Raw genomic sequence first — 72,089 nt, 5'->3', positions numbered from 1 at the left:
TTATCACCTCCTTCATGGAACAAGACGTTGGACAAAGAGTGATTAAATGCTTTTCCGAACACCCCCGTACTTCCTACGAGGGGGCTGAAGCCGACGACTGGAAAACTTTCAGATTATATTAAAACGGCCGCACAGGAGGAATTCACGCTTTCAAGCAAAAACATAAAAAAAGACTAATTATAAAGTTGTCTTTTACAATTATCATACACCTTACTCGAACATTATGTCTTTCGAGCATTGACCCTCTATCAAGCGGGCGCCCTCTAGGAGGTCCTCGTACTAATGCTCCGGTTCCTGACGGTCCTTACCCTTGGGTGGACTCTTCGTCGCAACATCGATGTCTTTCATCTTCCCCCAGAACGTCTTGACTCAGGCAAATGCCATCCGTGCACCCTCAATGCACGTTGACCGCTTCACAGCGTCGATACGCGGCACCGCGTCAACAAGCCTTTGCACCAAACCGAAATAACTCTTCGGAACAGGCTCGGTGGCCACAATCGGACTATGCCATCCTTCATGGCAGCGCCGGATATCCTATGAAGGTCGGCCCACTAGGACATCTATTCATTAAGAAACAGGGGGTGCCTCGATGCGCCAAACTGCGACCAAAAAAGCTTCTCCGTTGCATGCCCATCTTGCGCTTGATAATACTGCACCGCATCGGAAGAACTCTTCGGCAAGTCCAAGAACTCGTTCGGAGAACTCCACAATTGGTTAAGCTGGGCACAGTTCGGGTCGCCGAACTTAACCTGCAGCAGAAAGGGCTTTCCAGCCGCAATCTCCCTTGCCTGCCGAATTTCCTCATGGGCCGCTCTGGATTCAGACCGCGCTTCTCTCGCCTCTCGTAAGGCCTTGTCAAGTTCAGCCGTTTTGGCTTCATTTTCCTTCTCAAGAAGTTTACAGCGACTAGCCGCATTCTCTAATTCATGCGCCATGGTGGACATCTTCTCCTTGTCTTGGCACCGTGTAGCTTGTTCGGCTTTCAACTCAGCCGATGCCTTTTCGGCAGCAGCATTACTAGATCGGGCCTGCTCCTTGGCCCGAGCAAGCTCCGCACGAAGGGCCTCCACGGCGGCAGCACCATCTGCATTCATACACATTCCATATAAACTCTTTTTAGAGCCACGCTTCAATTACAAGCACTTTGGTGTAAGGAATGCTCGAAATATATACCTTGTGAGTCGTCAAGACGCCTGTTGATCAGCGCAATGTCATCCTCCGCAATATCCAGCTTTCGTTGCAGTTCGGCCACTTCCGTATTTCGGGTAGCCGCAGGAGAAGAGACAGCCTATATTCCAAGTTAAATCAAGGTTAGTACCTGAGCACATCTTTTTGATCCTCCGATCGCTTCCTTTGGAAGGCAATCTGAGACTCAGGCGCTAATGCATATACAACCGGCGCGTTCTGTCAATAAAATACCATTGGCAAAATTATGTCACAAACATCGAAACCCTTCAGCAGGCTCGTGAAAGCTTCGTCTAATCCGCTTTTCGCGGACGAAATCTTCTCAATCACCGTACCCATCAAGGTACGCTGCTCCCCAGAGACAGATGCTTTTTGTAGCATGCCCCGTAATATATCCGGAGCTTCCTGGTCTCCGGAAGCCGCTCTAGGAGCAACCCCGTCCTCTAAAGGAATCTGTTCACCCGTCTCCGGAGTCATTGTCGGCTGTGAGCCGGACAGCCCGGGGCCTGTATTGCCAGCCCCAGAATCCCGGACGGTCGGAGATCCACCTTCGGGCACGGCCCCTTTTGTCCCCTGATTAAGAGGGACCCTCCGCGAGGACACTTCTGAGTCATCTGCCTTATCGGGCGAGGAGGTTCGAGGAGGCGTCTCGCTCTCCATCATCTCTGGAAGGAGACTTCCCGAGGAGGAGGATTGCCCAGAAAAACTTTGCGCCGACGTGTAAAAACGCATGAACACGTTACATGTATCTTCAGTTAACGGCAAAAGAGCGGATGCTATCAAAGTACTCCGGATTCACTTACGGTTCGACCAAGGGCTTGTCCCCTTGTTGAAGCTGTTCAACGGCATCGCTTTCCAAACCTAAGCCGCTCGATGGTGGCATCTTGCCCTTTTTGTAAGACCGCCCCTCCCAATTTTCGGAGGCGGCCCTTTTTCTCCTGCTAGGAGAAGGGATAATGGATCCTTTTTCGCCTCTGTCTTCAGGCGAGGAAAGGTCTATCTCTCCGGACTCAGTATCTGACTTACCTCGTGAACCAAGGTCCTCTTGGGCCTTCTCACTCTCCTCTTTACCCTCCGCGCCTGGAACGACGCCGAGGCCAGCATCCTCATTAGCACAGGAGTAGCTGAGTCTTCGGGAAGGGGAGCCGGACACCTAATCTGTTCCACCTTCTTTATCCAGCCCTGCAAAAGGATGATACCGTTGCTATCTGGCCACTAGGTATCTGGTTAGAAGGTATTCGGCAAATGGATACTTACCGGGGTATCCGAATGGTTACAGTCTAGGCCGACATCTTCAATGGTGTCCGGCCATTGCCTTCGTTTCCCGAAGAATAACTTCCACATTCCTTCGTGCATAGTGCCGAAGAAGTGATGAAGAGCCCGCGGCCCTTCCGGATTGAACTCCCACATGCGGAGTGGCCCTCGCTGGCACGACAGGGTCCGACGGATCAGCATTACTTGAACGACGTTGGCGATGTCAACACCTCTCTCGACGAGGTTTCGGATGCGACTTTGCAAAATCCGCACCTCGTCCGTTGATCCCCAGTCCAACCCCTTATTAATCCACGACACGAGCTGAGTTGGGGAAGGATCGAAATGCAGGCGCAGCTGCCCACTTGGAGCCACGGGGCTCGGTGACATAGAACCACTCCTGTTGCCACAGATCAGAAGACTTAGCAAAGGATCCTTTCAGCCAAACAGCGCTGGCGAGCTTACTCACTACGACGCCGCCGCACTCTGCCTGCTCCTCCTATATCATTCGCGGCTCCACATTGAAAGTCTTGAGCCACAAACCGAACTGCGGAGGGGTCCGGAGGAAGGCTTCACACATGACGATAAACGTCGAGATAAGAAGAATAGAGTCTGGGGCCAGATCGTGAAAGTCCAGCCCGTAATAGAACATGAGCCCTCGGACAAAGGGATTAAGCGCAAACCCTAACCCACGGAGGAAGTGGGGCACGAATACGACCCTCTCACTGGATCTGGGGGTGGAAATAACCTGCCCCTCGGCGGGAAGCCGATGGAGAATCTCTGCGGTCAGATACCTCGCCGCCCGAAGCTTTACGATGTCAGTCTCCGTGACGGAAGAAGCCACCCACCGGCCTTGGCGGCTGGATCCAGACATGATTGGAGCTGGCGGTGGCCTAAATCCGGGTGTTGGAACTCGGGGAAGCAAGGGCCGAGGAAGAAGCAAGCGTAAAGAAAAAAGACGGGCCAGTGCCCCTATATAAAGGCCGCAAATATCAAGCGTCTCCGCCTGGGTCTCAAAACTTACCTATTCCCACGGAGTTGTACCCAGGTGACGGTTGGGTTGCCCATGTTCGGGTTGATAAGAATCCCTTAAAAAAGGGAGACACGATCTCCGCTTGGGTAAGACATGCCAATGAAACCACGCCTCAAGACGTGGGACGATGGGCCAGCCAAACGACCCAAAAATAAAGGCCATGCTGGCGTGATGTCATACTACCCCAAAGACACTACAAAAAAAAGACACATCCGTGACATTTTGGGCCGAACGAAAAAAAATTCTGTCATACATATGACACTTCTATGACGATAATTGTGACAAAACCCGGTATCATCATAGATGTGGTGGGCTCCTACTTCTATGACAAAATATCATGACAGAAAATGGGCTTTTCGTCCTGGGCGGGCCAGAGACGCAGCTGCATTGTCGGGTGGTTGGTGCGACATATGCCAATGGATGGCTTATCATTGTGGGTGCCAATAAGACATCGCCGGTGCCTGGAAACGGGATGACGCGAGGACATGCACGCCGGCGGATCTTACCCAGGTTCGGGGCTCTCCGAGGAGATAACACCCCTAGTCCTGCCCTGCGTGGTCTCCGCATGATCACTAGATCAAGGAAAGGTAGCTACAATCGCTCCTAGAGCTGTTGGGTTCAAGGGAGAAGAAGAACAAGGCTAGCTCTTGCTTCTCTCTATCTCTATGGTGTGTGTGCTGTGTTTAGAAGCTCACCCCTTGCATGGGTGCTCCGGGGGGTTTATATAGGCCTACCCCCGGGGGTACAATGGTAATCCGGCTGGGCACCGGTCCCAGCCGTCAGTGTCTACGCTTGCCGGCTTCTCCGTCGGCTGTTGGGTCCCGCCGACTGGTGGGTCCCGCCGGCTGCCGGCTTCTTGGTCGACAGGCCGGCCCCACCGCCTAGGGTCTTGTCGGCGGCTGCTTACTGTAGCCTTGCCTCTGATGACGAGGGCTTTGTCGAGGTAAGCGTGGCTACGGTGGGCCGCCTCGGGGACTCTCACTGTAGCCTTACCTCGTCTTGTCTCCTTAATGGGGCTCCTGCTTCGAGGAAGGGAGTAGCCGGCTCCTGGGGGCCGGCTACACCCCTGTCCGACTGGGGGAGGCCGGGCCGCCTTTGCGCCTCTCTCTGGCAGAAGGGGCCCGCCGCCCGCGGGCCGTACAGGAGTCGGTCGTGGATGACGTTGAGGCTGACATGGCTACAGTGCCGAGCCGAACAGGAGACGGTCATCCCGTACGGCCTCCTGTGGCCATGCCTGCCTCGGGCCTCGGGGGTAGTGGGCCGCACTGTGGCCACACCCCGTCTTGTCACTGTTATGTGGGTGTAGCATTAGTGGTTGTGGTCTCGGCCGGCTTCTTGGAGTCGGCGTTCATCTTGGCCGGCTTCTTGGAGTCGGCCACCCCGTAGTTGTCCTGGGGAGAGGTTGTCGAGGTTGGGTCGGCTTCCGGGAGTCGGCTTCAGAGGTAGCCGGCCAGGGAAGGCGGCCCAATGCTTGGAGTGCTTGAAGGCCCAAAGGCCTGATAATTTTTTAGAAGAACCAGGGGCAGTCGGTTAGGCTACCCGTGGCCATTTACTCCGACAGTATTCCCCGAAGCTGATTGGGCTTCGAGGTGGAGTAGGGGTTGAGAAGCTCGATCAGCTTCCTATCTTGACAAGCCGGCAGCTGGGAGCCGGCTTTGGTTAGGCGTGCCGCCTTGGTCGAAAACTCCGGAGTCGGAGGGCGGGAGCTCGCTAGTGTGTGCACCGGGCCGCGGGCCGGCCACTTGCCGTCTGCGAACCACGTGGCCTCCCTTGGCCAGAAAGCCTGCCAGCCCATGCGCCCGACGGGACGTCGCCGCAGGGCGGGGGCCCGCCACGTCCGCGCCCGGGCCCAGGCGCGGATTCTTTGCATCCCGAAACCGCCCGCACGTCTCCTCGCGGCAGTTTTGGCTCGCCTTTAGGGCGCAATAATCGCAGGGCGTGGGGGGAATGGGTGCAGTTAATCCCATGTCTCCCCCACGTCCGGCCTCCCCGGCCTCGCCTCGCGGAGCTATAAGTAGGGGGAGGTGGAGGGCGGCAGGCCCTCGCACGCTCCTCCTAGTTCCACTATCTTCTTCGCTCGCCGTTTCTCACGACAGCGCCTCGCCGCCGCGCTCTTCCACTACTCGCTCCTCCGTCGCCGCACTTGTTCTCACCATGCCACCCGCCATGGAGGAGTATGGCGGGGATTGGGACGGCTCCAATGTCCACGAAGATCACGTCGAGGTCCTCCGCCAGACGCGGCGGCTGCCCGGCGCGGACAAGGTGGAGGTCCGCCTCGCACCGGCGAGGGAAATTACGCCGGAGCTGCGGGAGGGCGAGCGGGTGGTCTTCCGCTCGCACTTCTTGTGCGGTATCAGCCTGCCAGTGAGCGCCTTCTTCCGCTCCTGGCTCGATTTCTACCAGCTCCAGCCGCTCCACCTCACCCCAAACGCGGTGGTGCTGCTATCAGCCTTCGTCACCCTATGCGAGGGCTACCTTGGCGTCCTCCCTACCCTCGAGCTCTGGGGGGAGTTCTTCCAGTCCAAGGTGGGCATGCGCATGCAGGGCGTGCCGGCTCAGACTGGCGCCTTCATCGCGTCGCGGAGGTCCGTCGCCGACAACCCCTTCCCCGTCATCACGCTGATCCAATCGGTGAAGAAGTGGCAAAAGTCGTACTTCTACGTGCGGAACATCGCCCCGCGGGGCGACTACATCAACCTGCCGGCTTACGTAGCCGGCCCACCAGCGGGCAGGCGGCCCCAATGGTCCTTCCGGGCCGTGACTCTGATGCCGGCCGGGTCCGCCGCCGTCGCCCGAGTGCGAGAGCTGACCCAGTCGGAGGGCTTGACGGGGCCCGACCTGCTGGCCGCATTCGTCACGCGCCGGGTTCTTCCGCTCCAGAGCCGGCCTCATCTGATCTGTCAGATGAGCGGCCAGCTAGATCCGAGCCGAATGTGCAGCAAGGAGATGCCGCGCGAGGAGGTCGCCTATATGGTGAACTACCTTGCGAACTGCAAACTCACCGAAGAGTGGCAGTTCGGCAAGGAGCCATATAGCCGAGCCAATCCGCCGCCTACGGTATGTTCTCCTTGTCTCTTTTTCTTTCTCTTTGCTTTTGTTGCCGAGTTCCTCTTGGCCGACTCTAACTTAGTCGGTTTGTTTTTCGACGGAGCCCTCTTCTTCGGCCGGCCGGCGGGTTAGACGCGGAGCGTCGATTCGTCCCCGACCGGACCGATCATGATCTGGAGGACCCCAACTTGGGGGCGGCCGGTATGGACGACAACATCGAGCCGGGCGGTGGCCAAGCCGGCGGCGAAACAGACGGCTCCGGGCTCGGAGTCACCTTCGACAACTGGCCGGACGACGATGAGGCCGAAGTCGCCCCGTGCCGCCAGCCGGCATCTGGACGCGGCGCGGGTTCCTCCGCTGCACCGCCTGCTCGGGGCGGAGGTCAAAAGCGTCGCGCCGCCCAGGGTTTGTTCGGCAGCCGGACGAAGAAACCCAGGGGCGGGGCGGCAGCCACCAGGCGGGAGGTGGCGGCCGCGAAGGCGGCTCGCTTCCGCAAGACGGTGAAGCAACCGCAGACCGTGTCGGCGTAAGTTCACTTTCTTTCGTATACTCTTTTTTCTTTCTTTTCTCTGGTGGTTCCTGAGCCCTTGTCTTTTTCTCCAATGATCAGAGCTCCGTTGTCGCTTGAGCGGGCGGCTGCTGCCTCCGTCGTCGAGTCACCGAGGGGGTCTGGGAGCACCACCCACCGTGTGGACCACCGCGCCGAGCTTCAGGCGGCGACGGAATGGAACGCGCGGGAGGCGCGGGAGGAACAGGAGGCGCGGGAGGCGGAGGCACGGAAGGCGGCCGCCGCCCGGGCGGCACGGGAGGAGGAGGCGGCGAAGGCGCTCGCCGATGCCGCAGCCAGGGCCCAAGCAGAGGCTGCGGCCGCGGCGGCGGCGGGGGAGGTTTTGATGGTCACCCCGCTGCGCGTCATGGCGCCTGGGGACGTGGAGCCCTCGCCAGGGGGAGCCAGCGGCGACCAGCCAGGGCTGGGGAGAGACGACGACGTCATCATCCTGGAGAGGGCGCCGGTGCCCACCCCGCCAACTGGGGCGGCTCAAGGTGGCCGGCCTGATCAGCCGCCTGCGCAGTCGGCGGGGGGTGAGCCGGCCGCGAGGACTGAGATGGCGGTCCGGATGCCGCCGAGCCGGCGCGCGGGGAAGGCTGCGTCGGAGCCACAGAAAGCCGCGTCAGAGCCGCAGCCGGCCGTGGGCTCCTGCTCGTCAGCCCAGGATGCGGAGGCGGCCAGCGCTACCTCGGGGTGGACGCCAGGCGGAGGGACGGCCGTGATGAACGTGGCCGCGCAGGACGTCCGGACCCGGCTCCAGGGCCAAGCTGCGGCGCTGAGGCAGTTCACCGACGAGCCTCGCAATGCGGGCGGCCATCCGGGTTAGTCTTCCCATCTTGCTTCTTCTTGACTTTGATTTCTTCTGTGGGGGCGCGTCAGCACACCCACTGGGTGTAGTCCCCGAGTTCCGAGTCGGCTGCTGAGCAGGCAGCTTGGAACTTCTTGGTGCATTTGTCTTTGCTATTATTGCTCTTACTTCGAACTTCTGTCTCTCTTGCAGGACTACCACAATCTTCATGCGGCCGCCTTCAACTCCCAGGCTCGGGAGCTGACCCAGAAGACCGCCCACCTTACTGAGAGCCGAGGTACGTGCTTTGTTCTTTATCTCATGTGGGGGCGCGTCAGCGCACCCACTGGCTGTAGTCCCCGAGATTCGGGCCGACTGCTGGGCAGTCGGGTCGGATCTTCCTTGACGACTTCCTCTTACTGTTCTTTCTTTTTCTACCGTTTCTGCAGCGGCCAACGCCAGTCTGAGGGCACAGCTGGGGGAGTCTCAGACTGCCCTTCGTGCCAAGGATGCCGAGCTCGCCGCCTTGGTGCAGGAACACGACCGCCTGGCCAAGAAGTTGGCCGACCAGGAGGAAGGCCACAAGGCGGCACTGAAGGTTGTGCAGGACCGCGAAGCCGCTCTCCAGGCCGAGTACGAGACGGAGGCGGCTGGCTGGGCTGAGGCCAGGCAGACTCTGATCTCTGGCTATGGCCAGATCAAAGATCTGGTTGACGGTAAGCCGCCTACCTCTTCGTCCTTTCTTGCCATCTGCCACTTTGGCTCTTTTTCTGATTTGGTGCTCTTTTCTCCTTTTCTTCTTCTTTCTTGCGCAGAATATTTCCCTGGCTATTCTACTGCCGCCAACCAGACCATCGAGGCTCGTCGCCAAGCGCGAAGGCAGGCTGGCTTTGAGATCTCGCCAACCGCCGGCCGTTCGCTGGAGGAGCAGCTCTTGGCGATCCAGGCCCGCATCCAGCCAGCTCACCGACTGCTCTGCCGTCTTCAGCGTGCCGGGGCGCAAGTCTTGGCCGCCCTATGGCCCGGCCAAGTGGTTCCTCGCACCCCCAATCGGACTGCCGACTGGCTGGAGGTGGCTGTCGGCCGCTTCGAAGCTTGGAAGGCCTCGGCGGCTCGCTCCGGCGCCAGGCGGGCGCTGGAGTTCGTCAAGGCCTGGTATCCCGTCCTGAGCCTGGATCAACTGGCTACCTGGCGGCAGCAAGCCGACACGGAGCTGGAGCCGGCGCCGCCGGCTATCATCCGGCGGGCTTCGGCGATTGCCGACTACACCGATACCAGTGTCTTCGCCCCCGAGGTAGACGACAACGGTGTCGCCGAGCCGGAGGAGTGGTTCGGGCTGAACCCGGCGAACGGTGAAGACTCGGCGGAGGAGATTGACTCCAGCGACGAGGGCGAAGAGGAGGAGGAGGAAGGTGAAGACGCCGAGCCGGCTGGTGGAGCAGCCGACCAGCCTCAGCCTGACCGCGCCTCCAGCACTACGTCGCGTGCGAGTGCGTCGCCTGCCACTTGTGGTGGCCAAGCCGAGACCCGCTAGGCGGCCACTCCTTCAGCCGGCAAGGCCGTCTCCACCGACCAGCTCGGCTTCCGCGTCGCGCCCTAGTCTGCCATCTTTTGTTTTCCTGTCTTGTTACTTTTGGAACAATGTATGGTTAAGTCTGCACAATTCCACCCACTGGGTGTATTCGAACTTATGTCTGTTGCCAGCCTGTTGGGGGCTTCTTATATGTATAACTTATGCATGCATTTGGCCTTTCCTTGTACTTTGCTTTTTATCCTTCCGCTTTTACCTTTGCCGCCCTCCCTTGGTTGCCGTCTCCCCAGTCCAACAGTTGCTCTGCAATCTGTAGCTGGAGGAGTGCTTGGCCGATTGGGGGGGGAGTACTCTAGCTTTGCTGGACTAAAGCTAAGTGTTTAGGAAGCCGGCCAGCCGGCTGTTCTGACAGCCGGCAGGCGTGTTTGGAGGCCGTCCTTTTGCTATATAAGTTCGTTGGTCCTTAGCCGCTTTTCGTGTGGGCATCCTTTCTGCCTTGCCTCTTGCTAGTCGGGCAGTCGGTTCTTCGAGCTGTGACTTTCAACAAGAGAGGACTCGGGAGCCGGCACACTACTTTTCTGACTTCAGGTAGAACTTTTAATATAGCTAAAGGCGGCCAGTCCCCGGGCCGACTAGTCGAACCCGGTGCCAGACAAGAAATCAAATGTAATAATACATTCATGGATATGACGCTTGTCATTCATAGATAAACAAAGGCAGTCCCCGAGTACTGTTCGGGGGGCCTGTTGGTTTGTACTTAACACAAAAGGGGTAGCATGATACATACTGCTTTCAACTGTAAAATCGTCTTAGGAGGTTTGCGTTCCATGGTCGCTCCGACTCCTTGCCAGAGTCGTCTCTCTTGCGTGCTCTTGGTTTTTGTGCGTCGATCAAGTAGTAGGAGTCGTTGCCGAGTGCCTTGTTGACGACGAAGGGGCCTTCCCAAGGGGCCGAGAGCTTATGCTGGCCGGCTGTTCGCTGGATCAGCCGGAGCACAAGGTCGCCCTCTTGGAAAGATCTTGGCTTGACCTTGCGGTTGTAGTAGCGGCGTAGCCCTTGCTGGTAGATGGCGGACCGGCTGAGTGCTAACAGCCGGCCTTCTTCCAGTAGGTCGACGTCGTCTTCTCTTGCTTCCTTGGCCTCCTCCTCCGTGTACATGCTGATCCAAGGCGAGTCGAACTCGATGTCTGTTGGGATGACAGCCCCGGCACCATACACGAGGAAGAATGGAGTGAAGCCGGTTGACTTGTTGGGTGTAGTGCGCAAACTCCAGAGGACAGCCGGCAGCTCATCGAGCCAGCAGCCGGCCGATCACTCCAGTGGTACAACTAGTCGGGGCTTGATGCCGGAGAGGATGAGTCCATTTGCTCGCTCGACCTGGCCGTTTGACAGCGGGTGGGCAACGGACGCTAGGTCCAGTCGGATGCCCTGCATCGCGCAGAAACATGCCAGTGCTCCTTTGGCGAAGTTCATGCCGTTGTCGGTGATGATGCTGTGTGGCACGCCGTACCGAGTAGTGATGTCAGTGATGAATGTCACGGCAGTCGGCCCGTTCAGCTTCTTAATCGGCTTTGCTTCGATCCACTTTGTGAACTTGTAGACAGCGACAAGTAGATGCGTCAAGCCGCCGTGGGCTGTCTTGAAAGGGCCCACCATGTCCAGTCCCCAGACGGCAAAAGGCCAGGTGAGGGGAATGGTCTTGAGTGCAGAAGCCGGCAGGTGTTGCTTGGAACTAAAAACTTGGCATCCTCTGCAGCTCTTGACTATTTCTTTAGCATCCTCCAAGGCAGTCGGCCAGAAGAAACCATGGCGGAAAGCCTTGGCCACAAGGGATCTTGAGGCTGCGTGGTGGCCGCATTCGCCTTGGTGGATGTCTTTGAGGATTGCCACTTGTTTTTCTGGCTCGACACAACGCTGGAAGACTCCAGTGACGCTGCGCTTCACAAGCTCTCTATTGATTATTGTGTATGCTGCGGCTCGTCATTGCACCAGTCTCGCTGAGATCTCATCAGCCGGCAACTCTCTGCTGACTAGGAACTTGAGGATGGGCTGGGCCCATGACGGAACTGTGACTTCTTCTTCTGTTAATGTAGCCACCATGACTCGGGTGGGTGGGTTGGGTGAGTCGGCCACCGCTTCTTGTGTCGTTGCAGTCCCCGGGCCGACTGCTGCAGTCCCCGGGCCGGGTTCTGAAGTCCCCGGGCCGGGTGCGACTACGGCAGTCCCCGGGCCAGTTGTCGAAGTCCCCGTGCCGCCTGCGGGGTTTCTCCAGTCGGATCCGGCTGTATCTGGTGCAGGCGGTACGAAGATGGAATCCGAATCTGGAGACGGCTTGATGGACGGCTTGAGGAGGCGCTGGAGGGAGACGCCAGTCGGTATGGCTTGTCGGGTGGAGCCGATCCGTGCTAGGGCATCTGCTTGGTCGTTGTCGGCCATTGGCACGTTAAGGAACTCGCACCCTTCGAAGTATCCGTTGATCTGCTGGACGAGGAATCGATAGCTCGCCATGTTCGCGTCCTTGGCGTCCCAGTCGCCAGACGATTGCTGGACCACCAAATCTGAGTCGCCGTAGCACAGGATCCGGCGTATGCCAAGCTCTTTGGCTAGCCGGAGCCCATGTACGAGCGCCTCGTACTCGGCCATGTTGTTGGAGGCGGCGAAGTGGATCTGCAGCGTGTACTTGAGCTTGTCGCCTTTGGGAGAGGTGAGGACGATGCCGGCTCCCAAGCCGGTGCGCATCTTGGACCCGTCAAAGTGCATCCGCCAATGGGTAGAGTCGGGAGCCGGCGGTAAGTACTGGGTCTCAGCCCAGTCGACGAGGAAGTCGGCCAGTGCTTGGGACTTGATGGCGGTGCGGGGTTGGTAGAAGATCGTGTAGGGCGCCAGCGCAATGGCCCATTTGGCCACCCGGCCGGATGCATCCCGGCTGCCTATGATCTCGGCGAGCGGGGCAGTGCACACGACCATGATGGGGTGCTCTTGGAAGTAGGTCTTTAGTTTCTTGGCGGCGAAGTATACCCCATAGCACATTTTCTGGTAGTGCGGGTAGTTCTACTTTGAGCTGGACAACACTTCGCTGAGATAGTACACCGGCCTCTGGACTAGCTAGGCTCGGCCTTCTTCCGGGCGCTGGACCACAACAACAGTGCTGACGACTCGGCTAGTCGCGGCGATGTAGAGGAGCATGGGCTCCTTTTCAGTCGGCGCAGCCAGGACAGGCGGAGTGGTCAGCATTTTCTTCAACTCATGGAAGGCTTGGTCGTTCCACTCGAAGTGAGTGGACTTCTTCATGAGTCGGTACAAGGGGAGAGCCTTCTCTCCTAGTCGGCTAATAAAACGGTTCAGGGAGGCTAAGCAGCCGGTGAACTTCTGCACATCTCGCAGCTTGGTGGGAATCTCCATCCTCTCGATGGCCTTGATCTTGACGGGGTTGCATTCGATGCCGCGTTCGGAGACCAGGGAGCCTAGCAGCTGGCCGGCTGGCACTCCGAACACGCACTTCTCGGGGTTGAGCTTGATTTGGAATCGGCGCAAGTTGGCGAATGTTTCTTTCAGGTCTTCCAGCAGGGTGCCGCGCTTCTCTGTCTTCACCACAATGTCGTCTACATAGACGTGGGCATTTCTGCCGAGTTGTTTCAAGAGGCATTTCTGCATGCAACGCTGAAAAGTGGCACCGGCATTTCTCAAGCCGAATGTCATAGTCAGGTAGCAGAAAGCTCCAAAGGGTGTGATGAAGGCAGTCTTCAGGCGATCAGCTAGGTCCAACTTGATCTGATGGTACCCTGAGTACGCATCCAAAAAACTTAACAGCTCGCATCCGGCTGTGGAGTCTATCACTTGGTCAATCCGTGGCAGAGCAAACGGATCCTTTGGGCAGGCCTTGTTCAGACTGGTGTAGTCTATACACATACGCCACTTGTTATTCTTCTTCAAAACCAGAACTGGGTTGGCAAGCCATTCTGGAAAGAACACTTCCATGATAAAGCCAGCGGCAAGGAGCCGGGCTATCTCTTGTCCCACAATTCTTCGCTTCTCTTCTGACAGTCGGCGGAGGGGTTGCTTGACCGGCTTCGCATCAGCTCGGACATGTAATTTGTGCTCGGCGAAATCCTTCGGGACACCCGGCATGTCCTTTGGGGACCATGCAAAAATGTCTCGATTCTCACGGAGGAAGTCGACGAGCTCGCCTTCCTATTTACTGTCCAAGTTCGCTCCAATGACAGCGAACCTCTCCGGGTTCTCTGGGTCCAGAGGTATCTTCTACGTCTCTTTGGCAGGCTGGAAGGAGCCCTGCGCATCACAATCCTTGGGGTTGGGGGACAAGGCCGGCTGCTTGCCGGCCATGGCCACAACCCGTTCCAACATCTTCTTCTCTTCTGCCACCACGAGGGACTCGGCCAGCCGGCTACTGGCCATGGCGCACTCGATGGACTTCTTGTAGTCGCCGGCTACCGTGATGATCCCCTTCGAGCTCGGCATCTTCATCTTTAGGTAGGCGTAGTGGGGCACAGCCACGAACTTGGCCAGAGCAGGTCAGCCAAGCAGTGCATGATAGGGGCTCTCCAAATCCACTACCTCGAACCATATTGCTTCTCGGCGGAAATGATCTTTGTCTCCGAAGAGAACATCCATTTTGATCTTGCCGATTGGGGAGCAAGACAGGCCGGGGACGATACCATGGAAGACGGTGCGGCTCGGCATGAGCTGGTTCGCTTTGATGTTCAGTTTTTCCATGGTATCGCGGTACAGTATGTTGATACTGCTTCCGCCGTCTATCAGGACGCGGGAAAATCTGGCAGCTCGCCTCTCCGTTGCGAGGGTGACGTCCAAGACCATTGCATAGGAGCCAGGAGAGGGCATCACCTCTGGGTGGTCGGCCTGGCTCCAGCTGATTGGCTTCTCTGACCAGTGCATGAACTCGGGGGCGCTAGTGGCGACTGCATTCACTTCTTGATGTTGTCGGCGTCGGCTGCGCTTGTCGTCGGCTTGACTGGTGAAGACGACGTAGGCGGCGTGCTCTTCGGGGAATTCGTCTTGGATGGCGCCGACTGCCGGCCGGGCCGCCGGTTGCTGGGGGGCTGGAGGCGGCGGACCGGGAGGCGGAGGCGGCAACATCCCCTCGCCCTTGGTGATGCGGGTGAGCCAATGGCATTTTCGGGTTGTGTGGTTGGACGGCTTCACGCCGCTGTGGAACTTGCAGGGGGCGTCGAGAGCTTGCTCGTAGGAGAAAGACGGCTGCCAAGCCGGCCTGCCTCCCTTCTTCTTGGGAGTGGGCCATTCTTCGGGCTGCTCGTCCTCAACTGTGTCCACCTGCCGGCTGGAGGAAGTCGGCATGGGGGCCTTGCGCTTGTGATCGTTCTGGTAAGGGCGCCGATTGGGGTCGCCAGCCGGCGTCTTGGGAGCTGGAGCAATCACCTTCCCAGAGGCGTCTACTCGCAGCTCGGTCTTCATTGAGGAGTCGGCCGTGGCGTATTTGTCCGCGGTGACCAGCAACTCGTCGAGGGTAGCCGGCTCATCGCAGAGGAGTCGGTGCTTGAGGAGGGTGCAGTCTCGGTACCCGGCGGTGAAGTACTCGATGGCCTGGACCTCGTGCACCCCCTCGCAGGAGTTGCGGAGCTCGGCCCAGCGCGTGAGGTAGTCGCGGGTTGACTCGTTGGGCCCTTGGACGCAGAGGGAGAGCTGGCGAGGCTTGGGAGGCCGCTTGTAGGTGCTGGTGAAGTTGCGGACGAAGACTTCTGTGAAGTCCAGCCAACTGTTGATGCTGTAGGGCTTGAGGTTATTGAGCCACGTGCGCGCCGTGCCTTGCAGCATGAGGGGGACGTACTTCACGGCGACGCGCCGATTTCCATTGCCTATGCTGACGGCCGTGGAGTAGTCAATGAGCTAATCCTCCGGCTTCACTGAGCCGTTGTACTTGGCCGTGTCTCTGGGGAGCGAGAACCCTTTGGGGAAGGGCTCGTCGCGGATGCGGGGGCCAAAGCATGGCGGGCCGACATCGTCTTCTTCTTCTAACGCCAAGGATCGAGCAAGGCGGTCGATCCTGTGGCGGGCGTCGTTCTCGCCGCCTCCTTCTCGGCGGCCAAGTCGGTCGCCAAGAGTCGGGTGTGTGATAGGCGGCGGAGTGAGGCGTCTTTCTCTTCGAGGCGGGGGAGGAGGCAGATTTCCTTGGTGCTCTACTGCTCGAGGGCAGCCCTCCGCGTCGCGCTCGATGGTGATGCGAGTCCGGCTGCGGCTGGCAGCCAGCTCCTTGTCTTTCTTCTGGCGTGCGCCGCTCGCAGTCGGCGAGCGAGACGTTGCGGCGTGCTCTCGGCGCGGGGGATGACTATCAGCACGAGCGCCGGCTTCGTGCCGTTCTGCAGCCGCGTCGATCAGCTGCTGGATCCGTCTTGTCATGTAGGGGAGCTCATCGGCTCCCAGCCCATTGAGCTCTTCTGCAGCCGCCTGAGCGGCTCGCAGATTCTCGAGCGGGGTGGCGTAGACGGGGCGATCTGCCCCCAGCATGCTGGCGACGGCCGCGCCGCGCTTCTGGACGAAGCCGGCTCGGCTCGGGCCGCTAGGCGGCGGCGTACCGAAGGCGGCGCGGTCGACTTCGCGCTGGTGGGCCTCGGTGAGGCGTCTCATGGAGGCTATCTTCTGGCCCTCCGCGATGAGGGCGAGGCGGCGTGCCTCCAGGGTCTCGGCGTCGGCATCGGCCGGGATGGGGACGGAGAGGTCGTGCATCGCCGCTTGCAGGGCGTCGTGGGCGTTTTCGCCCGAGTTGGCGACATGGCTGATGACCAGCACTTCGGTGACAGCGCTGCTGCCACTGTCAGCTCGAGAGAGAGGGTCGTCGAAGACCACCACGTCGGAGGGGTAGGCGTCAAGCGATGCTGTGTCGGAGTCGACAAGCATCGGGTCGGTGGAGCCGACCGACTCCACATCTGCAGCAGGCTCGCTGGAGACGTGAAGCTGGTCGAGGAGGCTGACGAGGCGGCTCTCGGGGTAGTCCGTGCCTGCGTTGGACGCAGGCTCGTCGGAGATGCGAGTCTCGCCGAGCAGATCGGCGAGGCAGCTCGCAGCGCAGGCGTCGTCGACGCCTTGCAGCGCGTCGAGGCAAACGCCATCGGGCGCAGCAGGCTGGCTGCGCTCGCGGGGGAGGAAGAGGGTTCCCGTCCAGAACCGGTCTCCGGACGACGGTGCACCTGGCCCCACGGTGGGCGCCAAATGTCGGGTGGTTGGTGCGACATATGCCAATGGATGGCTTATCATTGTGGGTGCCAATAAGACATCGCCGGTGCCTGGAAACGGGATGAGGCGAGGACATGCACGCCGGCGGATCTTACCCAGGTTCGGGGCTCTCCGAGGAGATAACACCCCTAGTCCTGCCCTGCGGGGTCTCCGCATGATCACTAGATCAAGGAAAGGTAGCTACAATCGCTCCTAGAGCTGTTGGGTTCAAGGGAGAAGAAGAACAAGGCTAGCTCTTGCTTCTCTCTATCTCTATGGTGTGTGTGCTGTGTTCAGAAGCTCACCCCTTGCATGGGTGCTCCGGGGGGTTTATATAGGCCTACCCCCCGGGGGTACAATGGTAATCCGGCTGGGCACCGTTCCCAGCCGTTAGTGTCTACGCTTGCCGGCTTCTCCGCCGGCTGTTGGGTCCCGCCGACTGGTGGGTCCCGCCGGCTGCCGGCTTCTTGGTCGACAGGCCGGCCCCACCGCCTAGGGTCTTGTCGGCGGCTGCTTACTGTAGCCTTGCCTCTGATGACGAGGGCTTTGTCGAGGTAAGCGTGGCTACAGTGGGACGCCTCGGGGACTCTCACTGTAGCCTTACGTCATCTTGTCTCCTTAATGGGGCTCCTGCTTCGAGGAAGGGAGTAGCCGGCTCCTGGGGGCCGGCTACACCCCTATCCGATTGGGGGAGGCCGGGCCGCCTTTGCGCCTCTCTCTGGCAGAAGGGGCCCGCCGCCCGCGGGCCGTACAGGAGTTGGTCGTGGATGACGTTGAGGCTGACATGGCTACAGTGCCGAGCCGAACAGGAGACGGTCATCCCGTACGGCCTCCTGTGGCCATGCCTGCCTCGGGCCTCGGGGGTAGTGGGCCGCACTGTGGCCACACCCCGTCTTGTCACCGTTATGTGGGTGTAGCTTTAGTGGTTGTGGTCTCGGCCGGCTTCTTGGAGTCGGCGTTCATCTTGGCCGGCTTCTTGGAGTCGGCCACCCCGTAGTTGTCCTGGGGAGAGGTTGCCAAGGCTGGGTCGCCTTCCGGGAGTCGGCTTCAGAGGTAGCCGACCAGGGAAGGCGGCCCAATGCTTGGAGTGCTTGAAGGCCCAAAGGCCTGATAATTTTTTAGAAGAACCAGGGGCAGTCGGTTAGGCTACCCGTGGCCATTTACTCCGACATGCATGACATTCTTTGGGCCGTCCATGACGGAAGAAACCGTGGTAGAAGCGAGGGCGAGGAAAATTTCGGGGAGTTCCCGGTTACGGTGGGAGGTCGGGGGCCGAGCGATGTGTGTTTCTCTCGTACACGTACGCGCGTGTGTGCGAGGCGTTGGCTCTAACTTAACCCGAGCGATTGCACTGCAGGCTACGCGTTACTGAACCCGAGCGATCGATCGATGGCTGTTAACTGAACCCGATCGAGCGATTCCTTCGCTACTGCTGCAAACTGAAGCCGATCGATGCTGCCTCTGGGATAAACAGTGAGTGTTGCGGGGGGGGTTTGGATGAACAGTGAGCGGTGGCATTGCCTCTGGATGAACAGGACCCCGTGGTGTGGTGGAGGGCTGGATGAACAGTAGACGGTGGAGGGGTGCCCGTGGAGGGGTGGTTGAACAGGACCCCGTGGTGTGGAGGGCTAGATGAACAGTAGACGGTGGAGGGTGCCCGTGGAGGGGTGGTTGAACAGTAGCCGGTGGAGTAGCGCGCGGTGGAGGCTGGATGAACAGGAGCCCGTGGAGGCTGGAGGAGGTCGACGGTAGCCCGTGGAGGTTGGAGGAGGTCGACGGTGGAGATGAACAGTATCCCGTCGAGTCCCGTTTTGCGGTACGCCACACCCCTCCTGATGAACAGGACCCCCGTTTCGACCGTAGGAGGTCCGTTTCGTCCGTTTTGCGGTACACCACACCCCTTCCGATGAACAGGACCCCCGTTTCGACCGTAGGAGGACAGTTTCGTCCGTTTTGCGGTACACCACACCCCTCCCGATCAACATGACCCCCGTTTCAACCGTAGGAGGTCCGTTTCCTCCGTTTTGTGGTACGCCACACCCCTCCCGATCAACAGGACCCCGTTCCGAACGTAGGAGGTCCGTTTCCTCCGTTGTGCGGTACGCCAGGCCTCGTTTCCATTGCATGTTCCGTCCAAGCCCTCCCAATGAACACGACCACGCATTCCGTTCCGACCCAGCCGGTTGGCTCCCACGCGTTCCGTTGCCTCCCAATGAAGACGACGCATTCCATTGCCTCCCCATGAACACGACGCATTCCGTGGCCTCCCCACGAACACGACGACAATGCTGTTTCTCCATTCCGACCCAGCCATGTCAACGATCCCTCGCCGTATGTATGCGCGAGTAGGCGTTGGAGACCCCGCCCGTATGTGCACATACGTGGCCGTATTTTCTTTCTTGCACCCTGGCCGTTGTACGTACGTGTACATGTTACGTGCGCGCCTCTACTACGACACGTGCGTGCCTCTACATCCACCAGTATATATGTACATACACGTTCGCGACCAGAATGACAACGCTACATACGCTTCGACCAGGTGGGTCCCGACTATCAGGCACTTCCTTGCGTGCGAAGACGTAGCTGGTGGGTCCCAGTAGTCAGGGGGCGAATCGTTTTGTTTTTTTTTTGCCCGGACGCACTTCCTTGCGTGCAAAGGTGTAGCTGGTGGGTCCCAGCAGTCAGGGGGGAAACGTTTTTTTCGCGAAATATGGTGGCCCGTCCGATGGGTCCCCGCTGTCAGGTGGAGGAATAATTATTTTGCGCGTAATAAGGAGGCACTTCCTTGCTGCGGTCGTGGACCCAGCTGTCAGCGTCTCCACGCACAGTACTCTTCCAATGGAAGTCGGTCGTTGACCACATTGACCACGCCGCGCCGAGAGCACCACGGCGGTGGACGACGGCGAGGCCTAGGAAGGGAACGACACGGAGGCAGGGAAGACTCGGCAGTTGTTTCCCACGCGGAGGGGAGTACGACTGTACGAGGGTTTACTGGTTCGTCTGCCGTCGCCGGAGAATAACAGCAAGTGTGGGTGAGTAGAGGGATGGCTAGGCCAGTGATGGGAGTACGGTGGGGCGGTGAGGCCTGCGCGGCAGCACAGCCGGCCCCGGGGAGGAGGGAGCAGGCAGTCCCGCCGGCGCTTGTTTGAGCGGCTGGAGCAGGAAGAGCAGAGATTGAAGAAGCACGACGGCCGTTGGATGGACATCCAACAGTCAGTGCTTGTGCGTCAACCTTTTTTTAGGAAAGCCTCAAATCTGTGGAAAACAGCATACAGCCCATCTGCCATTATTTCTAATAATTTACAGCCCATTTGCTAATTCTTAAGGTTTTTTTGGAGCCCATATTCTTTTTGTTAGCATTACAGCCCATATTATGGCCACGGTTAAAAAATTATATGAAATTTTTCATATTTCGGTGCGGTCCGAACTATTTTTAATCCCGAATTTCGACTCACATTCAAACTGATTTTAAAAATAAATGTATATCAATATAAAATCCAACAAATTCTCCACGCATAAAAATTAATGTAATTTAAATCTTGAAATGGAAAAAAAGATATTTGAAACTAATTGCCGGTTTGATGTGTTTTAAAAATGTACAGCCCATTTCTCATTACTGGTGGGACATTTTCTCGGCCAGCCGAATGAAAGCTCTCCTCGTCTTGAAAGATTTGCAGCCCAACAGGCCTGACAAAGCGACTTACTTGGCAAATCAAAAAAAAAACTGGGCTGTGGCCGTGGACCCAGCTGTCAGCCTCTCCACGTACAGTACTCTTCCGATGGAAGTCGTTCCTTGACCACGCCGCGCGGAGAGCACCACGGCGGTGGACGACGGCGAGGCCTAGGAAGGGGACGACGCGGAGCCGGGGAAGACACGGTAGTGGAAGCCCGCACGGAGAGGAGTACGAGGGTTCACTGGTTCGGCTGCGGTGTGAGGCTGCCGTCGCTGCAGGGCCTGGCCAGCGGTGGGAATAGTAGGGGGCTGTGAGGCCTCTACAGCAGCATAGCCGACCACGGTAGGCAGGAGCATGCGGCACGACCAGCGCTGCTTTGGGCGGCTGGAGCAAGAAGACCAGAGGTTGAAGAAGCACTACGGCCGTTGGATGGACATCGTACGGTCACTGGAGCTAGAATCATTCATATTGACTAAGTTGACAAAGCCTTCGTCCCCGTCAACTTAGTAGGCCCACAAGTCAGCCTTCCACCAAGGTGGGTCCCAGCTAGCCGGGTGAGTATTCATTTTTTGTGCGTAATAAGGAGGCACTTCCGATGGGTCCGAGCTGACAGCGGGGGGAACGTTTTTTTCGCGAAATACGGTGGCCCGTCCGGCGGGTCCCAGCAGTCAGGGGGAAATGATTTTTTTCGCAAAATACTGGTGGCCCGTCCGGTGGGTCCCCGCGGTCAGGTGGAGGAATAATTATTTTCCGCGTAATAAGGAGGCACTTCCTTGCGGCTGCCGTGGACCCTGCTGTCAGCCTCTCCACGTACAGTGCTCTTCCGATGGAAGTCGGTCGTTGACCACATTGACCACGCCGCGCCGAGAGCACCACGGCGGTGGACGACGGCGAGGCCTCGGAAGGGGACGACGCGGAGCCGGGCAAGACGCGGCAGTGGATGCCCACGCGGAGAGGAGTACGAGCGTTCACTGGTTCGGCTGCGGTGTGAGGCTGTCGTCGCCGCAGAATAATAGGGGGTGTGGGTGAGTGCAGGGATGGCCTGGCCAGCGGTGGGAGTAGTAGGGGGCGGTGAGGCCTCCGCGACAGCACAGCCGGCCACACGAGGCAGGAGCAGGCGGCACGACCGGCGCTGCTTTGGGCGGCTGGAGCAAGAAGACCAGAGGTTGAAGAAGCACGACGGCCGTTGGATGGACATCGTATGGTCACTGCAGCTAGAATCGTTTATATTGACTAAGTTGACAAAGCCCTTGGTACGTCAACTTTTTTTTTGAATGCATGCAGATCAGCTTAGTAGGCCCACATGTCAGCTTCCGAAACGGTGCGCCCCAGATGTCAGGGGGAGGAATCATTTTTTGGGCGGGTGAAGCTAGAATATCCGAGATTGAAGAAGAAACACGGCATCCGTTGGATGGACATCCAACGGCCACTGCTGCTAGAACCGTGTGTTGACTATAAGTTGACAATGCCTTGCATACGCGTCAACTCTGTTTTTTTAGGGGACGCGTCAACTTAGTAAGGCCAGAAGTGTGTGGCAGAGAACTTATAGCCCATTTGAGATTTGTAAGAATGTGTAGCCCATTTTTGAATTCTAATGGAATTTACTACATCCCATTTACAGTTTGTTAAAAGTACAACCCATTTCAACCAACCGTTCAAAACAGAATTCAATAAAATTTCCCACATTTTGATGGGATCCGAAATATTTTTATCCCGAAATTTCTAGTCAGATTAAATACAATTTCAATATAAATTTATATTACGTAAAAATCCAACGAAACATTGCACTTGCAACAATTAATGAAATTCACATTTTCAATATCCAAAAATAATATTTTATAAAGTAATCACGTGTTTGGTGCATTTTTTTATAGTTACTCCCCAGTTTTTATAATTACATCCCATTTATTATTTCTTAAAGCCCATTTTCTTGTTAAGCCTAATGCATCCCTCCTAGGAAAGATTTGCAGCCCAGCGGGGCGGAGAATAACAACTTGACCTTGCCTGGGTATTCCTAAAAAAAGTATAGCTAGGCTAGCCATTTTCAGCTTGAAAAAAATTAATATCTGGGCTGGATATCTGTCCTGGGCTAGACGGGCCACAGCCCGCCCAGTTAATACCTGCAGCGATGTTTTCGTTGTTGTTCAGAGGAGAAAAATTAATATCTGGGCTAAACATCGAAAAACTCTGAAGTGCTCACACCTCAAAAACACAAATACTGCTCGAGCTGCTTGGTCCCAGCTGTCGGCCGCTTCTTGTGCAATTCTCTCGTTTATTGACTACTACATAGGTTGACAATGGTGTGGGACCGTGATGTCAGGAAATCAGGAGGAAGCAAAATAAATTATACTTATATATATATATATAAGGAGGCACTTGCGTACGTGAGGCTATGGACCTGGTGGGTCCCCATTGTCATCCTCTCCAAGTAAAGTCATCTCCTCGCATGCGCGCGCTTTCCGCCCGAAACAGTCAGCGCCACCCGCCCCGCTTCCCGGTGCGGGCGATTGCACCGCCTTCAAACAACACAAGTGCCATCCGTCCGTCCATCTGCCGCCCACATTAATGATACGCGGTTGCCGAGGCGGCTACTCCGGCGCCACACGTCCGTCCCTCCGCCTGCCCACCATTGCTATATAAATTGTTGCGCCGGCCATAGCCGCAGTCATCCGCATCCGTTCCCTTTCTCCTGTCCACACCACTACTGCCCACCATGGCTTCCTCGCGCTCCAGCGCTCTTCGGGACGGGCGGGCGACGGACCAGAAGGAGATGGCAGCCATTGCTGCCAACCGGCTGGCCGGCAGGCAGCCGGAGGACGACGACGTCCCAATGGAGAACATGGTAGTCGACGATCCGGCCAACCCCCTCCTCCGCGCCATCCTCACCGGTGCATTGCACCATGACAATCGGCGAGGCCCGATCCCAATATATGGACAGGGTGAGGCAGATGCGTGAGGAGCAGTTCCGGGAGGCGCAGGCTGACGCCGCCTACAACCACCATCTCCTCCAGGAGCACCTGCAGGCGGACGAGCAGATCGCCGCGGAGCGGGCGGAGCAGGAGGCGTTGCAAATCTCGTACCGCTCCGCCCGCAAGGGCCGCCTCGAGCGTTGGCGGTACCGCATGCGAGTGGCGGAGGCTGCGGCCGCCTACAAAGAGGCTAGCAAAGAGGGCGATGAAGCGGGCGACGCGCTGTTTGGCAAGACCGAGGACGAGGCAGAGGACAATGCCGGCTCTGACGAGTCCCCGCTCCGCTGGCGTCGACGAGGCCCTGCTCCGCCGAGGCCCCGCGGCGCCAACAACGAGGCAGAGGACACCGCCGGCTCCACCGAGGCCCCGCCCCGCCAACAACGAGGCAGAGGACATCGCTGGCTCAGCCGAGGCCCCACCCTGCCAGCAACGTGGGGGAGGATTTCCACCGCTCCGCTAAGGTGCCGCCCGCCGGCAACGAGACAGAGGACATCGTCGGCTCCGCTGAGGCCCCGCCCCGCTGCCAACGAGGTCGCGCCACACAGAAAACGAGCAAGAGTAGAGCACGGTAGGTCGCCGCCGCTCGGGTCCAAGTAAGGCCACCGCTGCTACCCTCCGGTTGAAGCCAAGCTAGGAGGGTTGACCATTGACGGCCGGTTAGCTTCTTGGCGGCTACGTGGAGTCGGAGAGCTGCGCTGGAGAAGAACGCCGCTTCTACTTAACTGCTGGTGCAGTTGGCTGACTGACACGTGGGCCCAACAGGCCACATGTCAGTTACGCAACTGCACCTGCAGTTAAGTCACTGAAGCTTCTGTTCGGCTCATCGGGACACGGGTGGGTAGCTTCGGTTAATTAATTATACCTCCAGCGCACCCCTTTTTAGTTGAAGAATGTATGAGATGTAATGAAATCTGGCATGTTTATATGAAATCCGACCGTGTATGAATGAATTTATTTCGATTAGTTCGAATTCCTGTATCACTGGCATTGGATGAACATGCAAAACAATACGTACTAGCATTATTCCCAGGGTGATCACCTCGTTTGCAGCAGTTTCACATGTACTCCCTCCGGTCCTTTCTACTCTGCATACAAGTTTTTTCTGCAGTCAAAGTATCTCTACTTTGACCAATCTTATACAAAAAAGTATGCACTTTCACAATGTGCGAAGTAAAAAGGAACAGAAGGAGTACAAAGAGTTTGAGCAGCTTTTTAGCGTTTCTGTACATTGCAATCAAACACACATGCCTGGCAATTCGTAGAGAACATTCAAAACAATCGATGATTATGCATCTCAGCTACTCACATGTCAGAGGCAATATTTACTTCACAACTAAAGAATAAAGAAAAAATTGATCGACACTGCTGACAGCAAAGGGCGTCCCATTCGAAAATATCAAACGCATGTCTTGCTAAAATCAATGAGCAAAATTTGACAAGGTTGTCCCATTCCAAAATATCAAATGCCTACGATTGTGGAATGGGCAGGGTTTGCCATCAGTTCGGACATTGACATGCACCTCGTGCTAAATAAACCAGCTGTTCTTTTTGTGCAGTTCCACCAAAATCAACCAAATTCGCGCGTAGCTTGTATGATTTCGCCCTTATATGTTGCAACGCCTTGAACTTATCGGCACCTCCTTTCTTGTGGTGGAAATGAATGATTCGATGTATTCAAGAATATTTTGCGCAGTTCCCATTGAAATCAAGCTGAGCACCCCTGTTTGCACAAATACAAAAAAGTGATTAGTATAAAGCAAACTGTACTATGAATTGACAGTTTCAACAGGCACATACATGGTCCATGTAGAGCACACTTTTAGAAAAATGGAACTCACCAGAAAGAATCCTAGAACAACATTGTACTCGCGCATCACAGCAAAAAAATGGAGATTTGTCAGTCCTTCTGAGCTGAAGTTAGTTTGGTCTTGTGGGGAGTAATGTAACCATCCTTCAACTGCTCCTTGTGAAATATCCTTATCTTACCTCAATGGGATATTACGGTGCACATACAGATTGGAAGTCTTGTCTCCATTTGTGCAGTTCACTAAAATCAAGCAACATTATCGTACAAGTAGCACAACATATGAAAGCACACTTCAGAATCATGTGAAAGAAGGCTAGTACTGACCTCTCATGATGCGGAATTCAAACAACACACGAGAAGAAGATCTGAACCAAATTCGCCTTAACGGATAGGAAGTAAGATCTCCTCTTGTGCAGTTCCACTAAGATCAAGCAATCAAGCAATGTTGTCGGTGTGACATTTTGGTTGAACTGCACAAAACACTCTTAAAACAAAAGTGTTTTGTGCAGTGCAACAAAAGGTCACAATGGCAACGAGGTGAAGTAGATAACCCTGTTTACACAGAGGTGCAAAGGAAACAATTAGTGGTCAATAACGGTGGATGACACAGAAGCCAACAAAAAGAAGCATCTACCTTATCTAAATGGGAAAGAAAGCAAGACAGTAGCATTTCTCAAACGGTGGCATTGATTAATATTAACATAGAGATTATATTAACAATAAAATTCGTTAAACATGTAATTTGCTTTTAACTGTGGCATTGCATCAATTTTCCAGCAGCATTATTAGAGGGTGTTTGTTTACAGGGACAATTTGGTGTAGGGACTAAAAAAACTCCGTGTCAGTCCCATCTAACCAAACAGGAGGGACTTTTAGGGACTAAAAGTGGGCATTTGGGACTAAAGAAAGAAGACCCCGAGGGAGTCTTTTTGGGACTTTTTCCAACAGTTGCCCCTGCCACGCATCGCACCTTGTCTCTATTAGTTCATTACTAGGGGTAACATGGTCTTTTAGCATGTCATTTAATAACCTCTAGTCCATGTTTAGTCCCTGGAACCAAGCAGGTAGGGACTAGGGAGTTTTTAACCAAACAGGGCCTTAGATTAACAACAGGTAATGAGTTGCACGGGACAGTGGACGCACCAGCACCATGTGCATCTACCGATGTACTGTGGTCATGCACAGTCTGTTGCAACAAAGAACAAACAACCAAGGAGCATATTTGTGTTGGTCCCAGTTTTGTTATCTTTAGACACCTTTCCCAATGTGAGCGCAGCAAATCTAGTCCTGCTCAAACTCTACAGCCTTGTCCCTTCCTTTCCTTTTTGAACTAGTACTTTCGCCCCTTCCTTTCCTCTTTGGACCACGTCCTAGATTTATGCGATACAACTTTCCCCACTACTTTCCCCCATTCCTTTCCTCTTTGAACCATGTCCTAGATTCATGCTATACAACTTTCCCCCTTCATTTCCTCTTTGAACCACGTCCTAGATTCATGCTATGTACAACTTTTCCCACTACTTTCCCCCACTCCTTTCCTCTTTGAACCACGTCCTAGATTCATGGTATACATGCAGCTAGAGCAATGTATGTGGAGTAAGTAAATTATACCTTAAGGTTCTTGGGGCGTGGTTCGGTGGGCGACGGGACGGCAGCGAAGAAGAAGGGGTCGGAGGCCCTCCCGCTCCGCCGTTGGGTGGAAAGTGAACAGCTGCGCCGGTAGTCCCTCGCTGACGGCGACAGCGTTAAGCCTCCTTCCCTTCCCGGCGGACGGATCCTGCCGGCTCTTTGAGCAGCAGTGAGGGGAGAGAGAGGCCAACGAAGTCTTGTTTAGATCTAGAGAGGGCGAGAGAGTGTGAAGAGAGCAACTACAAGCGCTGAGGCTCCAGCGGGAGAGGGCGAGAGAGTGTGAAGAGAGCCTACAAGCGTTGAGGCTCCAGCGTGTATATATATACTGGAGAGAGAGTGTGAAGCGTGCAAACCCTAGAAAACATTTTGACCAGTCAAAGAATCCTCCTGGCACAAATTATGCTCAAGTGTAGTTATCGAACCCGAGACCTCAAGTTTGATGAGCGAACAGGCTAACCAGCTACACAACCCTCCCGTTATGTTCAACGAGAGGGAAATAACCTTTTATACATTCCTGCATTCGTGTGACAAGCATGCCGTGTTTTTTGTGTGTGTGGGAGTCATTGGGATTTCAATCATAATCGTGTCATGTGGCTTTGGTGGTAAGACTATCCACAGTGGTGCAGAAATAATGCAGCCTTAGTCACCTTACCTCTCTCCACATAGTACATTGGGTCCCACCAGTCAGAGGGTGAAACAAACAAATTAATAAGAAAAATTAAAAGCGCCGGCGGTGTATCTTACCTCACACATCTCGCTGCTGCTCGGGAACACTGTCCAATTGATCCCTCTGTTCGCTCACGTACTATTTTAAGTGAATCCTTATTATAACATGCACACAAATTTTGGGCACTTGTATTCGACTTAAGTCAGTGTGCCACCGTATCTCGTATACCTACTACTCCCTCCGTCTAGGTGTAATAAGTCACGTTAGAAGGTGCAACGGGACCAAGGTGCGTGCGTGTGCGTGTGTGTGTGTGTGTGTGTGTGTGTGTGTGTGTTTAACAGCATGTGTGTGTTAGAGAGAGCGACAGATTGACCTACTCCTACAGAGAGATGTTGTGTAGTGTGTGATTTTAGCCGCGAGAGTCGGTGCATCCTCTCATTATTGGGCGTGTCCAGTAGGGACATGCGGACAGCTGCCACGCCCGCTCCTGACCAGCCTGGCCCACCCAAAGCCCCTCCATCGCCCGCGCGCGCTTCCCGCCCGAAACGGTCAGCGCCACTCCAAAGAATCGGTGCCGCATTCATGCCCAGGCAGAGCGGACGTGACCTCTCACTTGCGCAAGAGTGATGGTTGTTTCGTCCGTCCAACTTACTGCTGGGTCTATGTGATTTGACGGCTCATTGGTCTTTATTACTGAGGTGGTAGGACTGCTGGATGTCCCACGCTTTCGGCGAAAGGAGGTACTACTACTAGATTACAATTTTCTCCATTCTTACAGCGGAGGCGTGCAAGAGCAGTGAAAACACGCAGGCTCGGTGATTACATGGCCCACCTTACACTATCACCGTGCGACACCTAACTCTTTACATAGTACTCCCTCCGTTCCTAAATATTACTAGATGAGTCCCCGCGCGTTGCCACGGAACAGCGGTATATCTCTCTGCACAAAATTATCGATTTCATAGAACTAAAAAAACTCTATAACCGCATGACAAATGTGGTAGCCAAACTAAATAAACTCCCATCATCATTTAGATCATCCCACGTAAGGAAAAAAGATCAGCCAACTCCTACTGCATAATGGGATTATATTTTTCTTTTTGACATGTTAATGGGACTTAAAAGCTCACTTACATGCATGCTACCGGTGCATGCTTGCATGCAGACATGTTGATGTGATTTAAAACCCACTCACATGCATGTGCCACGGTATTTCTGCATGCTTGCATGTGGCTCAGTGCGGAGCCTCTCAACGTCTAGATCAGACGGCTATTATGGACTGATTTACTTCATCTAACGGCTACATCAATTTTGATGATCTGGCTCAAGGAGAGGATAGAAAATACCTAGTAGTGGGGGCTAGCTATTACTAGTAGATAAGCCTTAGTAGAGATTCCACTACATACGGAACAAAATGAATGAATCTACACTTAAAATGCATCTATATACATCCGCATGTAGTTCATGGTGAAATCTCTACAAAGACTTGTATTTAGGAACGGAGGAAGTACTAGTATAGTACGTACTGTAATTTATCAGCGAGATAAATTTGTACAATGCTATGAAGCTTCCAGCTTCTATTACATGTATCTTGCGTCCAAGGTTGCCCGTTGCAACATTTCATCAAATACAAAGGAGACTAACATGCATGCTATTGCATCTCAATGATTGACAGATCATAGCAAATATGTACTCCCTCCGTTCCAAAATAAGTGTCTCAACTTTGTGCAAACTTTAGTACAAAGTTGTACTACTACTAAAGTTGACACTTATTTTGGAACAGAGGCAGCTAAAGAAAAAAACGATCTATGCAGTCCCTAGCCCTTGAACCGTGAACCCTGACCAGGCATCAATTTGCTGGCAACGTTCGAGCTTCCTAATAAATGAATTTTGCAACCTTTTGTCCATTGGATCATTTTGTGCAGTTTCACCAAAATCGAGATGAGCATCCCTGTGGCATAGAAATTGAAGAAGCGTGACTAGAATAAGATTACTGGGACTAGTTGATGAGACATAAACTCATCACAAATACAGTGCGTAGAAGCCAGTAGAGGTATGTGCGGGGCAAAGAAGTAGAGAAATATCCACAGGGAGTGATGTGGGCAGTTGGAGCAGTGGTGCAAGCCGGCTGTAAAAGGAGTTGTACCTGAGGGACGTAGCACAACCTTGAGGAGGGCGGCGGGAGGCGGCAACTGCCCACGTCGCGGCAGTGAGCAAGGGACGAAGGCAACCTCACCGGCTTTGTGAGAGAGAACGGCGGGGACCCCTGATCGGGACGTGCCGACAGTGGGTTTTCGCCGTCGGCGACGGCCACCGCATCTACACTAAGCATCCACCCCTTCCCCAAGCGGACATGATCCGCCGGGATGTTAGAGATGTGGCCAGAGTCATTTTGTGTGAGAGAGTGTAAAGAGAGCAACCCCAGCAAGCAACCGTGTAGGCTGGCCCGTCCTGACTATGTATATAGTGGAGCGGTTTCCTTTTCTCTCCATATGAACCTATCATATTGCGTACGTGCCACTGAAGAAAAAAACTTTATTTATAAATGACGCGGCACCTACTACTCGTTCTCCTATAACCTTGCGCTTGGCATCTCCAAAATATTAACCTTGCGATTAGCTCTTCCCCTCTTCGGGAAGTCGCGCAATAATGGTGGTGCAGTATATATCGTTCTGGCTGTATGAGAGCGAATGAATTTCTGCACATCCACCACGTGGGCGAGGGTCGAGGGGCGAGGGAGAGTGCTACATACGGAGCAAAATGAGTGAATCTACACTCTAAAATACGTCTATATACATCAGTGTTTGGAGTATGTACTAGTAGTTCATATTGAAATCTACTAAAGGACATATATATTCCAAACAATATGATATAATCTCTATAACCAAGGTAGTAGGGACGAGGAGTAAACGGAGGGAGTAGTAAATTTTCTCCTCGTCCTGCGAGCCACCGCGCGCATGGGCGAGGGAGCGGGCGTAAGGCGGAGCAAGCTTCACCTCATCCTGCGAGCCACCGCGCCCGTGGGCGGGGGAGACGGCGTGCTAAGCAAGCTTCTCCTCGTTCTGCGAGTTGACGGGACACATCAAAAGTACTCCAGTGTATAGAGCCTTGCCTCTAAGGTAGGCCCCACATGGTTTGCCTCTTTTTTAACATAACACGTCAAGTCGCAATTTGTTTGTTCACCCGTGGTAGACGATCCTCCCTCCACCAAGTGGACAACCAGTACACGTGCCAAATTACCACGTGGGCTGCCTTTTTCGTACAGAAATGAGCTCCACCGTGTACCGCGCGGGTGTGGTTGGGAAAGAGACGGGAGTACGTGCGTCGTGCATGCACCTCTTCTCTTCGTGCTTGTCCCCCACCTACGTGGGTGTGTGTGAGAGATACAAACTGCGTTCGTGAGTGTTTTTTGTTTTGGGGTGGGGGTGGGGTGGGGGTTGATTTCCTGAATTATTTGTGGGAATATGTGTCGATGACATCTCAAACAAAATTTTGCATGCAATGTGTGTGAAATGGAGGCCTATCCATATCATACATAGAGGGTCGGGCAGTCCACGAGAAGAGAGGGAGGAGTCATAGCTATCGATAGAGTCGAAGAGAGGATCAAGTGGGTGGGTGCGAGATCGATGAAGAGAGCCATTGAAATTGTGTGTGTGTGCAAGTCAAAGATATAGGGCGACTGGCCTACTGGAATGTTAGAGGGCACATGTCAAGTTTGTGTGTGGCAGGGAGACATGACTAGAGTGCTCGATGTATCGGTGTGTGTGGGGGGGAGGGGGTTGGGGGGAGGGGTAGGCAGAGGCCTAACTATAGAGGTAGAACGACTCATATATGTGTAGAGAAGGAGAGACCCAGCTATGTCTTGAGGGAGATCGGTCGACATCCATACATAACTGAAGGACGGGAAATATGATGGGACAGAGAGAGAGAGGAGAGAGAGAGGGAGGGAGAGGGAGGGAGAGGGGTAGAGTGCTGGATGGGTGATGGAGTTGCTTCTCGAAGATGGTGGGAGAGGCCTACTAGACAAACTGAGGGTGGAACTGCAATGTTATCAGTAAGAGTGGGGATGTGTTTCGGTGTGTTCCTGTGCCTGATAGATCTGTCGGGACGCATCCATGGATGATGAAGGGGAACCATGTGTTTGGTAAGCAAACCTAACTAGATCGGTAGATCAATTGTTGTTTGTCGGAGGAAGGGAGAGACATAACTAATGAGGTAGATCGATTGACGTGTGGGTAAAAATGAGTTATAAGGACCTAGCTAGCTATATGTATAGCGAGAGATCGGTCGGTGTACGTCCATTTGTTAGAGGCAAATAAGGCCCAGCGAGACGGATAGACAGAGAGAATGGAGCTAGGAGGTGGTGCGAGAGGCCCAACTACTAGCTAGATAGGGGGAGGAGTGTGCGGTTGTGAGATCGATGAAAAGAGGGGCGAGAGTTTACATGTGTGTCTGACCGTATGAGAGACACGAGGCAAGGACACATAAAGGAGGAGATTGAAGGTGTGTGTGTGTATGTTGTACGCAGGCATCGCTGGAGAGGTTTATCGATCGGTGTGTGTCGGAAAGGAGTTGTGGAGACTCTGGGAAAACGACCTAAAGAAAAAAATGAATGTGCCCGGTGGATAGAATGCCGAGGGAGGGGGAAGGCGAGGAGGGCGTGTGCATGCACGAGAGAAAGTTAGTGGTAGCTACAAAGGTTAGAGGATTATGTGGGTGTAAGAGACTAACAAAGATCATAATTTGATATGAAAGCGGATTCATATATTTGAATAGGAGATCATAGTGTTTTAAAAATTGCATGCATGAATATAGCGGTGATACACGTGCTGTGCACATGTTATACCATAATGTGATAATGCATGGCGTTTGCAACTCACAGCTAAATGCCGAACAATCTAAACCATACTATACATCAAACAATCTCACATTTTATTTGAATTTGTGATAATGTGTGGCGTTTGCAGCTTACAACTAAATATCGAACAATCTAAACAATACTATATATCGAACATTCTCACATTTTATTTGAATTTGTGGTAATGTGTGGTGTTTGCAACTCACATCTAAATACTTGTAGGCGTAGGGGGTGGGGCACCATACATAATGTGATAAACACATTATACATATGAGACATGGTTTAGATTATGAAGATCTAGCTAGAGCTAGAAATGTAATGTGATTTGAAATCAAAATAAAGTGGATTCAAAAAATCTAGTTCAAGTTCATATAGTACACATAGTTCATATGTAACTCGAGACTAATCATGTGGTGTGCTGTGAAGATAATACACAAACGATGGTTTAACTTGACAATAATGATGATTGAAGATCTTATTAAAACAGAGAAACGAATTCAAATGCTTTGACTTCACAACAATCATTACTGTAGATCTTATTCAAATAGAGAAACGAATTCAAATTTAGTTCATATTGAAGCGGTAGTATATACATTTGGAATGCACTAAAACGTTCATTTGAGTAGTAGGTTGCATGCATTATACACGTAGCGAAATATTTTAATTGAACATAACATGAATTCAAAGTTTTGAATGACATTTGTAGTGCGCATTGATTTGGTACAGTACACGTTAGGCTTGTCCGGAAATTTCAACCCGCGCCTTGTTAGCCCGAAATATTTAAGATATATCTTTGTCTCGTTGTGCTCCGACAACTCCCTCCATCTCAACCTGCGCCTCGCTATTCCGAAATTACAACGCGCGCGAAAACTGCCACCTCCTGTGAAATCCCGACACGCGAAATGCCCGTGCTACCCCTGAACCGAAAGAACCGCCTCAAATCGGTGGGGGTACTTTCGTAACTTACCCCACATTTTGGACAAGCGCGTCTCTAAGCCATGGTTCCCCACTGCCATCCCATCCGCCCACCCATTCGTACACTGAGGCCGCGAAAACCCGCAACGAAACCCCACACCCTGCTCCGTCCGCCACCCAGCCGGAGCCTCTTCCCCGACGACGTCGTCCACAGCAACACCTCGAGTCCCTCATCCACCGTACCAGATGAGGATCCGTTGTCGATCTCATCGTCCCGCTGTTCAGCCACCCCGTCCTCCACCTCCAAGGAGCTGCCCCGATGTTCCCCTCGTCTTTCACGCCACCTCCATTCCCACACCGCCGTCTTCACCTGCACCACCGAAAGAGCATCATCATCACCGTTTCCTCGGATGAAGCTGCGGCCTAATCTGCGCCACCAAAGAGGTTGTACACTAATCGCCGCATTTTCTTCTTGATTCGATCTCACGGTGCTGCCGGCGCTCGGTCCCGAGCCGACACGGCGCGGCTCCATCCACGGCGGCGTCGCCGGCCACTTCCTCCACGGAGTCGCTCCCTCGGCGGCGACGTCCACATCAGTAGGATCTGCTGCTGCTTTAGCTCTCGCTCGCGCTGCTGCTCTGCTCTTGCTCTTGGTCCCCTGCCTGGTCTGCTCTTGCTATTGCTCTTGCTCGCGCTGCTGCTCTCGCTCTTGCTCTTGCTTGTGATGCTGCTCCGATTTATCTACACTTCAGTCGACTGAATCGACTTTTGGGTCAGTCGATTTTCAGGGGGTGGGGGGCTCGCCGGGGTGAAGGAAGAACCAGCCGCAGCGGGGAGGGGGGCTCGCCGGAGAGGTACCCCACTATCTATCTTAGGGTTCAGGATGGGGGCGGTGGTCGCCGGCGGTGGCGGGGCGTTGGCGGGGCAGTGGCGTGGGGATCGCCGGAGAAAAAGCTCGGCACGAGGGGGCCTAGAGGGATGGCCGGGGCGGCGGCGGACCGGTGGTGGGGAGTGTTTTCGGAGCGGGCGGGGCGGCGCACCGCCGGCCGCGGGCGGCGGGGCACTGCTGTTTGGCCGGTGGTGGCTGGCGGCTCAGGGGGGTGGAGGTTGAAGATGAACCGCAGGCCCTTGATTTCGTATCCAACGGCTGCAAAATCGACTGGCCAAAGATGAAAAAGTCAGTCGACCGACATGTAGCCTCACCTTGCTAGTGCGTTCAGTTTCGACAGCAAAATTCAGTTTCAATAGTTAAGTTCAGTTTCGACAGTTAAGTTCAGTTTCGACAGTTAAGTTCAGAGATGAGCGGCTGATGTATTTTACATCTAGCACTTTGTGGTTATGTATTTTACGTCATGTATTGGAGATGTTATTAGAATTCCACTCAGCTTAACGTTGTTCGTTGTCTCTCTTGTCCTGCTTCAGCCTCGGTGTTGTACAACTCATCGGAGCTGCTCCAACGACGAAACCCTCCATCACAGCGGAGCAGTACCTCGGGCTCCATCTCCAGATGCCTAAGATCTTCTTCCCCTCCTCCGACAGCAAAGTCAGCTGGAGCATCCTCACCGGCCAACCCAATCACGCTGAGATCGACATGGCTTCGCCAAAGAGGTTGTACACTTGTTGCATCTCTTTTTTACTCTACATGTTATATATATTGTCCACTGGGCACACGGATTTGTTCCTTTAGTGTCTCCTTGAAAGAAAAAACGTAGGAATTTTAATTTTCGCTTGTCCTCCTTTTCAAATTCCTATTCATGAAGCACAAGACTAAGAGATAGTAGCATAATAGCATTATAACCGTACATTTTCTTGTGGTTTGACTTAATCTCACCATGCTTCTTTGCATCCTGTGATCTTCCAATTGTTGTGAATCAAACACCCAGATTGGCAGAAATCCTGTGTTTTTAAATTCTCTGTTTTGCACGTGCATTCCTATCATATTCCTGTCTATTTCCTATCCTTGCATTGTTGGAATCCTCCAATTCAAACGAGCCCTTACAGAATTACTTCTCTTACAGATAGTTGTCAAAGAAAACATTGCGTGGTTTGTCCCGCTCCTATTGCGCCGTCGTCCACCCCAGCTCAGCTGCTCCAACGACAGAAGGGTTCAGCACAGCAGGGATCCGGCCTCCAGACTATCTTTCGCCGCCTCAGATCTTCTTCCCCGCTGCTGGCAGCCATGAAAACTGCATTACCATCATCAACCGAGCAGATGACCTCGAGGACTACACGGGTCCGCAAGAGAGGTCGCACTCTTTCGTGTCTGCTTACGTTATGCATCGCTTAATATTACAAGCTACTTTATCGTCCTGTTCACCGATTAGACTCTGAGTCAGCTCCAAACTAATGGTCAAACTTGAGTTTTTAAATGGTTGTGGGGTACATATCGGGGCCGCTGTCAATAGTATCTATCTACTATCTGGTTAATCTCCGGTGTCTACTATGAGTTTCATGTTGGGTGGGAAACAAACAGTAAAGAAGACATTATCTGTATTTTTTAACTGAAGCCATTATCTGTATTTTTTAACTGAAGCCATTATCTGCCTGCAATTATTGGTTTTGGGCCTATCCACAGGTTGCTACCATCACTCTGGATTTCTGCATGCACTCCTTACATAATCTCACTATGTTTTATTCCTATGCTTGATAGTTATTGTAAACAATGGAACTGAACATGTAGAGCAAAAGAGACGAGCCTTGCGTGGCAATAAAATTTCATGCTGACGTCGCTCCATGGTAGGAGCAAAGGCAGCCCCCCTCCACGCATTTCGGATTGTAATCGAGAGGAAGATATCTGTTCTGAGGGGGATTCAGAAGGAGAAGACAACTCCTATTTACCCCCTGAGGTCTTCGCTCTAACTTGGCATGCTGATGTTGGTTATATCATGCATATGGTGTCTTGCATTGCTTACTTTATACATCAAATATGTCATCTGCTTAGTTTAGACATCCTTTGTGTGAATGCCATCTGTTTAGTTTATTCATCGTTTATGTGAATTATGCAACGCCATCTTGTTTAGCCAGGCATCATATATGTGAATTTTGCAATGCCATCCTGCTTAGCCAGTCATCTTATATGTAAATTATATCAGGCCATCCTTTTTTTCGTACATATTACATTTGTCAACAATGTTAGTACATTCAATTGCTCTTCGTGTGCATCAGCCATTTGACACGGTGATGGCAAATTCTGGAGTGAAAACAAGGTCTTCAGAGCAGACTATGCTATCTGACGAAGCGCATATCTCGCTGGTTACGGATAGCTCCTCAGAGGAGGATTCAGAGACAGATGAGCAGTCCTACTCCCCCCCCAGGTGTATGCTCTAACTTGGCAGGGTTATGTTGCTCATATCGTGCGTATGGTGTCTCGCATTGCTATGTCATTTGATTAGTTTAGACATGCTTTGTGTGAATGCCACATGTTCAGTGTCTAATTACCATATATGTGAATTATGCATTGCCATCTTGTTGCAAGACATTATATATGTGAATTATACAATGCTATCTTGTTGCAAAGGCATTATATATGTGAATTATGCAATGCCATGCTGTTTAGCCAATCATCATGTATGTGAATTATATCATGCTATCATTTTTTGTATTACGTGTTCCATTTGTCGACAACATTTGTATATTCAACTACTCTTCCTGTGCATCAGCCATTTGAAGCGGTGATGGAAGTATCTGGAGTGCAAACAAGGTATGCAGAGCAGACAATGCTACCTGCTGAAGCAGACATCTTGCTGGTTATAGAGAGCTCCTCAGAGGAGGATTCAGAGACTGATGACCAGTCCTATTTCCCCCCTGAGGTCTATGCTCAAACTTGGCAGGGTTATATTACCCATGTCATGCATGTTGTCTTGCATTGCTTAGTTTTTACATCATATATGGATTGTCATATGCTTACTTGCTTACTATATAAATCATATATTTGAATTATATCATGCCATCATGTTTACATAGTACATACACATCATCTATCTGAATTATGGCATGGCAACCCATTTAATAAAGACATCATATAGTTATATCATCTCATCCTGTTTAGTGTTTACAGTCATCATATTTTGAATTATGGCATTCTATCCGTGAATGTATGTGAATTATGGCATGCCAACCTATTTAATAAACACATTATATAGTTATGTCATGTCATCCTGTTTACATAGTCTCATATTTTGAACTATGTCATTCCATCTTTTTTAGTTAGCCATCATATTGTGAAATTGTGTCATGCTATCCTGTTTAGTTAGCCATCATATATGTGAAATTGTATCATGCTATCCTGTTTGGTTAGACAACATAAATATGAATTATTTCATGCCCTCTTTTATTCCCCACTATCCATTGCACCTGTCTATCATACAATGCCTATACTTTCAATTACTTTTCTTGTTTATCAGCCATTTGAATTGGAGAGCGTGATGGCAGTATCTAAGGGAGTAACAACACGGTCTTCAGAAAAGATAGTGCTACCAGTTGATGCAGATAGAACCACGGTTGTACTTGCCCAAGGACCAGATCCACCACACATAACCCAGACTCTCGCAGATTGTACCCCTACCCAGTTGGACAGAGAACCAGCTACACCCCTTCTAACCCCAACCCCGGCAGATAGTAACCCAGTTCCAGTTGACACAGCACCGTCTCCACCACAGAGCACCCAAACACGAGCAGTTAGTATGGGAACTGCAGTTCCCAAAGCACGAGGACCACCACTCCGAATCCCAACTCAACGCTTAAAGGAGAAGAAGATTTGTTCTCAGGTCAGGTTCTGTAGCTATGGTTCATACTCCTTTGCTCTTGCATTACTGTATTTACTCATACCAACTATTTTCAATTTTGCAGGATGGAATTGAAACTCCAATGGTGCAACAGGTATGTTTTAAACCTGTTTCTTTAACTGGTTTGCTGTTGTAACCTGCTCTATGTTGATTTCAGTTTCAATCGAATAAACAGTTATGTTCTCATGTCATGCACATTACAAGTGTTGTTATTGCTCTATAGTTACCCACACTTATATTCTGTCTATTCTGCTTTGTCTTGAACAAATATTATTTGAACTGTGTCTCTATCTTGATTTGGCAACAAAAACTAGATTGATATAGACCATAAAGTGACCATGGTACATAGATATATGTTTGTTTCATCCTGTTATCATGTCCACTTTACTACTGAACTCATTTACCAAAATGAGTTTCATATACAACATGGTAAACATGTGATGTGTCTGCTTGTTTCTCTTTTAGAATGCGGACAAAATATTGGAGAACAGTACCGCGTTATCCAATTCTAAAGGAAGTAATGCAGATAAAGTTCAAGATAGTGAGACATCCCTGTTGGTCTCCAGGAAAGCTGATAAAAACTATCTTGACGACAGTGAGGGAACCCAAAAGTCCTGTCTTGATGTAGTGTTCGAGTTACTGGCCACTACTGCTGGCACAAGCTCTTCGAACTCGCTGCCTGAATCAGTTCGTCTTCTTGAGTCTCAACTTCAAGTTGAAAGACATCGATCAGATGTGCTACGACAGGAAGCTGGAGGACTGAGGAAGTCCCTGCAGAATTCAGATGCATATTTTCTGGTGCAACAGCAAGCGCTGGAGGATTTAAGCGCCAAACAAGAGAAAGTTAATAAGCTTGCTAAGCATCTTGCCAGCATTATGGGTACCCAGGATATTGTTTCTTGAGATCTTCTGAAGTGGTTTCAGTTCTGGATTTGTTTTGCTGCGGCGTTTATTTGCGCTGGTCGCTAACTTTGACAACCAGTGTATATGATATGCTGCTTTGTTCCCTATATTTGCACAGGTGGCGAACTTTGATGCCCAGTGGATGTAATATGTGTAATAGCCGTGATAGCCTAGCGTTAGTTGCTTGCTTATTTATTTCATTGTTGTCTTGTTTATTTGTTTGCTTGTAGTCATTGCAGTTCTTTTTCCGCGGTTAGCTAGTGGCTGCAATAACCTATTTTTTAAAACTAGGCCACAATAACCATGGGCTAATATTTACTGTAGTGACACTGGGCCTCCTACTGGCCGTAGAAATAGTGGGCCTTCTACGGGCCATAGAAACAATGGGCCTTCTACGGGCCATATCATCAATGGGCCTTATACGGGCCGTATGATCGATTGGCCAAACATGGGCCAAACAGACCGCATTATGACCGTAAACGGGCTAGAGTTGGAATCGTCCGTTCATGGGCCGACCATAACGGGCCATCGTTAATAGGCCGTATTTGATGACGCTATGAAAACGGCCCAACGTATTAACGGACCACAAACGGGCCGACTGTAACCACGAGATGAATTTGGCCCACAAGCAGAAAATGACAGTAATGGGCCGTAAGTAAACGAATGCTGGAAATGAGCCCAAGAATAAATGGGCTCTGAGAAGGCCGAAAGATAACATGGGCTAGAAACGGCCCAACGGAATAACGGGTCGTTAATGGGTATAAAGTGATACACTGTTCATTACGGGCCAGTTTCACCACGGGCCGTTAATGGGTGTAAAGTGATACACTGTTCATTACGGGCCAGTTTCACCACGGGCCGTTAATAGGCCAAGAGTTACATAGGGCCTCATATGGGCCGAAAGATGTCATGGGCCATACATGCGCCAGAAGTGAAAATGGGCTGGAATCATATTGGATGGCCCAGATGACGCTACTGGGCCTAATTCGGATAGGGCATAACGGCCTTGGGTTAGCGGGCTGTAAATGGGCTATATGCGAACAGGCCGTTAACAGGCTTTCCATGGGTCGGCCCGCCACCTTTTGACCAAGTCAAACGGGTCGGCCTTTTCACAAGAATGGGCCTCTGTTGGGCCGTGCCACGTGTCAACGTATCATAGGCGCCTTCTGTCCAATGAGTGGATGACATATGTCCGAACGATGAGCCGACACATGTTTCCTCCAGCCAATGATGATTTTACACGTGGAAAATCCCCATTGGTCGGGGCTGTTAACGGGTTATCGGATCGAAAACCCGACCCGATAGCTTAACGGCGTTCCGTTACGGTGGATGCCACGTGTCGGTCAACCTTGACGAAAGCACTTCTGTGACGCGCGATTTATCGTCATGGAAGTGGACACTTCCGTGATGATAATTTTGGCAATGTCATGGAACACTTCTACGACAGCACAGGTATGACTATCATGATTCTGTCATAAATTTGTCATCGATGTACATGCATGACAGAAAACACGACCTACTGTGACAAACACGTATCATCACGGAAGTGTATTTTTTTGTAGTGAGAGTCGTCAGCAGATGGGACTCGTAAAATATTATATCCTCTGCAATTGTGTATACACGTCCGGATACTATCATCGCATCCGAAGACAATCTTGGAGTTCGTAAAGGAGGGAACCCGCCTTGCAATGCCGAAGACAATCTGCGCGCCGGACTCCTCGTCATTGAAGCCAGGTTCAAGGGCTACTGAGGGAGTCCTGGACTAAGGGGTCCTCGGGCGTCCGGCCTGTTATCTATGGGTCGGACTGATGGGCTGTGAAGACATGAAGGCCAAAGACTGTACCCGTGTCCGGATTGGACTCTCCTTGGCGTGGAAGGCAAGCTTGGCGATCAACTATGAAGATTCCTTCCTATGTAACCGACTCTATGTAAACCCTAGATCTCTCCGGTGTCTATATAAACCGGAGGGAGTAGTCTGAATAGAGGATATACACATTATCATAGTCATACAGGCTAGACTTATAGGGTTTAGCCATTATGATCTCGTGGTATATCAACTCTTGTAACACTCATATTCATCAAGAGCAATCAAGCAGGAAGTAGGGTATTACCTCCATAGAGAGGGCCCGAACCTGGGTAAACATCGTGTCCCCCGTCTCCTGTTACCATCGATCCTAGACGCACAATTCAGGACCCCCTACCCGAGATCCGCCGGTTTTGACACCGACATGCACGATGTAAAACAGCAAGGTCTGGGGCACTGAGTGCACCCACCTTCCCTCTAGCAAGCAAACATTTTGCAATGAAAAGAGCAACATAATGAATAGCGGGAAAATGCAAGCCAGCTGCGGTGATACTCGACACCCCTCTCTCATCACCCACTGTCAGGGTACGATAAAAGTTTTCAAACTCTGCAGGTCTAGGCTCTACCAAACCACCATTAGAAGGAAGCAAGCATATTTCACAAAATTCAGTAAGTGGTATCTGATGGAGTTCAGCATATAACTTAAACTACACCTCAGGGGGATTATTCCTAGGAAGAAAATTAAAACTTTGCACAAAGGAATTTGTGAGGAGATGATACTGTTCACATTCAGCTGCGATGAAGTCGGTGAGGCCGGCATTAGCAGCATATTGTGCAAACTCTTGATTGATTCCGGCCCCTTCCATGAACGGGGTATGCGGCCATTCGCACGGCCGTACTTCCGCTATTCTCCGGGTATGGAGATCACTGTCAGATGACTCCCCAATAAATCCCTTGGAGTTCTTCTTGGAAGCAAACTTCCTAAAGATACTCATGTTTTTCCTATGGACAAAATTTCTGAAAATTTTAGTCCACAAAATTTTCACAACAAAACTTTACAAGATTGGTAGCAACTACTCATAGAGATGCATAGAGGCCATAGCAAGCATTCAAACTACTTAAAACTCTAAGAATTCAACATACAAGCTCATCTACAACAACACCAAGAGTAGCTAATTATTCAAAATATAAACCACTAAATCAAAAACTAATTGGACAAAAGGAGGAATCACATACCAAGCAACAATCCCTCGAAACAGTCTTGGAAACGGAGCTTCGAGCAAAGAGATCGAAATCCGCGGGTTTGAGAGCAAGAACACGAGAGAGAGAGAGAGAGAGAGAGAGAGAGAGAGAGCAATGATGATTTTTTCTGGAGGTAGGTGATGATGTGGGATGAAGAGATAAGTGAGGGGGGCCACATGGGGACCACAACCCAGCAGGGCGCGCCCAGGTGGGTTGTGCCCACCTGGTGCACCTCCCTCTAATGTTATTTGCACCATAAATTCTTAAATATTCAGAAAAATATCGTATTAAAATTTCAGAGCATTCTGAGAACTTTTATTTTTGGGTCATTTTTTACTGCATGGGAAATTCAGAAAACAGACAAAACATGGCATTTTATTTTATTTAACTAATAAAAGCAGAGAACAAAAGGTAGGGACAGAATGTAGTTCTCACTAAATTCATCAACTTCATACCTCTAAAAATGATTCATTAATAGGATTGATCAAGTCTTATTAACAACCACTTTCGATTAGCATGAAACCGAAGAAATTTCGTAAATCACTAAGTTACCTCAATGGGGATATGAATGTCCCCAACAATAAGCATTTCATATTTCTTTTTAACAGTGGGTAGAGGTAGTTGAAAACTTCCAATAGTGATTGTAGGAGATTTTTCATTAACATTAATACCATTCACTTGGAATTATTTCTTCGGAAAGTGCACCGTATGCTCATTACCATTGATATGAAAAGTGACCTTGCTTTTATTGCAAACAGCCCCTGCAGTGTTCAAGAAGGGCCTGCAAAGGATAATCGACATGTTGTCGTCCTCGGGCATCTCAAGTATTACAAAGTCAGTCAAAATAGTAACATTAGCAACAACAACGGGCACATCCTCACAGATACCGATAGGTATGGCAGTTGATTTGTCAGCCATTTGCAAAGATATTTCAGTAGGTGTGAGTTTATTCAAATCAAGTCTTTTATATAAAGAGAAAGGCATAACACTAACCCCAGCTCCCAAATCACACAAAGCAGTTTTAACATAATTTCTTTTGATGGAGCAAGGTATAGTTGGTATTCCCGGATCTCCAAGTTTTTTAGGTACTCCATCCTTAAAAGTATAATTAGCAAGCATGGTGGATATTTCAGCTTACGGTATTTTTCTCTTATTGGTGATGATGTCTTTCATGTACTTTGCATAAGGAGGCATCTTTAAGATATCAGTCAAGCGAGTACGCAAAAAGACTGGCCTCAGCATTTTAGCAAAGCGTTCAAATTCTTCATCATCTTTCTTTTTAGTTGACTTAGGTGGAAAGGGCATAGGTTTTTGAACCCACGGTTCTCTTTCTTTACCATGTTTTCTATCCACAAAGTCTCTTTAATCATATCGTGTATTCTTGGGTTGTGGGTTATCAAGATCAACTGCAGGTTCTATCTCAACATCATTTTTTGGTTCCTTATTATTTGTTTGGGTATTTTCATGAACCTCATCATTATCTTTTTCATTATTAGAAGGTGAGTGTTCATTACCAGGCTGAGTTTCAGCATCAGAGGTAGAAATTTCATTATCATTATCAGGAGGTTTTTCTACTTCAGGTTCACTAGAAGCATGCAAAGTCCTATCATTTCTCTTCTTCTTTTTCTTTTTAGAAGGACTACGTGCATCGGTGTTAGCTCTTTGAGAGTCTTGTTCAATTCTTTTTGGGTGTCCTTCAGGATATAGTGGTTCTTGAGTCAATTTACATCCTCTAGTTGCTACTCTAACAGCAAAGTCATGTATGTTGTTATTCATTTCATGAAGCAATTCTCTTTGAAATTTAGCAAGTTGTTCTAACTGGATTTGAACCATAGAAGCATGCTTTCCCACACCTCTAACATCATTTGAGATTCTAAATAACAAGTCACTCAAGCGAGCAATCATATCAGAATTATATTTCAGTTGTTTCATAACATTTGCATTGAAATGATCTTGTCTTCTAATGTAGTTTTCAAACTCATAAAGGAATTGGCTAGGGTGCATATTGTGAGGATTATCATTATCATGGAATTTCATTAGAGAATTTACCTCTACCACCTTAGGTGGTGGTGGTGTATCAAGCCCATAATTTCTTCAATAGGAGGTAAATTTTTGACATCCTCGGCTTTAATACCTTTTTCCTTCATAGATTTCTTTGCCTCTTGCATATCTTCATGACTGAGATATAATATACCCCTCTCCTTTGGAGTGGGTTTAAGCGGTGGTTCGGGAAGAGTCCAATCATCATAGTTTTTCAATACGTTATTCAATAATTCTTTAGCTTGCCCAATAGTTCGTTCCCTGAAAACACAACCAGCACAACTATCTAGGAAATCCCTAAAAGCATCGGTTAGTCCATTATAGAAGATATCAAGTATTTAATTTTTCTTAAGAGGATGATCAGGCAAAGCATTAAGCAATTGGAGAAGCCTCCCCCAAGCTTGTGGGAGACTCTCTTCTTCAATTTGCACAAAATTAAATATTTCCTGCAAGGCAGCTTGTTTCTTATGAGCAGGAAAATATTTTTTAGAGAAGTAATAAATCATATCCTGGGGACTACGCACACAACCAGGAGCAAGAGTATTGTACCAACTTTAGCATCACCCTTTAATGAGAACGGAAATAATTTGAGAATATAGTAATAACGAGTTTTCTCATCATGAGCAAAAAGGGTGGCTATGTCATTCAACTTAGTAAGATGAGCCACAACAGTTTTAGTTTCATAACCATGGAAAGGATCAGATTCAACCAAAGTAATTAACTCTGGGTCAACAGAGAATTCATAATACTTATCACCTACAAAGTTAGGTGAAGTAGCAAACTTAGGATCACATTTCATTTTAGCATTCAGAGATCTCTATTTATACTTACATAATAATTTCTCTAAATCATCTCTATCCTTACAAGCAAGAATATCTCTAGTTGTCTCCTCATTCATAACATAACCTTCCGGTACGTTTGGCAATTCATATCTAGGAAGGCTAGTTCTAGTAGGTGTTTCAAGATTTTCAGTTTCAAGCTCATCATCAGTTTCAACAATATCATGTTCTTACTCTAGCAATTTGTTCATCAGGAAATTCACCTAGTGGCACATCATCATCATCAAGCAAGGTACCAGCATCATCATAAGTATCATTCATAGCAGAAGGAGCATCATCAATAACTTGCGACATATCAAGATTAATAGCATGTGGTGGTGTTGCAAGTTTACTTATAACAGAAGGTGAATCTAAAGCAGAGATAGATGGCAGTTCCTTACCTCCCCTCGTCTTAGAGGAAAAAATTGTAGTCTAAGCATCCTTCAAATTCTTCATAGTGATAAATTGATAATAATCCCAAGTGACTCAACAAATATAGCTATGTTCCCTGGCAACGGTGCCAGAAAAAGGTCTTGATAATCCACAAGTATAGGGGATCGCAACAGTTTTCGAGGGTAGAGTATTCAACCCAAATTTATAGATTCGACACAAGGGGAGCCAAAGAATATTTGTAAGTATTAGCAGCTGACTTGTCAATTCAACCACACCTAGAGATTACTTATCTGCAGCAAAGTGATCAGTAGCAAAATAGTATGATAGCTCGATAATAGTAGCAGCAGCAATAGTAACGGTAACGGTGATAGCAGTGATTTTGTAGCAAGTGCAACACTAACGATAGCAGTACTAACTTGGCAAGAAAAATATAAGAGAAATTCGTAGGCATTGGATCGGTAATTTGTTGGATGATATTCATCATGTGACGGTCATAACCTAGGGCGATATAGCACTAGCTCCAGTTCATAAATATAATGTAGGCATGTACTCCGTAAATAGTCATACGTGCTTATGGAAAGAACTTGCATGACATCTTTTGTCCTACCCTCCCGTGGCAGCGGGGTCCAATTGGAAACTAAGGGATATTAAGGCCTCCTTTTAATAGAGAATCGGAACAAAGCACTAACACACGATGAATACATGAACTCCTCAAACTACGGTCATCACCGGGAGTGGTCCCGACTATTGTCACTCCAGGGTTGCCGGATCATAACACGTAGTAGGTGACTATAACTTGCAAGATCGGATCTAGAACACAGATATAATGGTGATAACATAAACGGTTCAGATCTGAAACCATGGCACCCGGGCCCAAAGTGACAAGCATTAAGCATGGCAAAGTCATAGCAACATCAATCTCAGAACATAGTGGATACTGGGGATCAAGCCCGAACAAAACTAACTAGATTACATGATGAATCTTATCCAACTCATCACCGACCAGCGAGCCTACGAAGGAATTATTTACTCCCGGTGGGGAGCATCATGGCATTGGCGATGGAGAAGGGTTGGTGATGACGAAGATTGAAGATCCCCCTCTCCGGAGCCCCAAACGGACTCCAGATCTGGCCTCCCGATGAAGAACAAGAGGTGACGGCGGCTCCGTCTCATGTATTGCGATAATTCTTTCTCCCTGGTTTTTTTTCTGGAAAATAGGATTTTATAGCATCGGTTTCAGGGTCTGCGGGGCCACCAGGTGGGGACAACCCAACTGGGCGCGTCTGGAGGGGGCGCGCCCTGGTGGGTTGTGCCCACCCAGGTGCCCCCCTCCGGTGGTTCTTGGCTCTAGAAATTCTCTTTATTGATATAAAAAATCCTCGCAAAGTTTTGTTTCGTTCCGAGAACTTTTATTTCTGCACAAAAACAACACCATGGTAGTTCTGCTGAAAACAGCGTCAGTCCGGGGTTAGTTTCAATCAAATCATGCAAATTAGAGTCCAAAACAAGAGGAAAAGCGTTAGGAAAAGTAGATACGTTGGAGACGTATCACCGGCCTTGTGTAAAAAAACGCGCATAACAGTTGGATTTGGAGGACCCTATTTCTAGCATCATTATAGATCATAAATAGTAGCTCATCTCATAAAACTTCTCATGATCAAGTAGCAAGCTATTCACATGTTAAAGCATAGACCATAAACTTTCTTGAAAACTAACAAACTATGTTCTTAGTCATGAAACAATTGCAATTCATATTATTTTCAGGAAGGGTCTATGTAAGAGCTTTGATTTAGCAAATTCCACATACTCAACTATTATATAGTCTTCTATGATTGCTACCACTCAAAGCATATTTTTAGAACAAATAGGATCCATCGAACACAGAGAAAGATAGGGGCTTAATGTTTCGCCTCCCAACTTATTTATCATATAGATAATGGTCAACAATAATAATTCATGATCAAATATATTTGAATGGCCATATATGCTTAGATCTTTCCCCACCACATGATGCTTGCCAACTAAAGAATAATTGAGGTTGGGATGAGAAAGCATACTATTGACTCTTGCATAAAAATAAATTCATAAAGTAAAAGATAGGCCCTTCGCAGAGGGAAGCAGAGGTTGTCATGCGCTTTTTATTTTTGGATGTGCAAGCTCTTAATGCAAAGGAACGTCACTTTATATTGCCCTTGTGATAGCAACCTTTATTATGCAGTCCAGCACTTTTATTTCATCACCATCACAAGTTCCTACAAAGCTTATTTTCCCTTACAATAAAAGATCATACATATTTAGGAGCATTTTTTATTGCTTTTTGCACCGATGACAACTTACTTGAAGGATCTTATTCAATCCATAGGTAGATATAGTGGACTCTCATGGCAAGAAACTGGGTTTAAGGGTTTTTGGATGCACAAGTACTATCTCTACTTAGTATGAATTTTGGCTAGCAAAAGATCCTAAGCAAGCACCACGTGTTGGAGGATCCATAACAATATAACTTCTATACAAATATACCCAAACATAACTCATTACGTTGTCTTCCTTGCCCAACTTCAACAAATTTGCTAAAGTTTGAAAATAATTAATGGGGCTCACAATCATAGAAGATGTCCAAGATAGTATATTTATATGTGAAATCTCTCTTCCTTCAATATTCTTTCATGATTTGTTCAAGTGTCCAATGTTGTGTTTGCTTACTTTCAATAAATTTGCCACCTATACTTCTTATATGTGAAGTCATTACTCCCCATGGGATAAGCATATGAAACATATATAATTTCAGATTTATGATATTCAATTCATTCAACCATTTACTCATAGGATATAAGTGAAGCACACGAGTAAATGACAAACTACTCCAAAAAAGATATAAGTGAAGATCAATGAGTAGTCGAATAATTAAGTAGCTATGTGAAGACTCTCTCTCATAAAGAAAATTTTGATCTTAAGTATTTTATTCAAACAGCAAGCAAAACAAAATAAAATGACATTCCAAGGATAGCACATATCATGTGAAGAAGCAAAAACTTAGGCTCAACCAAAACTGACCGATCATTGTTGAAGAAGAAAGGTGGGATGCCAACCGGGGCATCCCCAACCTTAGATGCTTGAGACTTCTTGAAATATTAACTAGGGATGCCTTGGGCATCCCCAAGCTTGAGCTTTTGTGTCTCCTTAATTCTTCTCATATCATGGTTTCCCTAAATCTCAAAAACTTCATCCACACAAAACTCAACAAGAACTCGTGGGATAAGTTATTATAAATCAATGCAATAACCTTATCATTCTCTACTGTAGCAAATCATTAAAATTCTTATTTGATATTGCCTACTAAATTCCTCTGCATATTTAACACTCCTATCCTCAAATAGAATCATTAAACAAGGAAACATATGCAAACAATGCAAACATAACAGCAATCTGTCTAAATAGAACAGTCTGTAAAGAATGCAAGAGGAATCATACTTCCCTAACTCAAAAAATTCTGAAACATTACCACACTGTAGAAAATTTGTTATTGCTCAAGGTGTAAAAATTTCAAGATTTTATCCTGTTCTAACTTTCCAGAATAATTCAGACAATGACAGAAAACTTTATGTTTTCAAAACAGCAACATATAGACTTGCAAAATAAGCAAGGTAAAGGCTATAGTTGACCTTTTTATTGAACTAGAAGATACAAAACCTTATTATAAATAACACATAAAATGACGCTCCAAGCAAAACACATATCATGTGACGAATAAAAATATAGCTCCAAGTAAGGTTACCGATAATGTTGGAGACGAAAGACAGGATGCCTTCCGGGGCATCCCCAAGCTTAGTTGCTTGGATCTTCCTTGAATATTACCTTGGGGTGCCTTGGGCATCCCCAAGCTTAGGGTCTTGTCACTCCTTATTCTCCTCATATTGATATCTCACCCAAAACTTGAAAACTACAATCACACAAAACTTAACGGAACATCTTGAGATGTGTTAGTGAAACAAAGCAAATAGCCACTTTTAGGTACTGTTGTGAACTCATTCTAATTTTATATTGGTGTAATATCTACTGTATTCCAACTTCTCCATGGTTCATACCCCCCCCGATACTACCCATAGATTCATCAAAATAAGCAAATAACACAACGAAAACAAAATCTGTCTAAAACAGAACAGTCTGTAGTAATCAGGAACCTTCGTATACTTCTGTTAATCCAAAAATTCTGAAAAATTAGCACAGCCTGGGAAATTTGTATATAAATCTTGTGTAAAAAATTAAGAACAAAAGCACGCTTCTGTGATTTTCGAAAATTGTTTTACTGGGCGCAAAAGTTTCTGATTTTCAGCAAGATCAAATCAACAATCTTCCAAATCATCCCAAAGGTCTTACTTGGCACAAACACTAAACTAAAACATGAAAACACATCTAACTAGAGGCTAGATGATAAATTTATTGGAAAACAGGAAAGAAAAATATTGGGTTGTCTCCCAACAAGCGCTTTTCTTTAAAGTGTTTTAGCTAGGCATTGATAATTTCAATGATGCTCACATAAAAGATAAGAACAGTAACACAAAGAAAGCATCATGAAGCATATGACTAGCACATTGAAGTCTAACCCACTTCCTATGCATAGGGATTTTGTGAGCAAACATTTTATGGGAACAAGAATCAACTAGCATAGGAAGGCAAAACAAGCATGACTTCAAAACATTCAACACATAGAGAGGAAACTTGATATTATTGAGGTATGTGAAAGCATATGTTCCTCTCTCATAATAATGTTCAGTAGCATCATGAATGAATTCAATAATATAACCATCACATAAAGCATTCTTTTCATGATCCATAAGCATACAAATTTTATTACTCTCCACATAAGCAAATTTATTCTCATGAATAGTAGTGGCAGCAAACTCAACAAAATAACTATCATGAGATACTTGATTGACATAATCAAATTGAACACGACAAGTTTCATGTATCATTACTCTTTATAGCATACATGTCATCACAACAATCATCATAGACAGGAACTTTTTATCATAGTCAGTTGAAACCTCTTCCAAAATAGTGGATTCGTCAATAAATAAAGTCATGACCTCTCCAAATCCACTTTTATAATTATTACAATAAGATTCAACACCCTCCAAAATAGTAGGATCACTACTACATAAAGTTGACACTCTTCCAAACCCACTTTCATCAATATAGTCATCATAAATAGGAGGCATGCTATCATCATAATAAATTTGCTCAACAAAACTTGGGGGACGAAAAATATCATCTTCATCAAACATAGCATCCCCAAGCTTATGGCTTTGCATATCATTAGCGTCATGGATATTCAAAGAATTCATACTAACAACATTGCAATCATGCTCATCATTCAAATATTTTATGCCAAACATTTTATTGATTTCTTCTTCTATCAATTGAGCACAATTTTCCTTGCCATCATTTTCACGAAAGACATTATAAAGAAGAATAATATGAGGCAACCTCAATTCCATTTTTTAGTTTTCTTTTATAAACTAAACTAGTGATAAAACAAGAAACTAAAAGATTCAATTGCAAGATCTAAAGATATACCTTCAAGCAGTCACCTCCCCGGCAACGACGCCAGAAAAGAGCTTGATGTCTACTACGCAACCTTTTTCTTGTAGACTCGTGTTGGGCCTCCAAGCGAGGAGTTTTGTAGGACAGTAGCAAATTTCCCTCAAGTGGATGACCTAAGGTTTATCAATCCGTGGGAGGCGTAGGATGAAGATTGTCTCTCTCAAACAACCCTACAACCAAATAGCAAAGAGTCTCTTGTGTCCCCAACACACGCAATACAATGGTAAATTGTATAGGTGCACTAGTTCGGCGAAGAGATGGTGATACAAGTGTAATATGGATGGTAGAAATATATTTTTATAATATGAATAAATAAAAACAGCAAGGTAACTAGTAACAAAAGAGAGCAAAAACGGTATTGCAATGATTGAAAACAAGGCCTAGGCTTCATACTTTCACTAGTGCAAAGTCTCTCAACAATGATAACATAATTAAATCATATGGCAATCCCTCAACGTGCGACAAAGACTCACTCCAAAGTTCCTATCGCGGAGAACATAAGATGAAATTGCTTGTAGGGTACGAAACCACCTCAAAGTTATTCTTTCCGATCAATCCATTGAGCCATTCCTATAACTCTCACAAACAGCCCTAGAGTTCGTAGTAAAATAACACCATATGATACACATCAATAAACCCTAATGTCACCTAATACTCCAATGTCACCTCAAGTATCCGTGGGTCAATTATACGATATGCATCAAACAACTTAAGATTCGTAATATTCAATCCAACACAAAGAACTTCAAAGAGTGCCCCAAGATTTCTACCGGAGAAACAAGGACGAAGACGAGCATCAACCCCTATGCATAGATTACCCCAATGTCACCTCGGGAATCCGCGAGTTGAGTGCCAAAACATACATCAAGTGAATCAATAGAACACCGCATTGTCACCACGGGTATCCCACGCAAGACATACATCAAGTGTTCTCAAATCCATAATAGTATTGAATCCGATAATAGTGAAACCTCAAAGGTAAAACTCAATTCATCACAAGAAGGTAGAGTGGGAGAAACACCATATGATCCAACTACAGTAACAAAGCTCGCGGTACATCAAGATCGTTCCAAATCAAGAACACGAGAGAGAGATAAAACACATAGCTATTGGTACAAACCCTCAGCCCCGAGGGTGAACTACTCCCTCCTCGTCATGGAGACCACCGGGCTGATGAAGATGGCCTCCCGTGATGATTTCCCCCTCTGGCAAGGTGCCGAAATGGGGTCCCGAGAGGTTTTTCATGCATACAGAGGCTTGCGGCGGTGGAACTTCCGATCTAGGGTTCTTTTCAGAGGTTTGGGTATTTATAAGAATTTTTGGCGTCGGTCTCACGTCAGGGGTATGCTCGAGGGGTCCACAAGCCAGGGGAGCGCGCCTAGGGGGGTAGGGAGCCCCCCCCCTAGGTGTTGGGAACGCAGTAATTTCAAAAAAAATCCTACGCACACGCAAGATCAATCTAGGTGATGCATAGCAACGAGAGGAGAGAGTGTTGTCCACGTACCCTCGTAGACCGTAAGCGGAAGCGTTATGACAACGCGGTTGATGTAGTCGTTGTTGGGGAACGTAGTAATTTCAAAAAAATTCCTACGCACACGCAAGATCATGGTGATGCATAGCAACAAGAGGGAAGAGTGTTGTCCACGTACCCTCGTAGACCGACAGCGGAAGCGTTATTACAACGCGGTTGATGTAGTCATACGTCTTCACGATCCGACCGATCAAGTACCGAACGCACGGCACCTCCGAGTTCTACACACGTTCAGCTCGATGACGTCCCTCGAACTCTGATCCAGCCGAGTGTTGAGGGAGAGTTTCGTCAGCACGACGGCGTGGTGACGATGATGATGTTCCACCGACGCAGGGCTTCGCCTAAGCTCCGCAGCGGTATTATCGAGGTGTAATATGGTGGAGGGGGGCACCGCACACGGCTAAAATATTGTATATCAAGTGTGTCCTTGGGGTGCCCCCTGCCCCCGTATATAAAGGAGCAAGGAGGAGAGGGCCGGCCAAGGGGAGGTGGCGCGCCCAAGGGGGGAGTCCTACTCCCACCGGGAGTAGGACTCCTCCTTTCCTTGTGGGAGTAGGAGAAGGGAAGGGGGAAGGAGAAAGAAGGAAGGGGGCGCCCCCCTTCCCTAGTCCAATTCGGACTAGCCCATGCGGATGGGTGCGGCCACCCTTTGGGGTCTTTCTCTCCTTTCCCGTATGGCCCATCAAGGCCCAATACGAATTCCCGTAACTCTCCGGTACTCCGAAAAATACCCAAATCACTCGGAACCTTTCCGAAGTCCGAATATAGTCGTCCAATATATCGATCTTTACGTCTCGACCATTTCGAAACTCCTCTTCATGTCCCCGATCTCATCCGGGACTCCGAACTCCTTCGGTACATCAACATACATAAACTCATAATAAAACTGTCATCGTAACGTTAAGCGTGCGCACCCTACGGGTTCGACAACTATGTAGACATGACCGAGACACCTCTCCGGTCAATAACCAATAGCGGGACCTGGATGCCCATATTGGCTCCCACATATTCTACGAAGATCTTTATCGGTCAGACAGCATAACAACATACGTTGTTCCCTTTGTCATCGGTAAGTTACTTGCCCAAGATTCGATCGTCGGTATCTCGATACCTAGTTCAATCTCGTTACCGTCAAGTCTCTTTACTCGTTCCGTAATACATCATCCCGCAACTAACTCATTAGTCACAATGCTTGCAAGGCTTTATAGTGATGTGCATTACCGAGTGGGCCCAGAGATACCTCTCCGACAATCGGAGTGACAAATCCTAATCTCAAAATACGCCAACCCAACAAGTACCTTTGGAGACACCTGTAGAGCACCTTTATAATCACCCATTTACATTGTGACGTTTGGTAGCACACAAAGTGTTCCTCCGGTAAACGGGAGTTGCATAATCTCATAGTCATAGGAACATGTATAAGTCATGAAGAAAGCAATAGCAACATACTAAACGATCGGGTGCTAAGCTAACGGAATGGGTCAAGTCAATCACGTCATTCTCCTAATGAGGTGATCCCGTTAATCAAATGACAACTCATGTCTATGGCTAGGAAACATAACCATCTTTGATTAACGAGCTAGTCAAGTAGAGGCATACTAGTGACACTCTGTTTGTCTATGTATTCACACATGTATTTGTTGGAAATATGCCCTAGAGGCAATAATAAATGGTTATTATTATATTTCTTTGTTCATGGTAATTGTCTATTATTCATGCTATAATTGTATTGTCCGGAAATCGTAATACATGTGTGAATACATAGACCACAACGTGTCCCTAGTAAGCCTCTAGTTGACTAGCTCGTTGATCAACAGATAGTCATGGTTTCCTGACTATGGACATTGGATGTCATTGATAACGGGATCACATCATAGGAGAATGATGTGATGGACAAGACCCAATCCTAAGCATAGCATAAAAGATCGTGTAGTTTCGTTTGCTAGAGCTTTTCCAATGTCAAGTATCTTTTCCCTAGACCATGAGATCGTGCAACTCCCGGATACCGTAGGAGTGCTTTGGGTGTGCCAAACGTCACAACATAACTGGGTGACTATAAAGGTGCACTACGGGTATCTCCGAAAGTGTCTGTTGGGTTGGCACGGATCGAGACTGGGATTTGTCACTCCGTGTGACGGAGAGGTATCTCTGGGCCCACTCGGTAATGCATCATCATAATGAGCTCAATGTGACTAAGGCATTAGTCACGGGATCATGCATTGCGGTACGAGTAAAGAGACTTGCCGGTAACGAGATTGAACAAGGTATTGGGATACCGACGATCGAATCTCGGGCAAGTAACATACCGATTGACAAAGGGAATTGCATGTGGGATTGATTGAATCCTCGACACCGTGGTTCATCCGATGAGATCATCGTGGAACATGTGGGAGCCAACATGGGTATCCAGATCCCGCTGTTGGTTATTGACCGGAGAGGCGTCTCAGTCATGTCTGCATGTCTCCCGAACCCGTAGGGTCTACACACTTAAGGTTCGGTGACGCTAGGGTTGTAGAGATATATGTATGCGGAAACCCGAAAGTTGTTTGGAGTCCCGGATGAGATCCCGGACGTCACGAGAGGTTCCGGAATGGTCTGGAGGTGAAGAATTATATATAGGAAGTCCAGTTTCGGCCACCGGGAAAGTTTCGGGGGTTACCGGTATTGTACCGGGACCACCGGAAGGGTCCCGGGGGTCCACCGGGTGGGGCCACCTATCCCGGAGGGCCCCGTGGGCTGAAAGTGGAAGGGAACCAGCCCTTAGTGCGCTGGGGCGCCCCCCTTGGGCCTCCCCCCATGCGCCTAGGGTTGGGAAACCTAGGGGGAGTTCCCCCTTGCCTTGGGGGGCAAGGCAACCCCTTCCCCCCTTGTGGCCGCCGCCCCCCTTAAGATCTCATCTCTTGGGGCCGGCGCCCCCCCCCAGGGGGCCTATATAAAGGGGGGAGGGAGGGCAGCACACAACAGCCTTGGGCGCCTCCCTCCTCCCCTGCAACACCTCTCTCTCTCTCGGAGAAGCTTAGCGAAGCCCTGCCGAGACCCGCTACATCCACCACCACGCCGTCGTGCTGCTGGATCTCCATCAACCTCTCCTTCCCCCTTGCTGGATCAAGAAGGAGGAGACGTCGCTGCACCGCACGTGTGTTGAACGCGGAGGTGCCGTCCGTTCGGCACTCGGTCATCGGTGATTTGGATCACGGCGAGTACGACTCCGTCATCCACGTTCATTGGAACGCTTCCGCTTGCGATCTACAAGGGTATGTAGATACACTCCCTTCCCTTCGTTGCTAGTATACTCCATAGATGCATCTTGGTGAACGTAGGAAAATTTTAAAATTATGCTACGATTCCCAACAGTGGTATCAGAGCCAGGCCTATGCGTACTTACTATGCACGAGTAGAACACAAAGCAGTTGTGGGCGTTGAGTTTGCCAATTCTTCTTGCCGCTACTAGTCGTTTCTTGTTTCGGCGGCATTGTAGGATGAAGCGGCCCGGACCGACCTTACACGTACGCTTACGTGAGACAGGTTCCACCGACTGACATGCACTAGTTGCATAAGGTGGCTAGCGGGTGTCTGTCTCTCCTACTTTAGTCGGAACGGATTCGATGAAAAGGGTCCTTATGAAGGGCAAATAGAAATTGGCAAATCACGTTGTGGTCATACGTAGGTAAGAAAACGTTCTTACTAGAAACCTACAAACCACGTAAAAACTTGCAACAACAATTAGAGGACGTCTAACTTGTTTTTGCAGCAAGTGCTATGTGATGTGATATGGCCAGAAGATGTGATGAATGATATATGTGATGTATGAGATTGATCATATTCTTGTAATAGGAATCACGACTTGCATGTCGATGAGTATGACAACCGGCAGGAGCCATAGGAGTTGTCTTTATTATTTTGTATGACCTGCGTGTCATTGAATAACGCCATGTAATTTACTTTACTTCGTTGCTAAACACGTTAGCCATAGAAGTAGAAGTAATCGTTGGTGTGACGACTTCATGAAGACACAATGATGGAGATCATGATGATGGAGATCATGGTGTCATGCCGGTGACGAAGATGATCATGGTGCCCCGAAGATGGAGATCAAAGGAGCATAATGATATTGGCCATATCATGTCACTATTTGATTGCATGTGATGTTTATCATGTTTTTGCATCTTATTTGCTTAGAACGACGGTAGTAAGTAAGATGATCCCTTATAATAATTTCAAGAAAGTGTTCACCCTAACTGTGCACCATTGCGAAGGTTCGTTGTTTCGAAGCACCACATGATGATCGGGTGTGATAGATTCTAACGTTCGAATACAACGGGTGTTGACGAGCCTAGCATGTACAGACATGGCCTCGGAACACACGCAATACACTTAGGTTGACTTGACGAGCCTAGCATGTACAGACATGGCCTCGGAACACGGAGGACCGAAAGGTCGAGCATGAGTCGTATAGAGGATACAATCAACATGGAGATGTTCACCGATCTTGACTAGTCCGTCTCACGTGATGATCGGACACGGCCTAGTTGAATTCGGATCATGTTTCACTTAGATGACTAGAGGGATGTCTATCTGAGTGGGAGTTCATTAAATAATTTGATTATATGAACTTAATTATCAAGAACTTAGTCTAAAATCTTTACACTATGTATTGTAGATCAAATGGCCCACGTTGTCCTCAATTTCAACACGTTCCTAGAGAAAACCAAGCTGAAAGATGATGGCAGCAACTATACGGACTGGGTCCGGAACCTGAGGATCATCCTCATAGCAGCCAAGAAAGATTATGTCTTAGAAGCACCGCTAGGTGAAGCACCAATCCCTGAGAACCAAGACGTTATGAACGCTTGGCAGCAGCGTGCTGATGATTACTCCCTCGTTCAATGCGGCATGCTTTACAGCTTAGAACCGGGTCTCCAAAAGCGTTTTGAGAAACATGGAGCATATGAGATGTTCGAGGAGCTGAAACTGGTTTTTCAAGCTCATGCCCGGGTCGAGAGATATGATGTCTCCGACAAGTTCTTCAGCTGTAAAATGGAGGAGAACAGTTCTGTTAGTGAGCACATACTCAGAATGTCTGGGTTGCACAACCGCTTGTCTCAGCTGGGAGTTAATCTCCCGGATGACGCGGTCATTGACAGAATCCTCCAGTCGCTTCCACCAAGCTACAAGAGCTTTGTGATGAACTACAATATGCAGGGGATGGAAAAGACCATTCCCGAGGTATATTCAATGCTGAAATCAGCTGAGGTAGAGATCAGAAAAGAACATCAAGTGTTGATGGTGAATAAAACCACTAAGTTCAAGAAGGGCAAGGGTAAGAAGAACTTCAAGAAGGACGGCAAGGGAGTTGCCGCGCCCGGTAAGCCAGTTACCGGGAAGAAGTCAAAGAATGGACCCAAGCCCGAGACTGAGTGCTTTTATTGCAAGGGAAGTGGTCACTGGAAGCGGAACTGCCCCAAATATTTAGCGGACAAGAAGAAGGCCGGCAACACCCAAGGTATATGTGATATACAAGTAATTGATGTGTACCTTACCAGTACTCGTAGTAGCTCCTGGGTATTTGATACCGGTGCGGTTGCTCATATTTGTAACTCAAAGCAGGAACTACGGAATAAACGGAGACTGGCAAAGGACGAGGTGACGATGCACGTCGGGAATGGTTCCAAGGTCGATGTGATCGCCGTTGGCACGCTACCTCTGCATCTACCCACGGGATTAGTTTTAAACCTCAATAATTGTTATTTAGTGCCAGCTTTGAGCATGAACATTGTATCTGGATCTCGTTTAATTCGAGATGGCTACTCATTTAAATCTGAGAATAATGGTTGTTCTATTTATTTGAGAGATATGTTTTATGGTCATGCCCCGCTGGTCAATGGTTTATTTTTGATGAATCTCGAACGTGATGTTACACATGTTCATAGTGTGAATACCAAAAGATGTAAAGTTGATAACGATAGTCCCACATACTTGTGGCACTGCCGCCTTGGTCACATTGGTGTCAAGCGCATGAAGAAGCTCCATGCAGATGGACTTTTGGAGTCTCTTGATTACGAATCATTTGACACGTGCGAACCATGCCTCATGGGTAAGATGACCAAGACTCCGTTCTCCGGAACAATGGAGCGAGCAACCAACTTATTGGAAATCATACATACCGATGTGTGCGGTAAAATGAGTGTTGAGGCTCGCGGAGGATATCGTTATGTTCTCACTCTCACTGATGATTTAAGTAGATATGGGTATGTCTACCTAATGAAACACAAGTCTCAAACCTTTGAAAAGTTCAAGGAATTTCAGAGTGAGGTTGAGAATCAACGTGACAGAAAAATAAAATTCTTACGATCAGATCGTGGAGGAGAATATTTAAGTCACGAATTTGGTACACACTTAAGGAAATGTGGAATAGTTTCACAACTCACGCCGCCTGGAACACCTCAGAGAAATGGTGTGTCCGAACGTCGTAATCGCACTCTATTGGATATGGTGCGATCTATGATGTCTCTTACCGATTTACCGCTCTCATTTTGGGGTTATGCTTTAGAGACTGCCGCATTCACTTTAAATAGGGCTCCGTCAAAATCCGTTGAGACGACACCGTATGAATTATGGTTTGGGAAGAAACCTAAGCTGTCGTTTCTAAAAGTTTGGGGGTGCGATGCTTATGTCAAGAAACTTCAACCTGAAAAGCTCGAACCCAAATCGGAAAAATGCGTCTTCATAGGATACCCTAAGGAAACTATTGGGTATACCTTCTACCTCAGATCCGAAGGCAAGATCTTCGTTGCCAAGAACGGGTCCTTTCTGGAGAAGGAGTTTCTCTCGAAAGAATTGAGTGGGAGGAAAGTGGAACTTGATGAGGTGATAGTCACCCCTTCCGAACCGGAAAGTAGCGCAGCGCGGGAAAATGTTCCTGTGGTGCCTACACCGACTAGGGAGGAAGTTAATGATGATGATCATGAAGCTTCGGATCAAGTTACTGAACTTCGTAGGTCCACAAGGACACGTTCCGCACCAGAGTGGTACGGCAACCCTGTCCTGGAAATCATGTTGTTAGACAACGGTGAACCTTCGAACTATGAAGAAGCGATGGCGGGCCCGGATTCCGACAAATGGCTAGAAGCCATGAAATCCGAGATAGGATCCATGTATGAAAACGAAGTATGGACTTTGACTGACTTGCCCGATGATCGGTGAGCCATAGAAAATAAATGGATCTTTAAGAAGAAGACGGACGCGGATGGTAATGTGACCATCTACAAAGCTCGACTTGTCACTAAGGGTTATCGACAAGTTCAAGGGGTTGACTACGATGAGACTTTCTCACCCGTAGCGAAGCTGAAGTCCGTCTGAATCATGTTAGCAATTGCCGCATACTATGATTATGAGATATGGCAGATGGACGTCAAAACGGCATTCCTTAACGGCTTCCTTAAGGAAGAGTTGTATATGATGCAGCCGGAAGGTTTTGTCGATCCTAAGAATGCTAACAAAGTATGCAAGCTCCAACACTCAATCTATGGGCTGGTGCAAGCATCTCGGAGTTGGAACATTCGCTTTGATGAGATGATCAAAGCGTTTGGGTTTACACAGACTTATGGAGAAGCCTGTGTTTACAAGAAAGTGAGTGGGAGCTCTGTAGCATTTCTCATATTATATGTGGATGACATACTATTGATGGGAAATGATATAGAATTCTTGGAAAGTATAAAGGCCTATTTGAATAAGTGTTTTTCAATGAAGGACCTTGGAGAAGCTGCTTATATATTAGGCATCAAGATCTATAGAGATAGATCAAGACGCCTCATTGGTCTTTCACAAAGTACATACCTTGACAAGATATTGAAGAAGTTCAATATGGATCAGTCCAAGAAGGGGTTCTTGCCTGTATTGCAAGGTGTGCAATTGAGCACGGCTCAATGCCCGACCACGGCAGAAGATATAGAAGAGATGAGTGTCATCCCCTATGCCTCGGCCATAGGGTCTATTATGTATGCCATGCTGTGTACCAGACCTGATGTAAACCTTGCCGTAAGTTTGGTAGGAAGGTACCAAAGTAATCCCGGCAAGGAACACTGGACAGCGGTCAAGAATATCCTAAGTACCTGAAGCGGACTAAGGATATGTTTCTCGTTTATGGAGGTGACGAAGAGCTCGTCGTAAAGGGTTACGTCGACGCTAGCTTCGACACAGATCTGGATGACTCAAAGTCACAAACCGGATACGTGTATATTTTGAATGGAGGAGCAGTAAGCTGGTGCAGTTGCAAGCAAAGCGTCGTGGCGGGATCTACATGTGAAGCGGAGTACATGGCAGCCTCGGAGGCAGCACAGGAAGCAGTCTGGATGAAGGAGTTCATTACCGACCTAGGGGTGATTCCCAATGCGTCGGGCCCGATGACTCTCTTCTGTGACAACACTGGAGCTATTGCCCTTGCGAAGGAGCCCAAGTTTCACAGGAAGACCAGGCATATCAAGCGTCGCTTCAACTCCATTCGTGAAAGTGTTCAAATGGAGACATAGATATTTGTAAAGTACATACGGACCTGAATGTAGCAGATCCGTTGACTAAACCTCTCCCTAGGGCAAAACATGATCAACACCAGGACACAATGGGTGTTCGATTCATCACAATGTAACTAGATTATTGACTCTAGTGCAAGTGGGAGACTGTTAGAAATATGCCCTAGAGGCAATAATAAATGGTTATTATTATATTTCTTTGTTCATGGTAATTGTCTATTATTCATGCTATAATTGTATTGTCCGGAAATCGTAATACATGTGTGAATACATAGACCACAACATGTCCCTAGTAAGCCTCTAGTTGACTAGCTCGTTGATCAACAGATAGTCATGGTTTCCTGACTATGGACATTGGATGTCATTGATAACGGGATCACATCATTAGGAGAATGATGTGATGGACAAGACCCAATCCTAAGCATAGCATAAAAGATCGTGTAGTTTCGTTTGCTAGAGCTTTTCCAATGTCAAGTATCTTTTCCCTAGACCATGAGATCGTGCAACTCCCGGATACCGTAGGAGTGCTTTGGGTGTGCCAAACGTCACAACGTAACTGGGTAACTATAAAGGTGCACTACGGGTATCTCCGAAAGTGTCTGTTGGGTTGGCACGGATCAAGACTGGGATTTGTCACTCCGTGTGACGGAGAGGTATCTCTGGGCCCACTCGGTAATGCATCATCATAATGAGCTCAATGTGACTAAGGCGTTAGTCACAGGATCATGCATTGCGGTACGAGTAAAGAGACTTGCCGGTAACGAGATTGAACAAGGTATTGGGATACCGACGATCGAATCTCGGGCAAGTAACATACCGATTGACAAAGGGAATTGCATACGGGATTGATTGAATCCTCGACACCGTGGTTCATCCGATGAGATCATCGTGGAACATGTGGGAGCCAACATGGGTATCCAGATCCCGCTGTTGGTTATTGACCGGAGAGGCGTCTCAGTCATGTCTGCATGTCTCCCGAACCCGTAGGGTCTACACACTTAAGGTTCGGTGACGCTAGGGTTGTAGAAATATATGTATGCGGAAACCCGAAAGTTGTTCGGAGTCCCGGATGAGATCCCGGACGTCACGAGAGGTTCCGGAATGGTCCGGAGGTGAAGAATTATATATAGGAAGTCCAGTTTCGGCCACCGGGAAAGTTTCGGGGGTTACCGGTATTGTACCGGGACCACCGGAACGGTCCCGGGGGTCCACCGGGTGGGGCCACCTATCCCGGAGGGCCCCGTGGGCTGAAAGTGGAAGGGAACCAGCCCTTAGTGGGCTGGGGCGCCCCCCTTGGGCCTCCCCCCATGCGCCTAGGGTTGGGAAACCTAGGGGGAGTTCCCCCTTGCCTTGGGGGGCAAGGCAACCCCTTCCCCCCTTGTGGCCGCCGCCCCCCCTTGAGATCTCATCTCTTGGGGCCGGCGCCCCCCCCAGGGGGCCTATATAAAGGGGGGGAGGGAGGGCAGCACACAACAGCCTTGGGCGCCTCCCTCCTCCCCTGCAACACCTCTCTCTCTCTCACAGAAGCTTAGCGAAGCCCTGCCGAGACCCGCTACATCCACCACCACGCCGTCGTGCTGCTGGATCTCCATCAACCTCTCCTTCCCCCTTGCTGGATCAAGAAGGAGCAGACGTCGCTGCACCATACGTGTGTTGAACGCGGAGGTGCCGTCCGTTCGGCACTCGGTCATCGGTGATTTGGATCACGGCGAGTACGACTCCGTCATCCACGTTCATTGGAACGCTTCCGCTTGCGATCTACAAGGGTATGTAGATACACTCCCTTCCCTTCGTTGCTAGTATACTCCATAGATGCATCTTGGTGGACGTAGCAAAATTTTAAAATTATGCTACGATTCCCAATAGTATTATGTTTCCGGTTAATACAATTCTAGCATGAATAATAAACATTTATCATGATATAAGGAAATATATAATACTTTATTATTGCCTCTAGGGCATATTTCCTTCAGTCGTACGTCTTCATGATCCGACCGATCCTAGCACCGAAGATACGGCACCTCCGCGATCTGCACACGTTCAGCCCGGTGATGTCCCACGAACTCTAGATCCAGCTGAGGTCGAGGGAGAGTTTGGTCAGCACGACGGCGTGATGACAGTGATGATGAAGTTACTAGCGCAGGGCTTCGCCTAAGCACTACAACGATATGACCGAGGTGGAATATGGTGGAGGGGGGCATCGCACATGGCTAAACAATCAACTTGTGTGTCTATGGGGTGCCCCCCTCCCCCGTATATAAAGGAGTGGAGGAGGGGAGGGCCGGCCCTCTCTATGGCGCGCCCTAGGGGAGTCCTACTCCCACCGGGAGTAGGATTCCCCCCCTTCCCTAATTGGAGTAGGAGAGGAAGCAAGGAGAAGAGAGGGAGAAGGAAAGGGGGGCCGGCCCCCCACCCAATTCGGATTGGGCTTGGGGGCGCGCCCTCCACCTGGTCGCCTCCTCATCTCTCCCACTAAGGCCCAATAAGGCCCATACACTCCCCGGGGGGATCCGGTAACCCCCCGGTACTCTGGTAAATGCCTGAACTCATCCGGAACCATTCCGATGTCCAAACATAGTCATCCAATATATCGATCTTTATGTCTCGACCATTTCGAGACTCCTCGTCATGTCCGTTATCATATGCGGGACTCCGAACTACCTTCGGTACATCAAAACACATAAACTCATAATCCCGATCATCACCGAACGTTAAGCGTGCGGACCCTACTGGTTTGAGAACTATGTAGACATGACCGAGACTCATCTCCGGTCAATAACCAATAGCGGAACCTGGATGCTCATATTGGTTCCTACATATTCTACGAAGATCTTTATCGGTCAAACCGCATAACAACATACGTTGTTCCCTTTGTCATCGGTATGTTACTTGCCCGAGATTCGATCATCGGTATCTCAATACCTAGTTCAATCTCGTTACCGGCAAGTCTCTTTACTCGTTCTGTAATGCATAATCCCGTAACTAACTCATTAGTCACATTGCTTGCAAGTCTTATAGTGATGTGCATTACCGAGAGGGCCCAGAAATACCTCTCCGACAATCGGAGTGAAAAATCATAATATCGATCTATGCCAACACAACAAACACCATTGGAGACACCTGTAGAGCATCTTTATAGTCACCCAGTTACGTTGTGACGTTTGATAGCACACTAAGTGTTCCTCCGGTATTCGGGAGTTGCATAATCTCATAGTCAAAGGAACATGTATAAGTTATGGAGAAAGCAATAGCAATAAACTAAACAATCAAAGTGCTAAGCTAACGGATGGGTCAAGTCAATCACATCATTCTCTAATGATGTGATCCCGTTTATCAAATGACAACTCTTTATCCATGGTTAGGAAACTTAACCATTTTTTATCAACGAGCTAGTCAAGTAGAGGCATACTAGTGACACTCTGTTTGTCTATGTATTCACACATGTACTAAGTTTCCGGTTAATACAATTCTAGCATGAATAATAAACATTTATCATGATATAAGGAAATATAAATAACAACTTTATTATTGCCTCTAGGGCATATTTCCTTCACTAGGCTTGTGGACTCATCTTTCACTTCTTGGCCTGGCACCGGTGCTCCGGGGGTCTCTTTTGGTCCATAAAAAATCACCGTAAATTTTCAGCTCATTCCGAGAACTTCTATTTCTGCACAAAAAACGACACCACGGTAGTTCTGCTGAAAACAGTGTTAGTCCGGGTTAGTTCTAATAAAATCATACCAAAACCATATAAAATTGTTGTAAACATGGCATGAATACTTCATAAATTACAGATACGTTGGAGATGTATCATGGTTGGGTTGGCTCGAAGTCGGATCCCGTATCGCGGGCCGAGTCCGAACTCTTATCTTGACGGGTGTCCATATCCGGGCTAGAGATCTGGGTGTATACTGTCATAAGCCTCGGAGATCACGATCTCTCCGCCCCCTCTTCGACGGTAACGACGAGGTGAGTGATGGGCTGGGTATGGATCTCTCTGTTGTCGGGTTTAATCCCGATCTGGTCGTAGGTGGTAGGACTATTGATGGAGATTCCCATAGCCAGGAATCAATCTAGAAGGTCATCTACCTACGAGGTTCCTGCCGAGGGAATGCCTCTCGAGTGTTCGGCGGGACGTTCTTCGGATACTTCGATGGGATCCGGCTTTAGGGCCAGATCCTGGGCTACGTTGGTTTCTTTTACGTCCGCCGAATCTGGATTCCTTTGCCAAGGCAATTGCACCAGTATTGTCACAAAAGATTTTCATTGGACCCGATGCACTAGGTATGACACCTAGATCGGATATGAACTCCTTCATCCAGACTCCTTCATTTGCTGCTTCCGAAGCAGCTATGTACTCCGCTTCACACGTAGATCCCGCCACGACGCTCTGCTTGTAACTGCACCAACTGACAGCTCCACCATTTAATAAAAATACGTATCTGGTTTGTGACTTAGAGTCATCCGGATCAGTGCCAAAGCTTGCATCGACGTAACCATTTACGACGAGCTCTTTGTCACCACCATAAATGAGAAACATATCCTCAGTCCTTTTCAGGTATTTCAGGATGCTCTTGACCGCTGTCCAGTGATCCACTCTTGGATTAGATTGGTACCTCCCTGCTAAACTAATAGTAGGGCACACATCAGGTCTGATACATAGCATTGCATACATGATAGAACCTATGGCTGAAGCATAGGTAATGACCTTCATTTTCTCTCTATCGTCTGTAGTGGTCGGGAATTGAGTCTGACTCAATTTCACACCTTGTAACACAGGCAAGAACCCCTTCTTTGCTTGATCCATTTTGAACTTCTTCAAAACTTTATCAAGGTACGTGCTTTGTGAAAGTCCAATTAAGCGTCTTGATCTATCTCTATAGATCTTGATGCCCAATATATAAGCAGCTTCTCCGAGGTCTTTCATTGAAAAATTCTTGTTCAAGTATCCTTTTATGATATTCAGAAATTCAGTATCATTTCCGATCAACAATATGCCATCCACATATAATATCAGAAATGCTACAGAGCTCCCACTCACTTTCTTGTAAATACAGGCTTCTCCAAAAGTCTGTATAAAACCATATGCTTTGATCATACTATCAAAGCGTATATTCCAACTCCGAGAGGCTTGCACCAGTCCATAAATGGATCGCTGGAGCTTGCACACTTTGTTAGCACCTTTTGGATCGAAAAAACCTTCTGGTTGCATCATATACAACTCTTCTTTAAGATATCCATTAAGGAATGCAGTTTTGACATCCATTTGCCAAATTTCATAATCATAAAATGCGGCAATTGCTAACATGATTCGGACGGACTTAAGCATCGTTACGGTTGAGAAGGTCTCATCGTAGTCAACTCCTTGAACATGTCGAAAACCTTTCGCAACAAGTCGAGCTTTGTAGACAGTAACATTACCATCAGCGTCAGTCTTCTTCTTGAAGATCCATTTATTCTCTATGGCTTGCCGATCATCGGGCAAGTCAACCAAAGTCCACACTTTGTTCTCATACATGAATCCCATCTCAGATTTCATGGCCTCAAGCTATTTTGCGGAATCTGGGCTCATCATCGCTTCCTCATAGTTTGTAGGTTCGTCATGGTCAAGTAACATGACTTCCATAACAGGATTACCGTACCACTATGGTGCGGATCTTACTCTAGTTGACCTACGAGGTTCGGTAGTAACTTGATCTGAAGTTTCATGATGATCATCATTAGCTTCCTCACTAATTGGTGTAGGAATCACTCGAACTGATTTCTGTGATGAACTACTTTCCAATAAGGGAGCAGGTACAATTACCTCATCAAGTTCTACTTTCCTCCCACTCACATCTTTCGAGAGAAACTCCTTCTCTAGAAAGGATCCATTCTTAGCAATGAATATCTTGCCTTCGGATCTGTGATAGAAGGTGTACCCAACAGTCTCCTTTGGGTATCCTATGAAGACACATTTCTCCGATTTGGGTTCGAGCTTATCATGTTGAAGCTTTTTCACATAAGCATCGCAGCCCCAAACTTTAAGAAACAACAACTTGGGTTTCTTGCCAAACCATAGTTCATAAGGTGTCGTCTCAATGGATTTAGATGGTGCCCTATTTAACGTGAATGCAGCCGTCTCTAAAGCATAACCCCAAAATGATAGCGGTAAATCAGTGAGAGACATCATAGATCACACCATATCAAGTAAAGTACGATTACAACGTTCGGACACACGATTACGCTGTGGTGTTTCGGGTGGCGTGAGTTGCGAAACTATTCCGCATTGTTTCAAATGAAGACCAAACTCGTAACTCAAATATTCTCCTCCACGATCAGATCGCAGAAACTTTATTTTCTTTGTTACAATGATTTTCCACTTCACTCTGAAATTCTTTGAACTTTTCAAATGTTTCATCAAGTAGATATACCCATATCTGCTCAAATCATCTGTGAAGGTAAGAAAATAACGATACCCGCCGCGAGCATCAACACTCATCGGACCGCATACATCAGTATGTATTATTTGAAACAAGTCTGTTGCTCGCTCCATTGTTCCGGAGAACGGAGTCTTAGTCATCTTGCCCATGAGGCATGGTTCGCAAGCATCAAGTGATTCCAAAAGCCCATCAGCATGGAGTTTCTTCATGCGCTTTACACCAATATGACCTAAACGGCAGTGCCACAAATAAGTTGCACTATCATTACTAAACTTATATCTTTTGGCTTCAATACTATGAACATGTGTATCACTACTATCAAGACTTAGTAAAAATAGACCACTCATCAAGGGTGCATGACCATAAAAGATATTATTCATATAAATAGAACAACCATTATTCTTTGATTTAAATGAATAACCATCTCGCATCAAACAAGATCCAGATATAATGTTCATGCTTAACGCTGGCACCAAATAACAATTATTCAGGTCTAAAACTAATCCCGAAGGTAGATGTAGAGGTAGCGTGCCGACGATCACATCGACTTTGGAACCATTTCCCACGTGCATCGTCACCTCGTCCTTAGCCAATCTTCGCTTAATCCGTAGCCCCTGTTTCGAGTTCCAAATATTAGCAACATAACCAGTATCAAATACTCAGGCGCTACTGCGAGCATTAGTAAGGTACACATCAATAACATGTATATCAAATATACCTTTCACTGTGCCATCCTTCTTCTCCGCCAAATACTTGGGGTGTTCCGCTTCCAGTGACCAGTCCCTTTGCAGTAGAAGCACTCAGTCTCAGGCTTAGGTCAAGACTTGGGCTTCTTCACTTGAGCAGCAACTTGCTTGTTGTTCTTCTTGAAGTTTCCCTTCTTCCCTTTACCCTTTTTCTTGAAACTGGTGGTGTCGTGGAATTGTCACGGCAGATGTCCTCGTGCAAGGACTTAGTCGTGGAGCCATCGCAGCTAGGAAGCTTAAAGGGGTTAAACGGGACAAGGAACACGAGGGTTATACTGGTTCGGCCCCTTACGGTGAAGGTAAAAGCCTACGTCCAGTTGAGGTGGTATTGATTAGGGTTTCGATGACCAGGAGCTAAACCGTCCCGCCTGGTTATCGATTTTGTCTTACTTGTCCCTAAACCGCCGCCGGGTCGTCCCTTTATATAGAGAGGTTGACGCCCAGCAGCTCTCAGAGCCCCGGCCGGCTCATAACAGTATCCGGCCCGGACTCTTAACTATTCTTGCCTTACACTACAAGTTTCACCCTAACGGCGGTTAACACTACGGGCCTTAAGCCATCTCCGGGTCTTAAGCCCATTGTTGACCCGCCGTCTTCAAGTTCGGTGCTGGGCTTCGCGTGATGACCATTATGACGTAACCCGGCCCCTCCTGGGCGGGTGACTCTAATGGTTATATCCTCAACAGGTGGTCTTGTTGACCATCAACACTTGATGCTCCTTCTTGATTTCTACCTTCGCAGCCTTTAGCATTGCGAAGAGCTCGGGAATCGTCTTATCCATCCTTTGCATATTATAGTTCATCATGAAGCTCTTGTAGCTTGGTGGCAGTGATTGAAGAACTCTGTCAATGAAACTATCATCAGGAAGATTAACTCCCAGTTGAGTCAAGTGGTTGTGGTACCCAGACATTCTGAGTATATGTTCACTGACAGAACTATTCTCGTCCATCTTGCAGCTGTAGAACTTATTGGAGACTTCATATCACTCAATCCGGGCATTTGCTTGAAATATTAACTTCAACTCCTGGAACATCTCATATGCTCCATGACGTTCAAAACGTCGTTGAAGTCACGGTTCTAAGCCGCAAAGCATGGCACACTGAACTATTGAGTAGTCACCAGCTTTGCTCTGCCAGACGTTCATAACATCTGGCATTGCTCCTGCAGCAGGTTTGTCACCTAGCGGTGCTTCCAGGACGTAATTCTTCTATGCAGCAATGAGGATAATCCTCAAGTTACGGGCCCAGTCCGTGTAATTGCTACCATCATCTTTCAACTTAGCTTTCTCTAGGAACACATTAAAATTCAAAGGAACAACAGCACGGGCCATCTATCTACAACAACATAGACATGCAAAATATTGTCAGGTACTAAGTTCATGATAAATTAGAGTTTAATTAATCATATTACTTAAGAACTCCTACTTAGATAGACATCCCTCTAATCATCTAAGTGATCATGTGATCCATATCAACTAAACCATGTCCGATCATCACGTGAGATGGAGTAGTTTTCAATGGTGAACATCACTATGTTGATCATATCTACTATATGGTTCATGCTCGACCTTTTGGTCTCAGTGTTCCGAGGCCATATCTGCATATGCTAGGCTCGTCAAGTTTAACCCGAGTATTCTGCATGTGCAAAACTGGCTTGCACCCGTTGTATGTGAACGTAGAGCTTATCACACCCGATCATCACGTGGTGTCTCGGCACGACGAACTGTAGCAACGGTGCATACTCAGGGAGAACACTTATACCTTGAAATTTAGTGAGAGATCATCTTATAACGCTAGTGCCGAACTAGGCAAAATAAGATGCATAAAGGATAAACATCACATGCAATCAATATAAGTGATATGATATGGCCATCATCATCTTGCGCCTTTCATCTCCATCTCCAAAGCACCGTCATGATCACCATCACCGGCGCGACACCTTGATCTCCATCGTAGCATCGTTGTTGTCTCGCCAACTATTGCTTCTACGACTATCGCTACCGCTTAGTGATAAAGTAAAAACAATTACACGGCGATTGCATTGCATACAATAAAGCGACAACCATATGGCTCCTGCCAGTTGTCGATAACTCTGTTACAAAACATGATCATCTCATACAATAAAATTTAGCATCATGTCTTGACCATATCACATCACAACATGCCCTGCAAAAACAAGTTAGACGTCCTCTACTTTGTTGTTGCAAGTTTTACGTGGCTGCTACGGGCTTAGCAGGAATCGTTCTTACCTACGCATCAAAACCACAAAGATTTTTCGTCAAGTGTGTTGTTTTAACCTTCAACAAGGACCGGGCGTAGTCACACTCGATTCAAATAAAGTTGGAGAAACAGACACCCACTAGCCACCTGTGTGCGAAGCACGTCGGTAGAACCAGTCTCGTGTAAGCGTACGTATAATGTCGGTCTTAGCCGCTTCATCCAACAATACCGCCGAATCAAAGTATGACATGCTGGTAAGTAGTATGACTATTATCGCCCACAACTCTTTGTGTTCTACTCGTGCATATAACATCTACGCATAGACATGGCTCTGATACCACTGTTGGGAACACAGTATTTTCAAAAAAAATCCTACGCACACGCAAGATCTATCTAGGTGATGCACAGCAACGAGAGGGGAGAGTGTTGTCCATGTACCCTCGTAGACCGTAAGCGGAAGCGTTATGACAACGCGGTTGATGTAGTCGTACGTCTTCACGATCCGACCGATCCTAGCACCGAAGATACGGCACCTCCGCGATCTGCACACGTTCAGCTCGGTGACGTCCCACGAACTCTAGATCCAGCTGAGGTCGAGGGAGAGTTTCGTCAGCACGATGGCATGATGACGGTGATGATGAAGTTACCGGCGCAGGGCTTCGCCTAAGCACTACAACGATATGACCGAGGTGGAATATGGTGGAGGGGGCACCGCACAAGGCTAAACAATCAACTTGTGTGTCTATGGGGTGCCCCCTCCCCCGTATATAAAGGAGTGGAGGAGGGAGGGCCGGCCCTCTCTATGGCGCGCTCTAGGGGAGTCCTACTCCCACCGGGAGTAGGATTCCCCCACTTCCCTAGTTGGAGTAGGAGAGGAAGGAAGGAGGAGAGGGGGAGAAGGAAAGGGGGGCCGGCCCCCCACCCAATTCGGATTGGGCTTGGGGGCGCGCCCTCCACCTGGCCGCCTCCTCCTCTCTCCCACTAAGGCCCAATGAGGCCCATACACTCCCCGGGGGGTTCCGGTAACCCCCCGGTACTCCGGTAAATGCCCGAACTCATCCGGAACCATTCCGATGTCCAAACATAGTCATCCAATATATTGATCTTTATGTCTCGACCATTTCGAGACTCCTCGTCATGTCTGTGATCATATCCGGGACTCCGAACTACCTTCGGTACTTCAAAACACATAAACTCATAAGACCGATCATCACCGAACGTTAAGCGTGCGGACCCTACGGGTTCGAGAACTATGTAGACATGACCGAGACACTTCTCCGGTCAATGACCAATAGCGAAACCTGGATGCTCATATTGGTTCCTACATATTCTACGAAGATCTTTATCAGTCAAACCGCATAACAACATACATTGTTCCCTTTGTCATCGGTATGTTACTTGCCCGAGATTCAATCGTCGGTATCTCAATACCTAGTTCAATCTCGTTACCGGCAAGTCTCTTTACTCGTTATGTAATGCATAATCCCGTAACTAACTCATTAGTCACATCGCTTGCAAGGCTTATAGTGATGTGCATTACCGAGAGGGCCCAGAGATACCTCTTCGACAATCGGAGTGACAAATCCTAATCTCGATCTATGCCAACTCAACAAACACCATTGGAGACACCTGTAGAGCATCTTTATAGTCACCCAGTTACGTTGTGACATTTGATAGCACACTAAGTGTTCCTCCGGTATTCGGGAGTTGCATAATCTCATAGTCATAGGAACATGTATAAGTTATGGAGAAAGCAATAGCAATAAACTAAACGATCAAAGTGCTAAGCTAACGGATGGGTCAAGTCAATCACATCATTCTCTAATGATGTGATCCCATTTATGAAATGACAACTCTTTGTCCATGGTTAGGAAAATTAACCATTTTTTATTAACGAGCTAGTCAAGTAGAGGCATACTAGTGACACTCTGTTTGTCTATGTATT

The sequence above is a fragment of the Aegilops tauschii genome, chromosome 2 (assembly GCF_002575655.3).
Source record: "Aegilops tauschii subsp. strangulata cultivar AL8/78 chromosome 2, Aet v6.0, whole genome shotgun sequence".
Lineage (NCBI taxonomy): Eukaryota > Viridiplantae > Streptophyta > Magnoliopsida > Poales > Poaceae > Aegilops > Aegilops tauschii.
Note: the sequence above shows the minus strand (reverse complement) of the source record.